Source organism: Hevea brasiliensis, chromosome 1 (genome assembly GCF_030052815.1).
Source record: "Hevea brasiliensis isolate MT/VB/25A 57/8 chromosome 1, ASM3005281v1, whole genome shotgun sequence".
In the NCBI taxonomy this organism is placed as follows: domain Eukaryota; kingdom Viridiplantae; phylum Streptophyta; class Magnoliopsida; order Malpighiales; family Euphorbiaceae; genus Hevea; species Hevea brasiliensis.
Genome location: NC_079493.1, coordinates 119416595 through 119483957, shown reverse-complemented (window position 1 = coordinate 119483957; position 67363 = coordinate 119416595). Strand labels below are relative to the sequence as shown.

The following is a 67363-nucleotide window of genomic DNA, read 5'->3' as shown; positions in this document are numbered from 1 at the left end:
TCCAAATGGAGTGATTCAAAAAAGGAAATTCAACTAGACAAAATAAGGAACAACTTTCATGTTTGTCATTTCTTCAAATTCCCACAGCAACAGTGTCCAATGGAACAGTGAAGTTGACTCACAAAAACTGAAAATTCTGCTTGTGTTGGTTTAAACTTTGAAATGGCATAAATGCTTAATGCCAACAAGTTTGGAATGCCAAATGTGGTATGTTGGGAGTGCCAAAGTCAATGTACATATTTTTATTCTAAAAGTCAACATTTTTGTTGACCAATAAGATGAATAGTGACAATAAAAATTTGAAATTCACAAATTGAAGAATTTAAAAGTTTCAAATGCCCTAGTATACCTAACAAGATTGGTTTGGATAGTTTGGCATGCCAATAGGGTTCAGTTAGCAGTATTGCACATGGCAATATGCCATTCCGTGATTTTATGGCTTTTAGCCATTTTGATATTATATTGAGACTTGGCCTCGTGCCTAATTTATTTACAGCTTGTTAGCTCATTGCACACCGAGATGCATATGTGACCGATGGTGTGACGGCGAGGTACTAGGTACCCGGTGCGGTTACCCGTTATCCATCCGATGCGTCTAGTGTAGGTTACTTGGGGCAACCAAATGAATAAAAGTGAACAACGTTAACGAAATAATGGATATACCAATACCAAATAAAGAAAGCATACACATTCTATACACAATTATTTTCTTGCTATTTTCTTCTATTATATTATTGCACCACTAAGCATTATTGCTTAGCGCGTTGCTTTTGCCACGCGTAGGTACTGGAGACCCCGATCGTGAGCCCAGTAGACCACAGACTGGGTGAGTCCATCCGGCAGTTCTGCTCAGTGTCCGTGTCACCTCAACTTCTGCTGTGCATTGGTAGGACACTAGGTGTCATTTTGACATTTTGTAACTTAATTTTGATTTTTCTTCATATGTAATTAAACTTGTGTAATGTATATTGATGTATATGTAAATTATGAAAATTGTAGTTGTTAATGAAAAAGTAAATGTTTACTTGTGATTTATATGTGAACATCACATGTGAATGATGAATGAGAATAGAAATTGAAATGTTGAAATCTTGATATTGAGTTTTGTGTTGATATTGGAGTTGAGAATGAATGAATTTGTTTATTGGAAGTATTTTTAACAGGTTCCGAAGAACTGTTTTATCCATTTTTAGCCGGTATTCTGCCGGATTTTCTATAAAATTTTCGGAACCTCAAATAAATTATGAATTCAATAAATGACTTAAATGAGTTATATTTTACAAGTTATATTCAAAATTATGATGAAAATTAATTAAGGTATATTAGAGTGTGCCGGTACACCGTGTGGCATTACTTACTCGGTTATACAGTACACGGGTAAGGGGTGTCACACTCCATGTCAGAAAATTTCTATAAATAGCCTTATTTCCCATTTTGAGGGGGAAGCAAGAAGGAGGAAGACAAGGAAGAGGTGTAGGCAGCAGCTGAAGAGTCACTTTCACCTTCCACACCATTTTCAACCAAGATTTGCAGATTTCTTTCTTTCCTTACATTTTTCCTACACTTCTAGTGTTTAGATTCTTGTTCCTTAGCTTAGATTAAAGCTTTATTTCCATTTAAACTCAATATATCTTGTAAGCATTATGGATAGTGAGTAGCTTTATCTTGATTCTGGAGTAAGGGTTGTAATATTTGAGATATTTTGTGGATTTTGATTGGGTAATCCATATTTTGTGGTCTTAATGAGTTTTATTTATTTCTTGTGTGCTTAATGACATGCTTAGTATAGGATCCCACTAAGTGATGTTCTTAATCCATGGTTGAGGCACCGAAAGGAGAAGTCCTTGTGATAGATAATCAAGAAATTGAACTTAATTAACTTAGATCTAGAAATAGACTAAGGATTAAGAGGATTCACAGATTAGTTAAAGAACCTAATGGGTCTTAATTAACTCTAACTCCACGAAAGTAGGATTAGATTGATTAAGGCACTCTTTGTCTCACTCGAAAGGGTATTCAAAGGATTTAAGAATTAATCTCCTTAAAACTCATAAGTTCCACAAGATTGGATAACCAATTTAAAAATCCCGAAATAGCTTGAATATGAAATCCCAAACTCCGGAATCGCCTTTTTATAGTTGTTAATTTCTAATCAAATTTAATTGCTTGCCATTTTAAATTTTGCCATATTTCAACTAGCTTATTTCAAATTGATGCAATTTTAGTTTAATTAATACATTGTTGGATAGATTATTAATTTTGCACATATAGATTTCATACTCTAATACCAATCAATTTATAGCTTTAATTTCAAAATTAGTTCAATTTAGTCAACTTTTATATCAAAAATTCAATCATTAACGCAACTCCTCGTGGGAACGATATCTTTTCTATATTACTTGTACGACCCGTGCACTTGCGGTTGGGCCACATCAGAACCATTATAAGCAGGTCATGCTAATTGTCTGAGAACAATGGAGCTCTATTATAAGCCTCATGTAATGATCAAAAGTTTCCATCAGATATGGGATGGAAACTTCCATCGCTGCAACCCAATGATCAAAAGTTCAAATATGCATAAAATTCTAAAATCATACTTGCATCACTAGCATATAGCACGATAGCATTTTTTATTTTTTAGTTGTGAGATCGGAGGAGTGGAGATCTGAATTAGAGTTTATTAGGTAAGTGATATGCATTTAATTATTAGATCACATAAAGCTAGGCAACATAATCACTTTTTTATATAAAAAATTATATGAATAATTTCATGGTTTAAATGTTACCTTAATTGTAATGAACTCTAAGCAATTAGAAAGGACGAAGAAAGCAACCACAATTGCATCACACTTGCACTTATTTGCAACCCTTTAATGTCACTAAGAATGAAAGATAGTTGGGTTGGGAGGAATGCTACCACCAATTGAAAGAGATATATCTAGAAAGACTAATCTTTCTATCGTATTTAGCTTCACCAAGAGAGATAGAACGAACATCTTTCCACTGCTACCTTTTCCTCTTATGACGAGCGTGCACACACACACACACATATATATCATTCAAAAAACCTTTTGATTCCTCCTTAATGATTATTAATCTAGTGCCACTAATATGGAGAAAAACTCTCCAAATTCATAACTCTCTTAGTAGTTTATTAGGCTCAATATACTCCCTCTGTCAATTTTTATTTGTTACATTTAGGTTTTGTATAGTGATTAATAAAAATGATCAGATAACCTCATTTTAATAAAAATACATTGACTAAATTATCATTTATCTTATCTAATTCTCATTATATAAATATTTATTGTATTTAGTAGAGATAAAGAGTAAAATTAAGAAAAAAAATAGTTAATGCTTCCTGATTTTCTAATTGCAAACATGTAATTTTGAACAAAAGAAAAACTCAAATGCTATACATAAAAATGGACAAAGAGAGTATTTATTTCTTGAAAATGGGAATGATTTTGGTTTTTGCTATTTTATGAAACTCATTTCTATTTTATCTTCTGTGTCACAAGGGTTTTTATATTCTCCAGGCAATTTTTACTAAAGTGAAAAGTGAGGAATCGCCACTTTAATTTTGAGAAAAAAATTAAAGAAAATATTTTAATTTTTTTCTTAAAAAATTCCAAAAGGAATGTTTTCCACTTCTAATCCAGAGATTCAGAGTTAGGAGTCCGCATACATGTAGGAAATGTGTTAGGCACCCCATATCATCCTTTAATAGGCTAGGTAGATTTAAATGTATGCTCACCATAATTTAATACCAATAAATTTATTAGAGTTTAAATTATGATATTGGTTCCTTATATTTGTCATATAAAAGATGAAATGTATAAATGTAGAAACACTAAATGTCTCACTATTAGGATAAGTCAAATCCAAAAGCAAGTAAGATGGCTCTAAAAGTGAAATTTGACTCAATTTTGTTATTATTATTTTTTTTTATCTATTTCATTTGTATATATATTTCTTAAAGCAATTTAGGTTTTAAAAATGTTTAATTTGAAATTATTAATTTTAAAATAAAAGAACATCCTTTAAAAAAAAAATGAGACTTCTAATATTGACAATAGACAAATAAAAAAAGACTATAAAAAATTTATAAGCTAAAAACTATAAGGTAATTAAAAATGTAAATCTTGAATCATTCGCTTAAAATTAAATTTTGCATTAAAAGTAAAAATGTAGACCTTGAGTCATTTGTTGAAAATTAAATGTATTTAAAAATAGATCTTGTTTGAAAATAAAAGGGAAGACAAAAAATAAACTTGCAATTTAAATTTGACTAAAATTAAATATTTTTTTCTTGTTTTTGCCACATTATCAAAAGTAGAAGCCATTTCATTTTACTTTGTTTTATTTTACTAAACCATTTCATTTTTCTTAAAGAAAACGAGTTTTTTTTATGAATACAAGTGTTTAGATTTTATTGAAAAGATATATAATAAAATAAGTTTTAAGAAAATTTTATTTATCATTTTTATAGCAAATAAATTCAAAAATATTATATTAATTTTCTTTTGGAAGTAGAAGAAACAAATTTATTTTTGTTAGAATGGAGCCGAAGATGATACTATAATGTCATGCACATTATTTATTTCCTTTTATTAAACTCCTCCCTCCTCAAAATTAGGAATATAATTTCGAAAAAGGTATCATTTGGGTCATAGATACTTCTAATGAGTAATGAGAATTCTCAGGTTTACCTATACTAATTCTGATACTTGGAATGTGTCCAGGGCATCTAAAAATGGTGGGGCAGCATATAACTTTGACCTAATTCTGAGGTGGTTTCAGCAGCTTATCTACTTGGCCCAAAATTACAAATTTAGGCGACGGTTGAATTTTCACGAAGCAAAAGTACCTACGTGAAGTCCACAACACCAAGGGTCAGTATAAAATATTTACAAAATTATTTAAGCTCATTTAAAGCTCGAAAAATCACTGCAAAATTTATGGGACCCACCGAAATTTTGATGTCAGAAAATTTTGAAATTTATATTACCATGAAGCTCTCGTCGTGTAGAGTATATTGGTACTCTCAAAAATCCCGTGGAGTTCTCGGTTTGGGAGAAATTTAGTCTAAAATTTGAAATGAGTTAAAATTTTCCAGGTTAAAATTGGACAATCTACTTGATGAAAATTAGTGTTCTTGGTGTCTATGGAAAGCTCTCGAAGTATAGATGACTTTTGGGATAAGACTAGATCCAATTGATGGCTGGATCGACCAAATTTTGAGCGAAAAACTAAATGGTCGGGTCACTCATGGAGGGAGTTTCAAGCGCATTTTTTCCAGCCACTAGAGCAATGGCTGGTGGTGGGGAGGGGAGCTGGAGGTGCGCTAGCGAGCTGGGGAGGGAGGGGCAATAGCTGGCCGGAAAGGGTAGGAGAGAGGAGAGAGAAAATGAGAGGGAAAGGGAGAGAGGTCGTGACACGCAGGAGAAGAGAGGAGGAGAAAAAGAAGACCGGTCTGATTCGGTCTTGTTTTATTTTGTCAGTTAAATTCAGGATATCTGAAAATTGAATTTTTACTCTGCCCTAGGATAAAAAACGAAGCCCAAAATTTCAAAAAAATTTCAGAAAACTCAAAAAAATTTGTTGAGTCAAAATATATTTTTAATTTTCTCACGTGGTCTTTAAATTAATTTTTTTTGAAATCGACAAATTTTATCGTCTTTGAAAATCAAACCTGATTTTAAAAATTCAAAAAAATTCCAAATAAATTCTCATAATATTTAATATAATAAAATATTAATATTTACATATAAAATAATTATTTAAAAATTAGGGGTGTTACATAAATAATACTAAAATTTATCTTTATTTCTTTAACAACTTCCTAATCTAATGGTCCAAAATTAATTCTCAAAATATTTAATGGCTGAGATTAATTTGGGACTATTTTTTTTTTTATTACCTTTTGATCCAAGGATTAAGAAATTAGCCTTACAAAAGAAACAAAGTTCAAGATTAAAGGTACTATTTTTATATTTATTTCTTTAACAAACTTCTAATCTAATAGTCCAAAATTAATTCCCAAAAGATCAAAAGTTAAGATTTAGTTGTATCATTATATATATATATATATATATATATATATATATATATATATATATATATATATATATATATAAACATTTAAGGGCTAGGATTAAAAGGTACAAAAAGTTTTGATTGATTTTAATCTAATGGTTGGAAATAAATCTTTAACAAAACTGATGATCAAAATTTTTTATCATTATTATTATTTAAAAAACTAAAATTAAATTACAAATTAGAGTTAAAATGAAAGTGGAATCCAATTCAAAAAATAAAAACTTAAATAAGCTGGAGAATTAAAATTAAAATTAAAACTAAAGCTAAAATATAAAATAAAATTAAAAATTAAATTAGAGTAAGATTAGATATAAAAACTAAATTGGATTATATATATATATATATATATATATATATATATATATATATATATATATATATATATATATATCTTAATTTATTTATTTGTTATGATTATTATTTTTTAAAAGGTTTTTATAAGTCCAGACAAAATATAATATCTAAAAAAATTATTTTTATTGGCCAGACAAAATATGGTATCTATATTCTAAAAATGATTTCCATGGTTTCATTCCTAAAGCTAAACAAACTCTTTTTCAATCTTAAACAATTCCACTTTTCATTTTTCAATTTTATAATTATCATTCCATCTTTTAAACATGCAATTTATTAAAATCTAATTCTAAATCTCACCATAATAACTATAAATCTCCATCAAATCTTTCTTATAGATTCCCATCTTTGATTGCTAATAATTTGTCCAAAATTCACCTTGATTATAAGATTTAGACAATGTATTGTCCATAATAACAAAAGATTGAATTTTGCTGTAAATGAAAATAAAGTTTATTTAGATATTGTGAAGTGTTATGAATAAGGCTAATAAATTTTGATAAAATTTGCTAATTATGGGATCTAAAGTGAAAAAAGTGGATGGAGAGAGGAAAAGACAAATAGAATGAACTGAGAAATAAAAATAAAATAAATCTAACAAATACAATTTTGAGTTTTTATAGAAAAGATAAGATATAATTAAATAACTTTTAAGCAGTTAACCATCGCTGAAAAAGTAATTGAACACGTTTTTTTAGAATAAAGAAAGCAATTGATCACAATTAGAATAGAGAAATTGTTAGAATTATAACTCAAAATCCAAGCGAGATTTAAATAGACATTTTCCTAATTTGAGTGAGAAAATTATTTCTCAATAGGATAGGCGAATATTTCCTATATTGAGTAGAATTTTTATTTTAAAGTTGTTACTAGATTGAGTGTGACTTCTAATCAGATTAAGATTTATGAAATTAATACTATAAATAAAATGGTAAAAGTGTTATTTAGCTTTGCCCACCGAGAGTGACTTTGCCCATGTAGAGGGGTTATCGCCTATTGTAGAGAGAGGTTTTGACAATTGCTGAGAATTTGGCTTTACCCATTACAGTAAAGAGAGGCTTTAGCCTAAGGTGTAGAAAGGATATAGAATTCAAGAGAAAAAAAGTTTTGTCCATTGGTTCTAGTACTCTTGTCCATATAGTTAAAGACACCATTTGTGATGTATTAGTTGTAGTAGTAAATATATTTGGTTATATCTAAAAGAAGAATGAGATGACTGACTAATGTATTTACTATGAGTAATTATATAGTGTAGATTTTATTTAGTGCAATTGAGTTGATGGATAGTAGAGTTTGAACTTATAATTGATGATTTATCATTATTGATACATGCTCATAGATATAACTTATGTTGAGAAGGTGAACCACATAAATATTATTATTTTATTTCTTTATATAGCAATACACAACGGAAATAAAGCAACCACAATTGCACCACACTTGTACTTCTTATCAGTCTTTAGTTGACACCAAGAACAAAGGCTAATTGGGTTTGGAGGAATGTAACTCATCGAGAGAGATAAAATATGCATCTTTTCGTAGCTACTTTTTTTCCTCTTATATATTTATATAATTCCAAAAACCTTTTGATTCTTCCGTAATTAATTATTTATTAATGATTATTAATCTAGTGCCAACTCTTCAAATCCATAACTTGTTGAATATATTTCTTTCTTGGAAATGGTTCTTCATTTGTAAAACTTTATGCTCTTTTTCAATCTTAAACAATTCACTTTACATTTTTTAATTTTGTAATTATCATTCAATTTTTAAATATGTAATTTATGAAAATCTAATTCTAAATTTCATTAAAAGAACTATAGATCTCCAACTCTTTCTGATTGATTCCTTTCTTTAATTGCTAATAATTTGTCCAAAATTCATCTTGATTATAAGATTTGGACAAATAACAAAAGATATGAAAATTTGTTATAATTGAAAATAAAGTTTGTTTAAATATTATAAAATGTTGTGAATTAGGCAAGAAAATTTGATAAAATTTATTAATTATGGAATCTAATGTGAAAACAGTGGATAGAGAGAAGAAAAGGCAAATAATGAAAAATAAAAATTAAATAAACTTGACAATTAAACATGATTTAAAATATTTATTTAAAAGATAAGAGATAATCAAATAACTTTTAAGTAGTAATAGGACGGAGGGATAAGCCTATTTTTTATCGGACGGAGGAGGGAGTAGTATTAACCTAATATCATTAATGTAGAGGAAAGCCCTCCAAATCTATGACTCCCTCCATATTAATAGCATCATTATGACTATTTGGAGTAAAACTCTGCCCATAACTCCGTCAATGATTAATGGCATCATTATGATCATTAATACAGTGTCATTAATGTGGAGGAAATTCAAAGAACAATGGCATGTGGGGCTACTTAAGATGCAAGATATGAGTTTGGGCCTAACCCATCATGGATGTACCAAGGAGTGGCCATTGATGTGGTCCTAACCCTTATCAAAGATCCCCTAACTGAAGATGTTTAGTTTAATGTCTCTGTCTCATGCGTTGTGTAACTTCGCGTTTGGCGAAGGAAGAGTTTGTGGGGATGGAATATGTTCCCACCTCACTTGCTCACTTGGCCATGGTTAGTTTAAATTTAAATTTCTTAAATACACTTTTTTTTTTTATAAAAAAATTATATTATTCATATTTCAATATAATTGATTAAAAAAATGAAAATATGAATAATTTAATTATTTAATAAAATAAAAATTATAAAATTAAGTATATTAGATAAATTTAAAATGTTTAAACACTTAATAGTTCACTAATTAAATATCTAAATCGCAAAACGGAAGGTTTAAAAATGGCTTAATGGATTAAAAAAAATCAAATATTTACGTTAAATTATAATTATAGTTTTTCTTTTGAGTTTTAATGTTATAGTCAAATTTTTATGATTTGTATTAAATGAGTTAAATTGAATTTGAAAATTTTAATAGTAAATTATAATATAATCTCTAAAATTTTATTTGACTAATAAAATAGTCCGTTCATTTAAATTTTATATTTAAAAAAAATATATTTTATATTTATTACATATAATAGACCAATATTTTTATTTATTATATATAATAAATAAATATTTTTATTTATTATATAAAATATATTTTATATTTATTTTTAATTAAAATTTTATACTAAAAAATATTTTTATTACATAAATACATATATCAAAAAATAAAATGTAAAAATAAATTTGTACCATTTTACAAATTTTAAAGGAATATATAATTAAAAATAATTTATTCCACTTGAATTGTGGAGTGAATTATATATTAGACACATAATTAATGAATTTTCAATAGTAAATAATATTATTTTCATTTCAATGAGAGAATAAATTAATTACAAAATTAAAATATCAAAAAAAAAAAAAACAACAGTTGCACGAATTAATAATATAAACCACAAAATTATAAATATCTAAAAATTTATGTACTAAATTTTTACTTAGACATATTTCACTTATTATTATATTGAAAGGTCTTGTTATTGTGTTTCTAAATCCATGTTTCATGCTTGGTGCTAAAAAAATTTTGTTAAAAATAACAACTATTGTTGACCCCGTATAGCTCAAAATGAGCATTGATTTTGATGATAACAAAACTCAAAGGAAATCTATCTAACCAAACTTTAAAGTGATGTGTAGATTCTTTGTCTTATTCATAAAGAATTCTTGAAGTTGCATCTAAGGAGAAAGGATACTCAAAGGCATTTCAAGACAAATCCAAAATGAGAAAAGAACAAGACTATAAAAGCCAAGACTCAAAGAAAAGGTATGAAAGTCATAGAGTTAGAGATTGAGTTTTAGGTCTTATGTGAAAAGAATAGATGATAATTTAGTCAAATGGAGCTCAAAAATGAAATTTTATTTTCTGATTACTTCTTCTCATCATGACCTTGGACACTACTATTGGAACATTTTTAATAAGGTCTAAATCATTTTATTCAATATTGCAAGTTGAGACATGCAGCTGTTGACTTAGTTTGCTAACTGGTTTGCTAAAATTTTTAGTTTGCTAATGTGTTTGCTAAAAATATTAGGTTACTAACCAGTTTACTGACTGCTACCAAAATTTCATTAGTTTGCTAAATGATCAAAGCTGCTCAACTTCGCACAAAAGGACAAAATAACGGCCATTTTATCTTGGGCAATGTGTATAACGTTCCAAAAAGGTTTCAAACGGTCTAAAATGATTTGGGATTATAAATACACCTTCTTTACTTCATTTACACTTGATGAAAGCTTACATTTGAACTCCAACTTTGATTTTTCATTTATTGCTTTCATTCAAGAGCTTTAAAGTCTTTGAGCTACATTGGCAAATCAACTCATCTCTTCTTTATAGTTTGATTTGTATTGAGTAAGAGTGAGTGTTACAACATTGAATTTCATTTAAGAGAGGTTGTACAAGCACCTATTGAAGCTTGAGAGAGTAACTGCTTGAGATAGCACTTGTGAAGGTTTCAAGCTACCTTGGTAAAAGCTTGGTGTTGAAAAGTTGTAAAGGGCTTTTGGTCTCTTGCCTTCAAAAGAGCAAATAGTGGAGAGAAGACTCAAAGAGGGTTCTTTGAGAGAGTGGATGTAGGCTAATTAAGCCGAACCACTATAAAAATCATTATGTTTGATCTCTCTAACCTTGACCTCCTTACTTTTGTGCAATTTAAATTTTCATTTTATACATGATATTGAATGTTGGTTGAATAGATTGAATTGATAAACTTGAGGACATATTGAGTGAGTTGAGAAATTAGTTGTATATTGTATGATGCATGTTCTGTTAGATATTGCTATAAATAGTGATTGGGGCTTGAATTGTAACTTAGGAACACATTGTTGAAACACATATTACTTTCATTATATGTAGAGAAGCACCTAGTTGAACAAAGCCATAATTTTTCATTAGGCTACAAGCAAGGGCCGAAAAATTATTAAAGTCCAATTCATCCCCCTCTTGGACTATTTTGGGACAACAAATTGGTATCAGAGCTTGTCTCTCTTGCTTAGGGTGTTACAACCTTAGAGTGATCCATAATGACTGGTTCATCTAGCAATACTGCCGGTATACCAGCACCACTAGCTGAAGGCTACTCAATTACTAGACCACCACTTTTCAATGGCACTAATTATTCATTTTGGAAAGTAAGAATGAGAAATTTCATACAATCTGTAGATATTGATGCATGGAGAATTATTAAAAATGATCCACATGTTCCTCAAAAGAATGGTCCAGGAACTACAAAAGTTCCAAAACATGAAGATGAATATGATGACAATAATTGGAAGAAAATTTCTATAAATGCTAAAGCTATTAATATTTTGTATTGCTCACTTGTCCTTAATAAATATAATCGTATTTCAGGATGTCAATCTGCTAAGGAAATTTGGGATAAGCTTGAAGTCACTTATGAAGGAACTGATGTCGTCAAAGAGACCAAAGCAAACCTTCTTATTCGAGATTATGAGCTATTTGAAATGAAGCCAGGAGAATCAATTGCGGATATGAGTACAAGGTTTACCGATCTTGTAAATCTTCTCAAAGCACTTGGTAAAAAATTTGAGGAAGCTGAACTTGTGAAGAAAATTCTTAGATCACTTCTAAAATCTTGGGAAGCAAAGACAACAGTTATCCAAGATACCAAAGATTTTAAAACATTCACCTATGATGAACTCATTAGTTCTCTCATTGCACATGAGATGGTATATAAGAAAGATGAAGTTGAAAATGAGCAAAAGAAGAAGAAAAGCATTGCTCTCAAGTTAAACAAGGATGAAGATAAGAAGAAAGGAGTTGCATTCAAAGTTGACTCAAGTGACAACTTAAGTGCTTCAAGTGATGATGATAATGAAATAGCTATGCTTGCAAGAAAATTCAAAAGAGCTTTCAAGAAGGGAGGAAGTAAATACAAGAAATTCTTGAAAAAGTATACTCCCAAGGATAAATATTTCAGGGATTCAAAAGAAGAAATTGTAAGTTATGAGTGTCACAAACCTGGACATATCAAGCCCAAATGTCCATTACTCAAAAAGAAGAAAGGAAAAGAAGATAGGAGCAAGAAAGTTATGAAAGTAGTATGGAGCAACAGTGAAGAATCTTCAAATGATGAATCAAGTGACAAAGAAACTGCTCTTCTTTGTATGATGGCACTAGAAGAAAAAGTTGAGAGTTCACAAAAGGAAGAAGAAAGTGACAATGAGGTAAACTCTTATGAATCTCCTAATGTAGAAGAACTTGAGCTTGCATTTGCTAGAGTATATGATGAATATAGAAATTACAAGAGAAAGTGCACTAAAATGAATTTAGAAATTGAATCATTGAGATCACAAAATATTGCCATGTCCAATGTGCATAAAGAAAATGAATTTTACAAAGGACAAATTGCTTTGTTTAAAGAAATAGATTTAGAGTTGAAAACCTCAAAAGAAACTTGTGAAATGCTCATTGAGAAAAATAAAGTTCTTGAAGCTAAAGTAGAATCTTTGACAAATGATTTGGCAAAATTTACAAAAGAAAAAGAAACTCTAGATGTACTTCTTGGAAACCAAAGAATTTCAAATGAAAAGTATGGAATTGGTTTTGATGGTTTCATGAACTATGATAAATATAAGAATCATTTCATTAAAGCATATACATCTTCCTTGTCTAATGTTACATGTTATTATTGCAATAAAAGAGGTCATGTGATTAGTTCTTATGCATTTAGGAAAGGTCGTCTTAAGGTAAAGAAGGTATGGGTACCAAAGGGAACCTTACCTAAGGTTACTAACCCCTAAGGACCCAAAGTTGCTTCGGTACCTAAAGTTCAATGATTAAATTTCAGGTATGTTTCAAAGGGATGAAGGAAAGTGAAAAATAGTATATAGATAGTGGTTGTTCAAAGCACATGACTGGTGAAAAGGACAAGTTTTCAAAAATTACAATGAAAGATGGAGGATATATAAAATTTGGAGATAAAGGAAAAGGAAAAATAATTGGAAATGGCACAATTAGAACCAAAACTTGTATTGAAGATGTGTCGCTTGTTGAAGGATTGAAATACAACTTGCTAAGTGTAAGCCAACTTTGTGATAAAGGTTTTGAGGTAAAGTTCACTTCTTCTCTATGTACAATCAATAACTTAGATAATGACACATTGTTCATTGCCAATAGATCCAATAATGTTTACTTGCTTGACATGAATAACTTTGAAACTAACCATGGTACATGTCTAGTATCTTTTGATAATTCTAGTTATTTGTGGCATAGAAGACTAGGTCATGCAAGCATGCATACACTCTCAAAATTGTCTAAGACAGAACTTGTTAATGGTCTTCCTAAGATTAATTATGAAAATGAATTTCAATGTAGAGCATGTGCACTAGGAAAGCATAGTAGAGCATCTTTTAAATCTAAAAATGTTGTGTCTACAACTAGGCCATTAGAATTGCTTCATCTTGATTTATTTGGACTCGTAACTCCTACTAGTCTTGGTGGGAAGTCATATGCTTTAGTTATTATTGATGACTATTCAAGATATACATGGACATTTTTCCTTGCTCACAAAGATGAAACTTTTGAAAAATTCACCTCTTTTAGTAAAATGGTTCAAAATGAAAAAGGCTTTTGCATCTCATCTATAAGAAGTGACCATGAAACTGAATTTAAAAATCATTTATTTGAGAAATATTGTGATAAATATGGAATCAACCATAATTTTTCAGCTCTTAGAACACCACAACAAAATGGGGTAGTAAAAAGGAAAAATAGGACTTTACAAGAAATAACTAGAACTATGTTGAGTGAAAATAATTTGCCAAAGTACTTTTGGGCTGAAGCTGTTAATACATCTTACTATGAGTTGAATAGAGTTTTGATTAGACCAATTTTGAAAAAGACCCCCTATGAGCTGTGGAAAGGAAGAAAACCAAATATCTCATATTTCAAAGCATTTGGTTATAAGTGCTATATTTTAAATAATAAGAAGGATAATTTGAAGAAATTTGATGCTAAATCCGATGAAGGAATCTTTCTTGGGTATTCAACAAAGAGTAAAGCCTATAGAGTGTTCAATAGAAGAACTTTAGTTATTGAGGAAACTATTCATGTTTTGTTTGATGAGACTAACCCTTCTATCAGAAAGAAAAACGTTTGTGATGATAATAATGAGCAGGTTTTTGAAAAAGAAAATATAATATCAAGTCAAGAAATGGAACAAATTGATGACAAAGATGAAGAAACTCAAGTAGATACTACAATAGATGTCCATAAGGCCAATGATGATCAAATCAATGAAGGAATGCCAAATTTGGAAGAATTACAAGTAAATGAGCCCCAACATGAAGATTTACCTAAAGAATGGAGATTCCATAGAAATCATCCCCAAGAAGACATTATTGATGATCCATCTCAGAGGATGATAACTAGAGCACAATTGAGAAGATATTTTGGTAATGTTGCCTTTGTTTCACAAATTGAACCTAAATGTTTTGAAGATGCTCAAAATGATGAAAGTTGGATTCTTGCCATGCAAGAACTAAATCAATTTGAGAGAAATAAAGTTTGGAATTTAGTGCCTAAACCAAAAGATCATTCAATTATTGGTATTAAATGGGTTTTTAGAAACAAAATGGATGAAAAAGATAATGTTGTTAGGAATAAAGCTAGACTAGTGGCTCAAGGCTACAACCAAGAGGAAGGGATTGATTTTGATGAAACCTTTGCTCCGGTTGCTAGAATTGAAGCTATTAGAATGTTGTGTGCCTTTGCATGTTACAAGGATTTTATGCTTTATCAAATGGATGTCAAGAGTGCTTTTTTAAATGGTTATATTGATGAGGAAGTGTATGTTGCACAACCTCCAGGCTTTGAAAATCATGAGCATCCAAATCATGTTTATAAACTTACTAAAGCTTTATATGGTTTAAAACAAGCTCCTAGAGCATGGTATGAAAGGCTTAGTAAATTCCTTTTATAAAATGATTTCCAAAGAGGCAAAGTGGACACAACACTTTTTGTTAAGAAGCATCATAATGATATGCTCATTGTGCAAATTTATGTTGATGATATAATTTTTGGTGCTACTAATGAATCTCTTTGCAAGAAATTTTCTAAGATTATGCTGAATGAATTTGAAATGAGCATGATAGGTGAGCTCACATTCTTCCTTGGACTTCAAATTAAGCAAATGAAAGATGGCATCTTCATAAATCAATCAAAGTACATCAAGGATATGCTAAAGAAATTCAAGATGGAAGATTTGAAAAGCATAGGCACTCCTATGAGTTCAACAATTAAAATTGACAATGATGAAAAAGGTAAAGAAGTGGATACAAAGCTTTATAGAGGTATGATTGGCTCTCTTTTGTACCTTACTGCATCTAGACCAGACATACACTTTAGTGTTTGCTTGTGTGCAAGATTTCAATCATGTCCAAAAGAATCCCATCTAAGTGCAGTTAAAAGGATCTTTAGATATCTCATTGGCACATACTCAATTGGTTTATGGTATCCTAAATGTGAATCATTTAATCTTGTTGGTTATAGTGATTCCGATTTTGCTGGAAGTAGATTGGATAGAAAAAGTACTTCAGGTACTTGTCAATTTCTTGGTCTTGCACTAGTTTCTTGGCACAGTAAGAAACAAACTTCAGTAGCTTTATCTACAGCTGAGGCAGAATATATAGCTGCTGGTAGTTGTGTTGCTCAAATTTTATGGATGAAACAACAATTGGAAGATTTTGGTTTAAAATATAATCTTGTTCCAATTAGATGTGATAACACAAGTGCCATAAACTTGATCAAAAATCCAGTTCAACATTCAAGAATAAAACATATTGAGATCAGACATCATTTTATTAGAGATCATGTTCAAAATGGAAATATCAAAATAGAGTTTGTTGCCTCTGAAAATCAACTTGCTGACATTTTTACAAAACCACTTAATGAAGAAACCTTTTGTAAAATTAGAAGGGAAATTGGTATGTGTGAACCACTTGCTTGAAATTTAATTCATAATAATTTCATTTTATCCAATGTGTGAGTGATCTGCTGTGATATAAGTTTGCTGAGAAATTTCTAAAGAACATTAGCTAACTTGTTTGTGTACTCGAGAAATTAGTTTATTAAGTTGTATGCTAATGTTACGTGACTAAAATTAGTTTGCTATATCGTGTACTGTTCAAATTTCAAACCAAAAGGTGATTGTGCTTGAAATTCTCTGCGTTTCCAGCAATGCATTTATCTTTTCACACTTGATATCACATTCTCAGTGCTGTGTCAGACATGTAGAAATATATATTTGTGCATATAAAGATAGATAGACTTGTTTGAAATATATAAAAAAAAAGAAGAAAATAGGTTCAGATAAAGTACAGTGGAATAAGAAAAGCGCGGGACTCAAGAGAACTTAAATCGTCTGCCACACGAAACTGTCACCCTCTCTCTCCTCTGCATCGGTTCACGACACTACACCTCTAAAACAAAGCCATTTTCTTTCCGAAAAAATATACCTAAACCATCAGACCTCTCTTCTCTCCTTTCTTCTCCACTCTTTGCATACCGAAAAGCCAGTGTTCAATTTCACCATTTTTTTTTGTGACAATGGCTCGTGCTAAACGCAAGTCCCCTGTTGCTGTTGCTGCTTCGTCATCCTCATCAGCCTCCGACGATATCCCTGTCGCCTCATTGCTAAAGAAATTGAAAGGGAAGAAAAACTTACCTGAATCGAAATCAACTAGTGGGTCTTCCGACCCATCCAAGGCTGTCGAACCCACTGTATCGGCATCAGAAAAGAAAAAGAAGCGAAAAATGTGAGGGATTGATACCCAACACAAAATGGGCACCGTCAAATCTTCTGGCTCAGTGGATAAAGCACTGCTAGATTGCAAATTTATCAAATGGGAGTACTTTAATTAGGTAAATTTTCAATTCAAAGAACTTTTTGAGTTTCAAGGATGGATGGATGTTTGTGAATGTACGAATGCGTATTACCCTAGACGTGTTCAAGATTTTTATAGGACTTTAAGAACAATTGATGATGAGGACAAATTTGAGGTTGTTTTGAATGACAGTGTATATGGTGTCTCTGTTGAAATGATAGCTACGGCTTTGAACTTGCCTAATGATGGAAATAAAATTTCCACACAAAAGGATGTTGCTAGGGTGGCAGGCTTTAATTTGGTTGAGTTTGAAAACGAAGTTTTTCCTGCTAACACTGCCACAAATGCAAAGTCCACTAGCACAAAAGCTTTTCAACATATCAAAATCATTTACAGTATGGCGAACTACATTTTCTGTCCTAAATCTGGTAGCTATGGTTATTTGAGTCACCTGGATATGTGTATTATGTGGCACATTATTAACAAAGTAAGGATGAATTTGGCTTATTTGATTTTCAAGAACATGTGCAAAGCTTATGGGATTGGAAAACTGCCTTATGCACATCTCTTGACTGCTGTGTTTAAAGAGCTGAATATAAATGTCTCTAAGGAAAGTTCTAGGACTGATTTGATTGTGCTTAGAGAAATTCACTCTGACACTGATGGAAGAAAGAAAAGGTTTGAAAAGGGTGGTTCTTCCTCAGCTAAGGTAGGCTCTGATTCTACAAATGAATTTATGAGTGAGCTTCAAGGGCTAAAAGCTGCTGTTAATGATCAGTTTAGTTCAACTCATCAGTCCATTGAACTTTTGAGAAAGTTTGTGGATGTGGTTGACTACAAAGTGAGTCACCTGCTTACTCAAAATGAGGAATTAAAAAGGCTAATTGTGGATCTTCAGCCGGCCAAGGAAACTGGCTTCCCAACTAAAGTTGAGGCTGCTACTCAAGTCTCTGCTGATCAGGGTGAAAGTAATAAGGTTGGTGAGTTTCCAGCTACTGTGGCACATGAAAGTGACCAAGTAGCTGAACCTGAGCTTGAACCTGCAGTAGAAGCCCCTGTTGAGCATGCTAGTGACCAAGTCATTGAACCTGAAATTGGTCCTGCAATTGGTGTACCTACTGAGCATGATGGTGAAAAGGTTGTAGAACCTGAAGGTGAGCTACCTGTTGAACCTCCAAGTGCACCACTTGTTGAAACTGCTGCTGCCCCTACGCAGCAAAAGGAAGCTTTTCTAAAGGATCACCAAGCGAGTGCTCCATCTCAACTATCTGCAGCTGCTGCCCCTGCAGCCAAGAAAGGTAGAAAAAGAACTTAGTCGACTGTGTCAAATCCCTACCAATCCCTAACTGCTACTCTTCAACCACTATCTGATGAAGATGAGCCACAGAAGGATAATCAATTGGCTGACCAAGAATCTCAGCCCCCTGCTGCTAAACCCACCAGGAAGAAGTTAGTGCCTTCCAAATCCACTCGCAAGAGCAAAAGACTAAAATGATTCCCATCTAATCTGGATTTTTAGTGTCCTATCTGCATTTTTAGTTTACTAGTCTGTTTGCTACTATTGGTTTTTAGTTTGCTACTGTTCACCTTACTGCATTTAAATTTGGGCTAACATGATTCTTTTTGGGTTATTTTCTCCTGTTTCCTTTTTGATTGATGACAAAAAGGGGGAGAATAGGATGGATATGGATGAGTGTTTATACTTGTGTTGATGGATATGGATATGTGAATATGTGTTTATAAGATGGATATGGATATGTGTTTTTTACTTGTGTTTATACTTGTGACAAATGGAAGTATGTTTATATGAATATTATTTTTTGAGAATATTGTGAATATGCCTTATAGCATAAACTCAGGGGGAGCTTATGTACAGAAAATAGATTTCTTGGAAATTATGTGCATATATTTAGGGGGAGCATTTTCGGTATACTATACTGCTTGGATTCACATACTCACATACATTTTCACACACTTTTATTTTTTATTGTTGATTCAATTGAGTTTTGTCATCATCAAAAAGGGGGAGATTGTTGAACCCGTGTAGCTCAAAATGAGCATTGATTTTGATGATAACAAAACTCAAAGGGAATCTATCTAACCCAACTTTAAAGTGATGTGTAGATTCTTTGTCTTATTCATAAAGAATTCTTGAAGTTGCATCTAAGGAGAAAGGATACTCAAAAGCATTTCAAGACAAATCCAAAATGAGAAAAGAACAAGACTATGAAAGCCAAGACTCAAAGAAAAGGTATGAAAGTCATAGAGTTAGAGATTGAGTCTTATGTCTTATGTGAAAAGAATATATGAGAATTTAGTCAAATGGAGCTTAAAAATAAAATTTTATTTTCTGATTACTTCTTCTCATCATGACCTTGGACACTACTATTGGAACATTTTTAACAAAGTCTAAATCATTTTATTCAATATTACAAGTTGAGACATGCAGCTGTTGACTTAGTTTGCTAACTGGTTTGCTAAAATTTTTGGTTTGCTAATGTGTTTGCTAAAAAAATTAGTTTACTAAACAGTTTATTGACTGCTACCAAAATTTCATTAGTTTGCTAAATGATCAGAGCTGCTCAACTTCGCACAAAAGGACAAAATAACGGCCATTTTGTCTTGGGCAGTGTGTATAACATTTCAAAAAGGTTTCAAACGGTCTAAAATGATTTGGGACTATAAATACACCTTCTTTACTTCATTTACACTTGATGAAAGCTTACATTTGAACTCCAACTTTGATTTTTCATTTATTGCTTTCATTCAAGAGTTTTAAAGTCTTTGAGCTACATTGGCAAATCAACTCATCTCTTCTTTATAGTTTGATTTGTATTGAGTAAGAGTGAGTGTTACAACATTGAATTTCATTTAAGAGAGGTTGTACAAGCAACTATTGAAGCTTGAGAGAGTAACTGCTTGAGATAGCACTTGTGAAGGTTTCAAGCTACCTTGGTAAAAGCTTGGTGTTGAAAAGTTGTAAAGGGCTTTTGGTCTCTTGCCTTCAAAAGAGCAAATAGTAGAGAGAAGACTCAAAGAGGGTTCTTTGAGAGAGTGGATGTAGGCTAGTTAAGCCGAACCACTATAAAAATCATTGTGTTTGATCTCTTTAACCTTGACCTCCTTACTTTTGTGCACTTTAAATTTTTCCTTTTATACATGATATTGAATGTTGGTTGAATAGATTGAATTGATAAACTTGAGGACATATTGAGTGAGTTGAGAAATTAGTTGTATATTGTATGATGCATGTTCTGTTAGATATTGCTATAAATAGTGATTGAGGCTTGAATTGCAACTTAGGAACACATTGTTGAAACACATATTACTTTCATTATATGTAGAGAAGCACCTAGTTGAACAAAGCCACAAATTTTCATTAAGTTACAAGCAAGGGCCAAAAAATTATTAAAGTCCAATTCACCCCCCTCTTGGACTATTTTGGGACAACAATTATAATAAAAAAAAAATGCCATTAGGTAGCTTATGATGCATTCCAACTTCTCAAAATAAAAAAATAAAAAAAATGCTAAATTGCAATTTCAAAATTAAATTTTGTTAAATGTTATGAGAAGAAAATTATTCCAATTATATAACAAATATAATGTTTTGATATTAAAATATATTTTAATCAATAAAAATAATTTTTTTAGTATAAAATTTTAATTCAGAATAAATATAAAAATATATTTAATATAATAAATAAAAAATATATAAATAAAAAATTTAAATTAATAAATTATTTTATTAATTAAATAAAATTTTATAGACTATATTATAATTTATTATTAATTTTTCTAAATTTAATTTAGCCCTTTAATTAAAATTATGATAAATTTTTAAAATTTAGCTATAAAATAAAAAATTAAAATAATTAACTATAATTATGATTTAGTGTAAATTTTTTATTTTATTTTTTTTATTATACCTTTGAAAATATAAATATTATCCTTTTTATTTCTCAAGAATTTTACTATAGAGAGCAAAAAGTTGGCAAAATGCTTGCTTACCCATCAATACATACATACAAAGGGTCAGACATCCAATGCTTTCTTATTGGATTCCTTTTGTTTACGGTCTGTAATGTTAACAAGTGTCAACTCACATAAATTTTAGGAAATTTTCATTTTCATAAAGCCAATCATTTTTGAATTTCACTTACAGAGATGTGCAATCATTTAGTTGAATTTTAAATCGAATCAAATTAAAAAAAAAATATTTAAATATAATAAAAATTTAATCAGATTAAAAAATTTTAACTTAATTTAATTTTTATTTTAAAATTATAAAAAATCTATAAAATTAATAAAAATAATCATAAATTGAAAAAATTAATCAGTTTGATTTATTAATTTTATTCAATTAAATTAAAAATATAAAAAATATTAATTAAACTAAATCAAATTAAAAAAAATAATTAAAATAATTAAATTTAATTTTTTAATTATAACCCATATTTCTCACCCCTACTCTTATATAAATAGAGGGGTTACACAAAGCCTACCACACTACTTTCATTGTTTGTGTTTTGGCATTTCTTTCAAATAACAGGTATGAGTTCACATCACAATTTATGAGTTTTATTAATTTAGTATTTAATTAATTGTGCTTTTCTTTATAAGAAATAGCATAATTCCTTTTTTATATATTAAGTTTATGTGGGTTAAATATATTTTCTTTTTGAAAATGGAAATGATTTTGAATTTTTCTATTTTATGAAAATTGCTTCCATTTTTTTATTCTGAAAATGGCTTTCATGGGTTGATTTATAAAGCTAAACAAACTCTTTTTCAATCTCAAACAATTCCACTTTGCATTTTCAAGTTTAAAATTATCATTCCATCTTTTCAACCTGCAATTAAATTATTAGAATCTAATTCTGAATTTCATCTTAACAACTATAGATATCCATCAACTTTTTTATTTTTTTATAGAATCCCTTTTTTGATTTGTGCAATCCAAGAATAATTTGTTCAAAATTCACCTCAATTATAAGATTTGGACAATATATTGTCATTAATAACACTTGCTTGAAATTTGTTATAATTGAACATAAAGCTTGTTTAGATATTGTAATGTGTTGTGAATTAGTTTAAGAAAGTTTGAAAATATTTGTTAATTATGGGATTAAGATGAAAAGAGTTGTTAGAGAGAAAAAATGACAAATAACAAAAAAAAATAGATCTAACAATCAAACGTGATTTAGAGTTTTTATCTACAAGATAAGACGTAACCGAATAACTTTTAAGTTTTTATTAGAGAGAAAAAAAAGTCTCTGAAAAAATGATTAAACACATTTTTTTTAATGTTTGTAATTAATTTATTGAAATCTAATTTTAAATTTCATCATAACAACTATAGATCCCCATCAACTCTTTCTTATAGAATCCCTTCTTTGATTGCTAATAGTTTGTCCAAAATTCACCTTGATTATGAGATTTGGATAGTATATTGTCCTTAATAACACATCAACACTTGCTTGAATTTTGTTATATTGAAAATAAAGTTTGTTTGGATATTGTAAAGTGTTGTGAACCAGGCTAAGAAATTTTGACAAAATTTGCTAATTATGGGATTTAGATGAAAAGAGTGGATAGAGAGAGGAAAGACAAATAACATGAATTGAGAAATAAAAATAAAGTAAACTTGACAGCCAATCGTGATTTAGAGTTTTTATCTATAAGATAATATATAATTAAATAACTTTTAAGCTTTTGTCAGAGGCAAAACTAAAAATAAAAATTTATCATTGAAAAAGTGACTAAATACTTTTTTTTTTAATTTTTACAATTAATTTATCAAAATCTAATTTTAAAATTTATCATGATAAGTATAGATGTTCAACAACTCTTTCTTACAGAATCCCTTCTTGGATTGCTAGTAGTTTTTCAAAAAGTTACCTTGGTTAAAAGAGTTGGACAATATATTATCTTTAATAACACTAACTTGAAATTTGTTATAATTGAAACTTAAAGTTTGTGAAGTGTTATGAATTATGCAAAGAAAATTTGATAAAATTTACTAATTATGGGAACAAGATGAAAGGAATAGATAGAGAGAGGAAAAGGCAAATAGCAAGAATTTAAAAATAAAAATAAAATAAATTTGACAATAAAATGTAATTTAGAGTTTTTATTAAAATAAAATATAACTAAATAGCTTTTAAACTTTTTGTCCATGAGAAAAATAAAAATAAAAAACCGTCACAGAAAAATGTTGAACACTTTTTTTTTTAATTGTTTTCACATAAAAACAAAAGATACACAACGAAAATAAGTTTAAAAAATGAGAGTTTTTATAATAAAGAAAATTTATTTTATTTATTAATAATTATTTTCATATAAACTAATAAATTAAAATAAATAATAAAAAACTCTTTCATAATAATTATTAAAAAAATATATAATCGATAACACGTTTTATTATTTTTTTTAAATAAAAAATAAATTTGTAATCAATCATGCTTTTAATTTTTAATGAACCCAATAAATAAATTAATTTCTTTGCATGCTTTTAATTTTTCATGAACCCAATAAATAAATTAATTTCTTTATATTAATTTTTTAAATTTTTTTCTCGAAAATTTATAAAATATTCCAAATATATTTTAAAAAATAGTATATTGTATATTTATAAAATTTTAATTAGAATTTAAAATATCAAAAGTGAAATTTACGTTTATTGAATGAATAAATTCTCTCTTTTTCTCTTGCATAAAATCCACGCAATTTCGATGTCGTTTTGTGTCAAATCAAAATGACTTTTTTTATTTTTCCTCTCCCTCCTGCATCGAATCCCACGGGAAACTCTCTCTCTCTCTCTATCGCTCGATCGATCGATCGATCTCCACATTTCTTCTAACATTCCCCGATTTTCATGCTTCACTAGCCATTAGCGAATACCGATATTTTCAATACCTAATCTGTTTGTCTTTTTGCATTTATTAACTCTTCAATATCTCGGAAAATCTTTCCAATTCCAGGAATTGAATTTCCCAAAACTGTTATTTAGTTCATCGCCAATTTGCTCATTTTGTCTCTTCTCATCCTCTTTCATCCATTATCTTTTCAAATTTTCTCGATTTCGAGGATTTGAGATTTCCATATTTGAAAATTTTCAGATGGGTACACTGTGAAGTTGAGTTTCCTGGAAGTGTAATCTGCTGGGTGGGAGAGAGGAAGTATTGTTCAGGCGCGCTGTAGGTCCTCTGTTTCTGCTACTCTGTTCGTCTATGATATCGTAATTAATTGGAAAAAGAATTCAGAAAAAAATTTATCGCATTTCTAGGAGATTCTCTGCTTAATTGTTTATACCTTTTCTCTAATTCCCAAAAAAACAAGCCAGTGATTGATTAACACTTCATGACTTCACGTTTGTGACCCATACAGATAGAGATTAGGGTAATTTCATGTCTGGGAATTTTATAATTGCATCGTATTAGCTAAAAGAAAAAACAGTGTTTTTGTTTTGTGATTGATTGTGGTGGTTTCTGCTAGATAGATTCTTGCTTATTTTGTCCTTTCTTCTTAGTTCTTACTCAGAGAGCAATATCATTTCGATTTCGATTCTAATTTCTATATACGTATATATATTTTCACTCTTTCCTCGTCAACCTTCGAATTGAAAAGAGACAAAAGCAAAAGTAAGAACAGACGAGGGAAAAACAAATAAAAAAAATTACAGGCAATTACGCATTTTGGCCCTTTCTGCTTGAGTAACATACAAGAAGAAGAGAGACGTGTCCAACTTATCTTATACCTTAATGGGAATTGTACAAAATGGTAGTCTGCTTGGTGGGGATTTTTGATATTTGTCTAACTCGTATGTTAACCTTAATAAGCAAAACCCTGCTTTCTTCACCACTTCTTGCATAAGTTTGTTAAATTGGGGAGGCATCTTGAGGCTTTTTGACAGTTGGGTCAAGGAGAAGTGGGTTTAAATTACAGCTTATCTCAGAGATTTGTGAGAGAGATTTTTGGCGGATTTTTGTGTTGAAGGGAAAACTGAGATGGGTTCCTATGGAAAGCTTGCCAGGAGGGCTTTGGAGACTGAGATGCCCGTCATGGTTCAGGTATTTCTGGTTTGCGTTTGTTCTCGTCGAATGCATATGGACATGCACTTTCATGCTGCTTATGTATGCGTGCAGTGTATTGGGAAAAGCGTTTAAATATCATGTAGATGCTTTTGACTCGGAGAGTTGGAATTCATTTATGCCGTGTGTTGCCTGGGGGAAGTTATCTATTGGGTGTATGTCACCAAAAGAGTGTCTTTTGGTGGAAGTGGGAGATTATGCATATACACTTAGCGATATGAATATGATAATTAGTGCATTGCGAATGAAGTGTTCTCATAATGCGTGCTAATGAGAAAGTGGTTAGCTTTGATGGTGAAAATATGGGATGCCATTCTTTTGCAGATACAGGAATTGGTCCGAGGAGCTAAAAATGCAATGTCTTTGGCCCAGGTTTTTTTTTTCTTTTTTTTTTCCGTTTCTTTTTACTTTTTCCCTTATTGTATTAATGTTGTTGTTTTATACTGTGATATAAGTCATTGAAAAATGAGAAGTGGATGGTGTCTACTTTAGTTTCCAATGCTTAATCGTCAATAAATATTTTGGTGTCTTGAAAATTGTAACCGTGATTATTGAGAACGGAGAATAGTTCACATTATTCTTTTGAGGAAAAAGCGTGTTTGGTGCAGATAGTGAAAGACAACTTTTGTATTTTTAATGGTAGAAAGAGTAAAGATGATGCAGAAAATTTTTGTTTCAGAATGCATCTACAAAATCAAATGTCCTAAAACTTATATCGGAACCTGTAAGCTTCAAAACTTGTTTTTACCATTCTCTTTCTTGGATCTGCTTAAATAGAAAGCACAAGAAAGTGGGCTTTTGAAAATTTCTTTTTAATCTTGAAAAATTTAAATAAAATCCATATCCAAAGTCTTATCTCAAACTCTAAACCAAAATCATGACTGGCGGCTATAGGTCATTTTCCTGAAATTCTCAACTTGACATTGTCTGACTATCAAACTTAAGGTCATTCTGCTTGCTATGTGTTTCTTTCTCTCCATTTGTTTGCCTGAGAATGACAAATTTTACTGTTTTGGTCAAATTCTTTTATCAAATTTCTTGGAAAGGCAATTTGATATATAGAAATTTGCATTGGTAGGATACAATATAGAGAATATGCTTGTGGTTATTTCTTATCATTCATCAACTGGAATGTCTTGGCTTTACTTGTCTTGGTTTTTACCCTCGTCTGTGATTGCCGTGTAAAAGAAATTCTTTTCAGATGATTGACTCTTGTTCTTTGGCTGAAATGTGCGCTACTATAAGGGGGTTGTTTACTGGCAACCACCCAAACAGGCATTAGAAAAGGTGAAAGAACTTGTATGGGAGCCATCAATTAGTCGTTATGGTGCTGATGAGGGTATCCCTGAACTCAGGCAGGCATTGACACTGAAGGTATATGATTTAGAATTTTTGATATTTTTCCAATTGATGATTGATGTTCTACTTCTGGTCATTGTGCCTAATGAGCCAACGCACTGGGACATGTGGCTGGCTTAGACAATTTCGTTATCCATTCACGGCTGCACTTATCATTTATTCTTTTGTAGTACTTATCAGGGATGCTGTTGTTTCTGCTTTATGGGCATTGCAAGTGCAAAGTCACACATTTCAAATACTTCAACCTCATTTCCCACTTGAATTTTCGTTCCTGGTCTGAAAACAGTATTCTTGAACATGTGCACCACAAGTGGAAGGTTGTATGTGTTTTATGTTAACTAATAATTTTTCTTTGTTTCGCAGTTGCGAAAGGAAAATAAATTGGTGAAATCTTCAGTTATGGTTACTGCTGGTGCAAATCAGGTGATTAACTGTGTTTTTGAGAATTTATGCTGTTCATTCTCCCACAAAGTTAGAACAGAAATGAACAAGTATATAGGTTAATAAGAATAAGATATGGATTGTTCTCTAAAAATCTGAATTTTTTTTAACTTTGCTTGACGGCAGGCATTTGTGAATCTTGTTCTTGCATTGTGTGATGCTGGGGATTCTGTGGTCATGTTTGCTCCATACTATTTCAATGCATACATGTCCTTCCAGATGACAGGTGTCACTAATATTTTAGTGGGTCCTGGTAACCCAAAGACACTTCATCCGGATGCAGGTGAAGCTTGATAAAGTGCTCATTCCATAGCATTTGCACCTCTTTTTTATGTAATATAGAGCATTATCTGCAAGGTGCACCTGGTTATTTCAAGTCAGACATTCTTTGGATGGAGTCCAACGTAAATTTCATACTCTTCTTTTGTGATTGTCTGATTACCAATAAAGTCCAATTATTTTAGGAGTTGGGCTTTGTGGACTTCTTTTAATAGATACTAACACTATATTTGGGAAGAGGTGAAAATGGAGGGAATAGGAAAAACTAGGGGAGAATTTTATGCCTTGGGCACTAAACCCCTTTTAACCTATTTGGGTCAAAATCATTGCATTTACTCATTTGTCCTCATGATGAATTCTTTCTTTGAAAAAAGTGAAGGACATTATAGTAATTTCAATCAAAACAGAAAATTCTTCCCATTTTTACCCACTCTTTTTACTTTTCTTGCCAAAGGCTGACTGATATCTGCTCTTGAAATCTATGGCGCCAGACATCTGCTAACTAATGGGCTTATCTCTTGCATTTAAATATGGAATTTTTTTATCTTTAATCATGACGGTTAAATCTACTCCCACATTTGTGCATGTTCCATTATCTTTTTTATCTTTATAAAATCTTCTAGAGTCTTGCTACCACTCTGTGCTGACAAATCATATGGTTTCAGAGTGACATGTAATCAATGGCATCATGCCATTGTGCATTTAGGTCCCTTAAGGGACTGTTCAATAGTCAAAACTTAGGATTTCAACTTGGAGGTGTCAGCTTCAATCCATTGGATGGGGATAGGGTTTTATGGGGAGGAATTGGGCTACTCCTATTGAGTAAGCCAACCACTGGAACAGGAAAAAATACATACAGTTTGTCATGGCTTGAAATTGAATGGGGAAAATTGGAGATTGATGTGCATTTAACATAACTACATAAGTTGTTGTGTGAAAGTACATTTTCTTTCTGCTTTAATCTGTATTTGGTTGGACTATTAGCCAATGTTGCTTTGAATTTCAGACTGGTTGGAAAGGACGTTATCAGAAACTAGACCAGTTCCAAAAGTTGTGACTGTTGTTAACCCTGGCAACCCAACAGGGACATACATTCCAGAGTCCCTCCTCAAGGTTCTCTCTCCCTCTCTCTCCCCCCCCTCCCACCCCCCACACCACATCCTCCAACCCCACCACCCCCAACCCCACCCCTTTTCTCTGACTCTGTCTTCTCCTTCCCTCACTTCCTTTCTATTTCTCTCTCTGTCTCTGTGTGTGCATGTGCCACTTGCTCTCTCACACACAAACACGCACAAAAACAGAAAGGCCTTACACATATTGTAGATATTCTTGTTCAACTCTTTTCAAATATTCTAATTAGTACTTTTCTATGTATTGAGTAGAGGATTTCAGATCTATGTAGAGACGCTGGATCCTGGCTTATCGTAGATAATACATATGAGTAAGTCTTCTGTCTATATCATAGATGTGTTTGATATAATAGTATTTTCATTTTTTTTTTAATTTGAATGTATCCTAATGAATTTCAGGGAAGAGGGGAGGTTCTTATGAGCTACAAATGTCTTTAAAACACAATTGATTGATTCTGATTGAGAATTGATTCATAACGTCATTGGTGCATTATTAGGAGAAATTTATTGATATACACAACTTGTTCATCCAGGAATTACTCATGATTCATGTTTCAAACTTATTATACTGGTGCATAATCGGTGTTTTTTGAATGACCTCATTGATTTTACCCAGCGAATGTGAAGTTAATGCTTGGTGAACAGTGCTTATAAGCATGCATGCTTGTTCATGATCTTGTGTTTGGAGTGATGGGTGATCAAAACTAGAACATTGTGTTCTCTGAATAAACAGGGATACATATAAAAGAAGATATGGTATGATTTTTCTGAAAGTGGTGAATTTATTAAAAAAAAAAAAAGAATCACAAAAACAATTTGCTCATAGTGTCATAGTCATGGGCTCATCACACAGAAAAAGGACCATTAAAAGCAAGTGCCAAATTGCTGACTTTGTCATTGAAGTCTGGTTGCTGGGGTGCAACATCGTGCTATCTGTTAGAGGTTCTTGCTGATATGACATTCCATTTAACTTGAGGATCAACAATATATGTTAATTGCTGTCAATTTATGGATCTTAACAACTTTCTTTGTAGGTATTTTATGTATGATGGTCTAAAACATTCCTGCATAGAAGGTGATCATGTTGTCAACATCTTTTCCTTCTCAAAAGCCTATGGGATGATGGGATGGCGAGTTGGATATGTAAGTAACACTGTGTATCTTCCATGGTAATTATTGACAAGGGGTTATTTCCATAAAATGAATGTACACAAATTTGCCTGTATTTTGACATTAACCTTAAGTTATTCAGAATAAAATCACCGATTAAATAGTTTTTCTTATGGATTTTGCATTTTTACCTTGTTGGCAATGTGAACAATTTAATTTTTCTAATATTTACCTTTATGCCTGCAGATAGCATATCCGTTAGAAGTGGAGGGCTTTGCAACTCAACTCCTCAAAATTCAGGACAACATACCAATCTGTGCCTCATTACTTTCACAGCACCTGGCCCTCTACTCCTTAGAAATGGGACCTGAGTGGGTGACTGAGCAAGTGAAAAATCTTGTGAGGAACAGAGAAATCCTTCTTGTAGCTCTCTCCCCATTAGGAGAAGATGCTGTAAAAGGTGGTGAAGGTGCAATTTACCTTTGGGCAAAGCTTCCTGACAAACATCTTGATGATTTTAAAGTTGTTCGCTGGCTTGCTAAACGGCATGAGGTGGTTGTGATTCCGGGAGGTGCTTGTGGATGCCCAGGGCATCTTAGGATCTCCTTCGGGGGCTTGATAGAGGCGGATTGCAAAGCTGCTGCGGAGAGGCTGAGGAGAGGGTTAGAAGAATTAGTGAACCATGGAATGATGGAGTAAACTGTTTTACAGCCCATTGAATATCGGAATGGGAAATCCATTCGCCTGTTTGTTTAAGTTAACAACCCGTGCATTCGAATAATATGGAGGGTACGAATGTCTGGAAGTAGAACAATAGTTCAGTAAATGAAAGGGTATTCACCCGGCAGTTGGTCTGAACTCTGAAGTAGTAATAATATTTCATCAAATTTACATTGTTAAGCTATTTCCTGGAGATGCTTTGCTGATATATTTATGTTCAATACATGCATAATACTTGTATATATGATAATAATTTAAAAAAATAAGTGACCCATTCACAAAGCATCTCACCTCACAATTGTGGCTTCTGGGGAGGGTTGATGGACGCAGTCTTATTTCTGTTTTGTAAAGAAGCTGTTTCTGTGACTCGCATATGTGATCTCCAGGTTACAAATGAAGTAATTTTATCGTTATATGAAAGCCATCTTCTATGGTAATAACTTTAAATATAGTTAAAACTGGGCTAGATTTTCAGGACCACAGTTGGAATATTGACATTATTGGATGGGAGAAGAATGCTGGTATTATTAGATGGAGAAGAAGCTTTCAGCTCCATGACTAAGATTTGAATTTGAGATTTTCACATTTTTGTTGAAATTCACTGCCACCACCATCATTATCATCATCTCTTTGATACTTTTGTTTTACTCTTTTCATTGTTTCTTAACGTTATTAATGTTAGTTTTTCACACGCTTGAAGTCTCAATTCAAAAATGGAGGGGTTGTCTGTGAGCTGTGACTCTTTACCACCAAAAAAGAAGAAAGAAAAAGGGAAAAAAAGGCAAAAATGTAATAATCTCATTCTCGTGGCCTTGGATTAGATCTAACAACTACCATATTTGGGCCCCACATTCCCCTAACGGCCTACAAACCCTCTCATACATAACCAAAACCCATAAACTCATTCGGCCCAAACCCCACCACACAACACTAACCAACAGCAGATCACATTGTAAATTCCCACAAATCTCAATGAGAATTCTGACATTTTCACATATGTCCTATTTTGCTTCCTTTGCATCTCCAGCAAACGTCGTCGTTTTCCTCGCTCTTCTCTGCCTTCTATTTACGGCTGCAACTAATTAGCAGATCAGACACGACTGTAATTTGGCTCAGCACCAAGCGCAGGTGCGAAAGGATAATTCTGTCATTTCACTGCTTCCCTCTACCGTTACTCGATCGTTTAAACGTCGCCGTCAAAGTTCACTGCCTGGCCAAGCCAAAGCTAGCTAACAGGAGAGGGAAGCTACTGCACAGAGAGAGAGAGACCCTAGATTTTTGAGTTTGAGAAGTGAAATTTTGGGTAAAAGGAATAAATATGGTGGGGAGTTCACTGTCTGGATTGCAAGATCACTTGAAATTGGCTCGAGAATATGCTCTTGAAGGACTCTACGACACTTCTATTATCTTCTTCGATGGCGCCATTGCTCAGATCAACAAGTAATATTTTTTTTCCACCTCTTTTATCTCTTTATAAAACTATTCTCCAAATTGTTCGAAATTTTGAGCTAGCTTGTCTGCTTTAGTGAAAGATTTATATAGGTATCTTTAGTTTGGTAGAAATGGAGTTGCTTGCTATTGAGTTTTGTATGATTCTGTTTGGTTGGGTGGTATTTTCTTTTTGGGAGGAAAATTTTCTTTTGGAGTGAACAATTTGACCTTTGGATTTGATTGTTTTGAGGAAAAATTTTCTGTTCAGAAAGTATGCATATTAACTTTCTTGGAAGGAAAAAGGTCTATTGAAGTTCATGGGAACAATCCATTGAGCTTAATGGGACTTTAAAAGGAAAATTTCTTTTTCTCCCTACAATGTATGCATGTGTGTGTACGCGTGCCTATCTCCATTTGCTTTCTATATATAGCAACTGCTGGCTGGACTATGAAATCGGGTGGTTTTATCTCCTTTAAGACATCCATTGGTGTGTGAGCAGTATCTGATCACAGTTTTGGTATCAATGCCAAGCACATATATATAATTGTCATCTTCAATTTATCTTCATCTAGGTTTGGTGATATATTCTCCATTTGATTATAAGTGAATGATCTTGTCTGTTTTGTTATCAGTGTGATATAATTTGTTCAAATTAATGGAGCCAACTGGCTCTTGATAGCTCTTACTGCTTTCCTTATTTTATCACAAGTGATGAAGTATCAATGCTGCCTAAACTTGTAATCACTACATTGTTTATTATGCTGCAGTATTTTCTTTCAATACATATTACAGTTGTGGTTATTGGATAGTGTCATGGTATATCTAGCTATAATAAGTTTGAACTAAAAGTTCTTGGTTGCTTTCATCCATCTTAATAGAGCAATTACTGTCTTGAATTAGGCACCTAAACACTCTTGATGACCCTTTAATTCGCACAAAATGGATGAATGCCAAGAAAGCCATTTCAGAGGAGGCGGAAGTTGTAAAGCAATTAGATGCTGAGAGAAGGGCATTTAAGGAAACTCCCACAGGGCGACGAGCCGCATCACCACCGATTAATGCTAAATCATCCTTTGTTTTTCAACCATTAGATGAGTACCCTACTTCCTCTGGTGCTCCCATGGATGACCCTGATGTGTGGAGGCCTCCAAGTCGGGACGCTACGGGTAGGAGATCTGCTAGGGCTGGTCAAGTGGGTATGAGGAAATCACCTCAGGATGGGAATTGGTCTCGCGGTGGTGCAACAAGAACAGCTACAACTGGTCGTGCTCAAAAGTCTGGTGGTTCAAGCAGGGTGAACTCGGGTGTCCGAGCATCAACTACTGGAAAGAAAGGCACTGGTGCTGGAAAATCTGGCAAGGGAGATTCAGCTGTAAGTTCAATGGGATATAATAATAGTGTTTGTAATATTTTAGCTTGTATCTGTGCTTGGAGGATTCCCCTAGCCCCTAAGGATGATAATTCTGATATTCATGTTTTAGTAGCTTGTTACCGGTTACCATTCTTCTTCTTCTTCTTCTTATTCTCTCTCTCTCTCTCTCTCTCTCTCTCTATATGGGTTGGAAGTTGGAATCACCTTATAATTTTAATCTATTCAGGTGATGTGTGAGATCATGAATTGGATGTGAGAGTTTCACCATTCTGTTTAGGATGTCTATGTTTCGTCTATATAGTGTTTGTAGAATGCTTATTTTAGTATTTGTGGTATGCTTTAGTCTATGTCATTCATGTGTCACCTGCTGGTAAACATTCTGATTTTAAGTTAACTAGAGTTATATGAGTTGATTTATTATTAGTTATTTCACATTCATATTTGTCTGTCATATGAATTTATTTGCAAATGGAATTGTTAGAATGGTGATTCTGAAGATGGAAAGTCCAAGAAGGGACAATACGAAGGGCCTGATCCTGACTTGGCTGCTATGCTTGAAAGGGATGTCTTGGAAACTACTCCTGGAGTTAGATGGGATGACGTTGCAGGTCTTAGTGAAGCAAAACGACTTCTAGAAGAAGCTGTTGTCCTTCCATTATGGATGCCTGAATATTTCCAGGTAGATTTTAATTGTTGAAGCTAAATTGTTATTGTAGTTCACACTCTCATCTTGTTAAATTCTTGGTTCTTCAGATTTTCTCACTTAATTTGGCATTTCCACATTTTCTGGAGTTAAATGACATGATGAAACACATTTTGATTTTATTTCAACATCTTTTCATCAAAGAAGCGTGTTGATATTTTTCTTTGGCAGGGAATTAGGAGACCTTGGAAAGGTGTTCTCATGTTTGGCCCCCCGGGAACTGGTAAGACACTGCTTGCCAAGGCTGTTGCTACTGAATGTGGTACAACATTTTTCAATGTTTCATCAGCTACGTTGGCTTCAAAATGGCGTGGGGAGAGTGAGCGCATGGTGCGGTGCTTGTTTGATCTGGCACGAGCTTATGCACCAAGTACAATTTTCATTGATGAAATTGATTCTCTGTGCAATGCCAGAGGGTAAGTGTTTCACCTGTATGTAGTGCGGAGGATTGAACCTATTAGTTCTTTGTACAGCTGCTTGTCAGGGAGAAAATTTCAATCCATGTGTGTCTTTTCCCAAAATTGTGCATTATGTTAGGTTTTCATGTTGCGCAAAAATTTCTGTCTATAGTTTTATCCGTGGCATATGCAGGAAGTTGCATTCTAGTTTTTTAATATGCTTATAATGATGCTTTAAAATCTCTCTCTCTCTCTCTCTCTCTCTCTCTCTCTCTCTCTTATTTGTTCCTTAATCTCAAATGCACAAAATTCCAATGCATGAAGTTGTTTGCTATGCTCTGAAATGTGAACTGATTCTGCTAACATTCCTTTTCTTTGAATGACTGCAACACTTCAGGGCCTCAGGGGAACACGAATCATCAAGAAGGGTCAAGTCTGAACTTCTGGTTCAGGTAGATGGTGTAAACAATACTTCCACAAATGAAGATGGCAGCCGAAAAATAGTGATGGTTTTGGCGGCTACTAACTTTCCTTGGGACATAGATGAAGCATTGAGGTTCGTCATGCTTTTATTTTATTAAGGAGCTTGGTACTCCTTGAATTGTCAGTTAGACTGAACTATCTGCTAAGCCATATCTGTGAAACATGTTATATTTTGCTTTGATTGCTCTTACTTGGCTGATGCAATGCAGGAGGAGGTTGGAAAAGCGTATTTATATTCCGCTTCCAAATTTTGAGAGTCGTAAGGAGCTTATTAGGATCAATTTGAAAACTGTTGAGGTAAATTGACTGTATGGCTGATATTTCTTTTAGTCATATTGATGTTATGCCATTCACATTTTTGGTTAATTTCACATATTACACGGTAAGGAAAATTATGCTGAGGATGAAGTTTTGCTTTGTCACACAATAGTTTTTGTTGCAATTCTTTGCCTCCTTGAGGTTTGCTCAGTTGCCCCTTTTTCTGTTAAAGTTAAAATTGAAACTGTTAAATAACATTATCTTTTGTGAATATCACTTTTAAAAATGCACAAGTGAAATTTATTTGTTCGTTTTGAACTGCTCACTTATTTTTAATCTGTGTATTAAATTATAGCTGATTATTTTTTGGAAGTCCATTTTAATGTTAATGAATTATATAAAAAGCAAAAGATGAGGGGTCACTCTAGAAACCTTAAGGTGGCAAAGTGAAATGGGCAATACCCTAATTGTCCACTTGAATGTTTGGTGTATTGTTTTAGTATTTTATAAACGGAAAAATGAGATCTAGAAAAATCTAAGGTATAATGAGTAGGGTTGCTGCTGTAGATGAAATATGGTTAAAAGAACAAGCTGTGCTTACCATGATGTGTAGAAAGAAGTTGTTGTAACTACAATTTTCTGAAAACAGTTTATAATTTCATCTTTTTTAAACAGTGTGTTTCTGTGAATCTGAAGATTATAGCAAGATTGTCTAATGAATATAACATTGGAATTACTAAAAATTTACATTCTGTCATTTATAAATTTTGTGGGGTATTTATCACTCAAATGAGGTTACCAGATGGTGGTTAGAAGTGGAGTATTGCCATAGTGCAATTGATGAGTTTGCTTTTGGATGTATGGTTTGATTGTGATTATGTTTTTCCCAATACTTTTATCACAAGGATTTATCATAGGTTAGGTTTTCTAATCACAAGGATTTCTTGTATTGCAATTATGTCTTTGCTGTGAGGCAACCATAGATGATACCTGTCTAGTGTCTACTATGGTCGTGTACTTACTGGTTAAAAAATGTTATTATATTAGGTGGCTCCTGATGTAAATATTGATGAAGTGGCTCGTCGGACAGAAGGGTACAGTGGAGATGATCTTACAAATGTTTGCCGGGATGCTTCCTTAAATGGCATGAGGCGCAAGATAGCTGGAAAGACCCGTGATGAGATAAAAAACATGCCTAAAGATGAGATTTCAAAGGATCCTGTTGCAATGTGTGATTTTGAAGAGGCCTTGCAGAAGGTCCAGCGAAGTGTTTCTCAAGCTGACATTGAGAAGCATGAGAAGTGGTTTTCAGAATTCGGATCAGCATAAGTAGGTATATAATATATATGACCAATGTTGAAAAGAAGACACCTGCTGTGCTGGTTGATTTTCTTCCATTAATTCATTAACCTGTTGCTCTGTTTGTATTTCAGCAGTGATTTGATTGATTGTAATCCAGTGTTTGTGTTAATTTTTGTTTCTGTAGCCTCTCTCATGCATTGTTATTCGATTTATTTTACAAAACTGTGTCTTGATATTAGACTACTGCATCCGATAGGAATCGGTGAGAAAAACCTAAGAAAATGTATTCTTTGGCTTTGAAAAATGTGAAATTTAATTTTTTTGGATGTTAAATTTCATCAAGTCCTTGAACAATTTTCTAGAAGCTCTTATTTTTCTGTTGATGGGGGTGAGGAAGAGTATTTTATTATAGCAGCCTCTTGCCCCGTGTTGAACGTGAGAATTTTTCCCAATGGAACGGGTCACTCAGGCAATTAGAATTTTCTAATTAGTCAAGCAGCCTGCCTACGATATCATCAAATGGTTAAATTACTTTATTTTATATATATTACTTTATTTTATATATATATATATATATATATATATATCATAATTAATATTTGAATTTTTATATTTTAAAAAATAAATAAAAACGTATGATATTTTGGATACTGTAATATTTATAAATATTTTTATCTATTTTTTAAAATATAAAAACTCAAGTATCAAATATTATATAAAACATAAAAAAAAAACACATGAATGAAAAAGTAATTCACCCATGTCAAATTCCGATATTGTTCTCTTCACGCGTTTGTGAATAGAATCGATATTGAAGAAATTTTGATGTTGAAGTCAACATCTCTGCCACTTTACCACATTGCACGTCTCGCCCCATCAAACTCTATTAATAATCACAACATCTAAGTCATCGCCCATATTGCACTATTAGTCCCATAAAGTTGTACAGAAAATAACAACAGAATTGAGCTATTGCATTTTGGGTCTATTTCCTAGATGATTTATCGCCAGATTTTTGGACCCTTTTCTTATAAATACTCTTTTAACTGTCATTACCAACCTGCTTGTCCTCAGCCATTGGCCACCCTAAGAAATATGGAGAGATACAATTTCAACTTCTCTCTTTTTTCTCCCTTTATTCTTCTCTTGACCCTTTTCACATGCAATCCAACTGCTACTTCTCAAAACTCGACTTCAGGAGGTAAATCCTTGCACTGATTAATTTAAGTTTTGAGGCTCTTCATATTGGAAATTTTCTGGGTTTTGGACTTTTCGTATTCGGTTTTGGTTCGTTATCGTATTTGGGTTTTGAATATTGTGATTGATCAGATGGGTTTTGTATGTACAGATGGTTTGTGTGGTTCTGTTTTCTGTGGGCTAGGGACATGCAAGAGTATTAGCACATGGCCTGGTTTTGAGTGTGACTGCTATTCTGGTTGGAACAAGATTCAGATTGGTCCATTGACCTTTCCCTCTTGCCTAATTCCCAATTGTGAGTTTCTTTCTTTCTTTCTTTCTTTCGGCTGCACAGATACATTGTGTTTGTAAACCTGTGTATCTGTGTTTGTGATTATCCCAGCTGCTATATTTTTAGTCAATTGATGAAGAAGGGTTGGGAACACTGTAACTCTAATTATATATATATATATAATTTTTTTAAGGTGTGAAATGGCTGCAATAATGTCAGTGTCATGAAGTAGAATATATGCATGTGTATGTCATCTGGTAGGAAAGAATATGAAATTTAAAATTCCAAGAAGACAATATGTTAGGTTGAACATTCTCCTGCTCTTTGCTAATCAGATATAGATTCAAATCTCGTGAGCTAAAAAGAAAATTCTTCCTCTCTGGAATCACATGCATATATATTAATTCCCATAATATGAAGTCCTCAATGTACAAATACACAAAAAAAAACAAGTCTTGTTTTCAGCCACTGTTTCAATTGTTAATTATATTCTAATTGATCATCTGTTTTGATCATTAAATATTCTAAAATAAATTCCTTTTATGCTTTGTAATGCGCTAGTGATTATTCACTAATTTCCTCATATTTCAAGCAAAAGGATTTTTTTCCCCCGAGTTCCTGCTTTTCCAAGGTGTTGTATGCTTGGTGTGAGAATGCTGACAAATTTTGTGTGCACTTTTTGACCTGTTTTGGGACTAATTCTTGGTCTCATAATGAGTTCTCAATCTCTTAGGCATAAACCATCTAAATTTGACTCTTTCCGTTCTTTTCTTTAAATTCTTCTACGGAACCATCTAAATTTGACTTCATTGATGTATTTGGAGGGGATTTCAGCTAGAGGTCATGGGTTTGATATTTGACCTTAGGTCCTTTCATCCAAGTGTAAAAAAAAACCAATGAGTTTTAGCTTAGTGATATAGAAATTATCTCTAAAATTGTGATCCTTTTCTAGTTTGATCTCCAGTCTGAGCCAAATGAATGAAAAAAGAAAAAATAAAGTTACTTTGTGACATAGAAAGAGAGCAATGATAGATCACCATCAATTAATTTTTGCAGGCACAATTGATTTACAATGTGGTAATGGATCTCCACCACCACCTCCTCCATCAGTTCCTAGCCCTCCACCTTCACTAAATTTATCAAACCGTGAGTATCATTAAACATCGATGTAACAGCCACTGTCGTATACATTTGGAAGAAAACATGCCTTCTAAACTAATGAAACTTCTTTTACAGCTTGTAACTTAATTTGGTGTGCCGATGGATCCTGCTTGCCTAATGGAAGAGGACACACTTGCCAGTGCAATGAAGGCTCATCAAATTTAGCCAATAATACAGAGTTACCCTGTTTTGAACAATGTAAGACACTTCCTCATTCCTCTTAGAAGAACCATATAAGGGAAAGAATTATTTACTTTTCTTGCAATGTATAAGAATTGAAGAATGTTTAGGGATGGTACCCTGTATTTATATGTCAATTTGCTTTTCTACCAGGCTACTTTGGAGCAGATTGCAATAGCCTTGGGTTTGGTCCCCCAGCTTCATCGCCACCAACACCACCATCAGGTTCGAATGGAAATATTATGCCACCTCCAACGAGTACTAGTCCAGACTCGGCTGGAAATGGTATATAAGTATTAATCATATTTTGCATTATGTTGTTCACAGGGCTAATGAATAAAAGAAACTAACAACTTAATAAAATTCACCTGAACAAGCTTTGAATATGAAAACAAGTAATTGTATCCAGAAAATTAATATGTTTTTCACTTCCTATTACTGAACTGTTTTTCACATTCACATAGTTCTTTAAATAAAAAAAAAAAAATCCCATAATTGTTATTAATGATTTGGCCTTTAAACATATATTATTATTTGGGAAATGGTAAGTTCTGCAAGTACATAGTTCATGCTCTTCTTATGTTGTTCTAACTTATATCCACCATTTCATGTGATAGGTTCTTCAGAAATGTCAAATTCCTTGAGAAGTGTTGGTGTTCTAACCATGATATTATTAGCAGCAACTTCCCTAGCATTGTTTTAGAGAAAAATACACCAAGATCATTGGAACATCAACAAAGGAATGCTCGTCATAAATTCTTTACTCACAAAAATAGTGAACAACACAATAATAATGCTTTTTATTACCACAGATTATGTAAACAGCTTGTTAAGAGACAGTAATAATGAATCACAGATGTATACTGCTACCAGAAAGCTATTCTTCTGCTCTTATTGTTAATTTTCTATTTTAGAATATAGGCTGATTTGCCCTTTAAACTTTGCTTAAAAATTGAACAATCACCCTAAATTAAATGCTATGTACTTATTTAGCCAAAATCTTCAATTTAGACCTAATGGAACTTTGCTTAAAAATTCAGAGGGAAAATTGACCTATATTAATTTGTAATCAATGTTTTGGTTATCAACTTCGTTATGCTTTTATGCTGAAGCTTTGGATCAAAGTATTTTAAAATTTCTCACTACATTTTATTTGGTATATTATAGTAAGATTAGTATTATAAACCAACTCATGCAAGGTACTATTAGATTTGCTTCCATTGGTCTGGTCTAATCTAAAGTGAGTAGTTAGAAGTACCATAGATCCTCTTTGCATATAAATATCGAGTTACCATATGCCAAGTACATTACAACTAGAATAAATTCTCTTTTGGGATTTCAGAAAAGAGAAGGAAAATGTCATCTTACTATCTGCATTATTTTAGGTAAAAAATTTAACCACTGGACTGCTAGCTAGCTAGCTGGCCAATGAATTAATGGGCGTATTTATATCATGTGAGTTTCTTTTTTTTTTATTTATTTTTATTTTTTTATAATAATATATAAATGGATTTTGTTTAAATTACATGAAATTTTTCCTGTTCTGGGGTTAGCTTTTAGATGCTAGTGGACAAGAAATGTGCATAGGGGAGATCTTTTTTTGAGCATTTGTCATTAAAACAACTTTGCAACATCTTTTCTTTGTGTGTTTTTTGCTTTTATTTTGTTAATCCCTGCCTATTTGCGTGATCTTCGCAATCTCGTTCTTTGCGTTTAATTCAATTGTCTTTAAAGCTTACGCTCAAGGAGGACTCTTTCCCATCAAAGTTTTGAATGCCTCTTGCCCCTTTAATCTTTGTTCTTTCATGGTTCCATAATGTTAGAGGTCTGGGAGCCCAAAGTGCTTGGGAGAATCTTTCTTGGTGGGCCTTATGAAATAACACATTTATAGGCTTGATACCACATCCAACCCAAAACCTTAAGGCAATAGATCTATGGTCATTTTTATTTATATATCTCTCACTCATCCCATCTTTTTCTGATGTGAAAATTCTACACTTGCATATTCTCAATAATCTCCCCTTCAAGTGTAATTTTTTTCTATATTGGGCTTACTTAGCTTGCTCCCCCTTAAACTGAAGCCTTTTTTTTTTTCCTCTTAAGTATTACGGTGTCACCAAGAGGCCCAATTACTCTACCAAACTCACTTGAGCATGCACCTCTAAAAGCCACGCTAGAGTCATCACGCGCTCTGCCATCAGGTGTACCAAGAGTTTTCACTCTATCAGTATGCTTTTCTCTGGAAGAGTGCCTTCCTACTCCATTAGGCCTATTAGGAGTCTCCTTACTCTTCCATCTATGTGTTAAAGCACAATGGGAATCACTGACCACCATTTCCATGCTCGTCCTTGCCAAGTCATTGGCTTTGATACCACTTGTTAGAGATTTGGAGAGCCCAAAGTGCACGAGGAGAATCTTTCTTGATGGGCCTTATGAAAGAATACTCTCATGGGCTTGACACCACATGCAATCTAAAACTTTAAGGCAATGGGTCTTTGGGTCCTTTTCACTAATATGTCTCTCACTAATTTCATCTTTTTTCGATATGAAAATTTTATACTTGCATATTCCCAACACATAAGATTTGGAAAGAAAGAAACAAAATTCCCAATTTCCCAACATCCTGAAGATAGATTTTTTGAATTGAAAGTAATAGTATATGAATAAATTGAAAGGAAAAAACTTATTTAGACTTGGTTTATCATGGATTCAAGATACAAGTATGTGGATCCCATCTATCTATTTTATTTTTACTGCCAAATGTATAAAAATTGTTGTCCTAAGTTTATGACAGCAATATATGAATTATCGCATGTTGGTGCTATAAAATTATAACTGTAAGTATTTTACAACAAAATTGTGGTTTTTTTTTTTTTATAAGCATAGAAATTTTATTAATTGAAAAAGAAGAAGACAGCAGGTGGGGAAAAACCAGCAAAGCAAAGCCCAAGATCAATAGACCCTGCGCCATATACCCACCTATCAACTAATTTGCAATGTTGATGAAAAAACCCAACAAAACACAAAAATAAAGTGTAGACAATGAAACCAAAATTGCAGAAACAAAAACAAAGCAAAAGCTGACCAATCCACAAATACCAGATGAAAGCTTGCACCTGAAACTACAAAGATTCAAAATATTAGTGCTTTGGTAGAGAATCAGCCACTGAGTTGGTTTCATAAAGAGTATGGCTAAAAGAGACACACGATAAAAAATTCCTTTAGGGGACACACAACCAGAGCAGTAAAGCAAAAGCAGCAACACATTTTTGCCTCATATCCACTAAACCACAAACATATCGCAGACACATCCCTTATCACAACGAACAAAACCAACATCACAATAAGCAATGCATAATCACAAAAGAGCAATAAAATCTTCCTTGCAATCCACCCTTTGTTTAGCAAGCCCATCTACAATTGAATTTGCCTCTTGGGAAGAATGTATGAATGACACATTGTGCAACACTTGTAAAAAATTTAGGATTGAGTTAATAATAAAAGATAGCCTCCATGGAGCCTTCTCTGGGCAATTTACCCAGGATAAAGAGACTTTAAAGTCTGACTCCCTATTGATAGAAGAAGCATAACTAATCTGATCCAGCATCTTCAAACTTAGCTCTAATGCCTTGGCAATAGCCCACAATTGTTGATGGTCGTCGAATCCACCAAAAATTAAATTAACTGAAATTACCAGTAATGAAATATTTTCTGCTGTAAGTGGCAATCCAGGTCGAACCCTAGAGACCGAATTACTAAATTTTGTGCACTTGTGTAATAGGAAAAGAAAATCAGAAGAAATCAAGTTCAAAAATTAAAGAACTAAATTTAAATATGAAACTCTCAATTTAAACAAACTTCAGTCCAAGGTAATTCGCATTCCAATGCATGACTCGATCATAGACGAAAGAAATACAACTATTTCTTATTGAATACTTAACGTAGATTTACCAAACAGTGAGGTAAAACCCCTTAATTTCCTATACTCATCAATTCGAGCCTATACTCAGAAGAAATCAATTTAAAAAATTAAAGAACTAATTTAAATATGAAAATCTCAATTTAAACAAACTTCAGTCCAAGGTAATTCGCATTCCAATGCATGACTCGATCATAAACAAAAGAAATACAATTATTTCTTATTGAATACTTAACGTAGATTTACCAAACAGTGAGGTAAAACCCCTTAATTTCCTATACTCATCAATTCAAGCCTATACTCAGAAGAAATCAAGTTCAAAAATTAAAGAACTAATTTAAATATGAAACTCTCAATTTAAACAAACTTCAGTCCAAGGTAATTCACATTCCAATGCATGACTCGATCATAGACAAAAGAAATACAATTATTTCTTATTGAATACTTAACGTAGATTTACCAAACAGTGAGGTAAAACCCCTCACTTCCCTATACTCATCAATTCGAGCGTAGCACTCTTGTTGACTCTAATTATTAACTGAATTGGTATTAAACAATCCTTATCAAATTAATAACTGCTTTAAGAACAGAAAGTAGTTAAGCTGAACAACAATTTATAAAGTATAAATTATTTAATTCACCCTATTGTTTCTTTAGGTTATTATCGAAAACTTAGATCATAATCAATAAAATCTAATTTCTACTCACATTCAATCTTACATAATAATTACGGATTATGAAGATGAACTAACAATTGATCACATCAAACAATTAACTAATAGGCCTTTTTAGCAAATCATTCAATAGATCAAAAATAATGAAATCGGAAAACAAATAGATATTCAAAAAGACATAATTTAAATTAAGAACCTAGTCTCACAAATCATACAATAGAACTAGAATCCCTTGAACTGAATTTAAAACTTAGCCACTCATGTTCATGGCTTACAGAAAATTAAAGAAAAATAAAGAAGAAATCTAAAAAGAGAATGGAAAATGAAGGTCTTCTATGGTGTTTGAAGGTATGAATGGTTATTTTGGCTGCTGCCCAAAGATGGTCTTTATACTCGAAAACCTAATCCAAAAATAAGAGCCAAACTTGGAAAAGTTTTGAAATTCAAAAGATAAATTTTCTGCTCTGTAATCACGACAGTTTTTCAGCCACTTCCCTTTCGAATCTGTCTCTGCCTTTTTTAGGAAAGTTGTAGCCCTATTTCTTAGCTTTCCAACGGGTACTCATTTGCCCAAGTTTGAGGTCTACAGCTCAAGTTATGAGCTAAAAATCAAAACTGGTTTTGACAGATGGTCCAGCCCATAATTTTAACTTCATTACCATTTTTGACAATTAAAATGGCCTTATCTCACTTCCAGCCCTTGGCAACAATTGTAGAGGTGACTCTTAAGGTTCAATTAGGCCTGGGTTTGCTTCATTTGGACCTCCGGAGCTCCAGATAAAAAATAAATCTCAAGACTGGTTGTGACAAATCAAGAGTGGGCTTTTGTAACAGATCCATAGCTCATTTTGACAACCTTGGAGATTGATTTGGGCTTTGGTCCCCTTTTATCATTTGTAGTGATCTGACTTAGCTTTTCAATGAATTAAACAGCACTAATTTAGAAACCCACAACTTTAGAAATACCTAAAAAATATAGCAAACGTCAGATTAATGCAAATACTGAAAATTTTTCTATTTAACACAATTATTCCAACAACTATCTAAATATGCCTAATTGATAAATATACTGTAATCAACTGAATTAGGTATAAAAATACACTAGAAACACTAAATGTGATGCGAGTAAAATTAGTAAATTATACACTTATCAATCCTACAATATTGACTCTTTAATTCCTGAGGGACATGAAAAAATACAAAGGAAACAACCATTATAATCCCTTAATACACCGCCAATTCCACTAGCCCCTACTTACCCTTTGAAGGCCCATCCACGTTCCATTTAAAATTAGACATCGAAGGAGGACTCCAAAACACAATAGGGCGATCCTCCTAATATTAGACTAGCTCTTAACAGATTTCGAAGATAGAAGTAAATCCGAACCAGAAAAATTGAAGTTGGCATTAAGAGCTCTCATCCATATTGACAACCTGAATAAAATTAGTGAGCATAAAGAAAAAACAGGGCATTCTTAGCCCTTAAAACACTTTCTAATTTCTAGCAAGTCACAAGAACCAAATGATAGCAAATAATAAATTTGTCCAAAAGACTTTTTGAAAACACCCATTGGCATATAAGACCACTGCTCAAAGAAATAAAAAACTGAGCCTGATATACAAAAGCAACTACCCACATTTCACAAGCCAACACCAAACTTTCCATGAGAAGTTGCAGCAAGTAGTGGACTTCCGGTACATAAATTTCTTAGATTTGGTTTCACAGGCTCTCGAGCTATAGAGAGTAGAACTTGAGGAGACAGTTAAGAAGGGAGTGGGAGAGAAAGAAAAGAGTATGAAGACGACTGTTCAAAGTATAGGCAGTGGTTCGGGGAAGAGGAAGAGTTTTAGGGGACCTAGTACTTGGAGATGTGGCAGAGGCAAATTATCAGTGCAAAGGCTAACCAAACCTATTCAGTAGATGTCCAGAGGATCATTGTCTGTTCGCATATGTGAGACCTGTGGCAAGATGCATGGGGGAGTATGTTTCAAAGCCATAGGAGCTTGCTGCAGAGGAACCGGACACTTTGCTTGTTCTTGTAAAATAAGAAATTAGCACCATCAGGACCTGGTGCCTTAGACGAACCATGCCCACACTACCTTCTTAATTTCTTCTAAATTAAAAGGAGCTTCTAATTGTCTAGCTTCATAAGAACTCAAGTGCTTAAACTCAATATTAGGAGTTCTACCAGACAAGGGAAAATCCTGGCAAATCCTGGTAGTTTACAATAACCTTTCTAATTTCCTCCTTTTCCCCATAAACTCTGCCCCCGTCCAAAACTGAATTGATCTTGTTCTTTCTCCATCTGTTAGAACACTGTAGGTGGAAAAACTTGGTGTTTTTATCACTGAGTTTACACCAGTTAATTTGAGCTTTTTGCCTCCACAAGCTTTCCTACCTGACAAGCCAAATCTTTTGCTCTTCCTTTAATTTCATCACGACATCTTCCTCCACAGGTGATAACCTTCTCAATTCATCATTATCGTCCCATTTATCTAATTCTAGCTTCAGGGCACCCAATCCAGTCTCAATACTGCCAAACAATGTTGCATTCCATAATTTTAATTTCTGTTTCAGCAGCTTCATTCTAAGTGGAAGAGGAGAATTAGGGTATGTTGACAAAGTTTCTTTCCAAAGATTCTGAATTAACTCTCCAAAACTGAGCCATGACTACCAGGCATTAATAAATCTAAAAGGTTTTGGACCCCAATGAAATCCGATCTTTGAAAACAAAATTGGGTTGTGATCCAAAATACTTCGGGGTAGTGCTAATAGAACCAAATTTAGAAAGCTATCAATCCAATGATGTGTTACCAAAGCCCTATCAATCCTACTTGCCGCATGGGAATTTCTCCATGTATACTTCTTACCACTTAGCTGCAAATCAGTAAACCCTAAATCATTAATTAAATATTTTAGCTTCTCTATTCCTCTAATCTCAGCTCTCCCACTTTTCCTTACATAGCCATCTCCTATTTGATTGAAATCCCCCATTAACAGGAGAGGGCCCTTGATGCATGCATTTTAGATCATCATTTAGGTGTAATTTTTGCACATAATTTACCCTTGTTCATAGCCATTATTATAGATATTAGTATATATTTAGTCAATTTTGCAATTTTCACTTTTCTTAGTTTAATTTTTGGAATTTATTTGTTTTGTAGGGTAAATTTAGAGAAATTTGATGTATTTTGATCAGAGTAGCCATTTGGAGGAGATTAAAGTCGAATTGCAAAAATTTTGAAGTTGAGTAAAAAATGGCCGAGAGCGACACAACCTGCAGCACAACCGAATTAGCTTATGTCGCAAGTTGTGTCGATCGTCAGATATTCAGGCCGAGAGCTACACAACCCGCGACACAACCCACGACACAACTGACTCGGCTTATGTCATTTTTACTGGAAATGGTTGACGTGGCATTTCCATTACTCTAGCTTTTTACCTCACTTTCTCTGGAACCTTCCCCCTTTTTACCCATTCTAGGCGTGCCCTCACCTATATAAAGTCTCATTTATCATTTTCTTTCCATAGAGAGCAAGGGAGGCATTTTTGGAAGGATAGAAAGAGAGAAAGAGAGGAGCTCGTTACGCATTTTTCCAGCAGCAAGAAGGATCACATTTCGCACTTTTCTCAGCAGATCCTTCTGCATTTTTCTGGGTTTTTCTACCCCTTAGCTTACATTTCCATTATTTCTTCATTTATACATTTGGGTTTGTCTTAAAACTATGAATAGTGAGTAGTTGATTGAGATTCTAGAGATGGGTTTGTAAATATTGATTTGTATTGTGGTTTTGAACTGATTTAGCCATTTAAATGGGATTTGTTACATTTTGATTTATTGCTTGTGAGCTTGTTGCCTTGCTTGATGAATGGGCCCTCATTAAGTTAAGCTTTAATCCTTAATAGATGGACTGAAAAGTGAATATTAGGGATAGATAATCTTGCAATAAACTTTATTTTCTTGGTGTTAGAGATAAGCTAAGAGGATTAAGGGGAACTTTCCAAAAATCAATTAGAGCTTTAAATGGGTTTTTGTTAGGTTTGAAATACCATGAAAACAGGGTTTGATTTAATGAAAACCAACTTTGAAATGCTTGAAAAAGGTTTCAAAAATTTAAGAATTGATTTCCCTCAAAATTGCAATTCTCATTTGTTTGGTTAAATTAGGGATAAACCACATGCAAACAATATTGAAAAATCCAATATCTAGAATCACTTTAATTTTTATTGAATTTAGATTTAATTCCTCTCAAATTTCATAAATAGAAATTTCAAATTAATTTTTGGTAATCTAGTTTAATTAATTTTAGTTAATTGTTTGATTTAGTTTTAATTCCTCAAATACCAATTTTAATTCCAAATTTCATTTTACATCTTTAATTTTTGTCATTCTAATTAGCTTATACTTTTATTTCCAATTTAAGCACAATTCCCTGTGGGATCGATATCATATTTTTTAAAACTATACTACTGTGGCCCGTGCACTTGCGGATAACACCGTATCAAGTTTTTGGCGCCGTTGCCGGGGAATTGTTTGTTTTTAAGTTGGATTTTAATTGTTTTAAGCTAATTAGAATTTTTATTTTCTTTTATTTTCACTATTGTTCCTTGTGTTTTTCAGGTACTTTTCTTGTTTATGAGACGATCGAAAAGCACAAGTGACACTGAATTGTTGTTCAACCCAGAAATTGAAAAATTCTGTCGAGCTAACAAAAAGGAATACAAGAGAAGAAAGGAAGCAGAAAAAGAAGAACAACAAAGATTTGAGCAAGAGGAGACAATTGAAAATATGGAGAATCAAAATAGAGCTATTGGTGAAGACAATAGAGGAAATGAGCAAAACAGGCAAAATGAAGTGGTTAATCAAAATGATCCTCAAAGAAGATCCATGTTGGATTATGCTTTTCCTAGATGTGCAGATGTGAGAGATAACAGACCTATCATTGGAGCTAATCAATTTGAGTTAAAGACTGGTCTCATTCAAATGGTTCAGAATTCACAATTTGGAAGTAGTCCACTTGAAAATCCTCATTCTCATTTGAAGAAATTTTTGATGTTATGTGGTACACAAAGGCAGCCTGGAGTTTCAGATGAAGTGATTCGGCTCACCTTATTTCCATTCTCTCTTCGGGATTCAGCATTGGAGTGATATGACTCACTTCCACAAGCTACTATAGCTACTTAGGAGCAGCTATCTCAAGCTTTTCTATCTCAATTTTTCCCACCTGGGAAGACCACTCATTTGAGGAATTTGATGGTAGCTTTTAAACCAAGGGATGATGAAACTTTGTATGAATCTTGGATGAGATTTAAGGAGCTTGAAAAGCAATGTCCTCATCATGAAATACCCAAATGGATGATTGTTCATAATTTCTACACCAGAGTTACTCCAGCCATAAGAAACACAATTGATTCACAAGCAGGAGGAGATTTCATGAGAATGACAAGTGAAGAATGCTATGATCTATTAGAGAAGATTGCTCATAATACCCATTTGTGGGGAAATCCTAGAGCACTTGAGCCAAAGAAGGCTGGGATTTATGAACTTGACTCAGTTAGCTACATGAATGCAAGATTTGATCAGTTGACTCAGCTTCTTAGTGATTTTTGCACAAAGGCAACAACCTCAACTCCTACAACTGTGCAACAAGTTGCCTACACAGATGGAACTCAAAGTTGTGGAGTTGATTACTCTTCTTATGGTGATGATTATTTGCAAGAGCAAGCTGCTTATGCAGGAGGTTATCAACAGAAACCTATGGGAAATGCTTACTCTAATGTGAACAACTCAACATGGAGGCCACAAGCAACTTTTGCTCAACAAGGTCAAAGCTCAAATTATGCTCATAACCAGCAGTATGTGCAGCAGAATAGGCCTCAATTTCAGCCTCAATTTCAGCCCACAAGGCAGCCACAACCTGAATATCAAGCAAGAGCACAACAATCCCTTCCACCTCATGAACCGAAGCCAACCTTGGAAAGCATGATGGAGAAATTTTTTGCTGAACAAAGCAAGATGAATAGCAAATTGGAGGAAGAAATGCAATACATGAGACAAACCATGGATCAATTACAAGTCCACAATCGCATGTTAGAGACTCAATTGGCTCAACAAGCAAGCTCATCGGGAAGCAATTCCTATGGCAAACTACCTAGCCAACCACAAAACCCTCATGAACAATGTAAGGTTGTGACCTTGAGAAGTGGTAAGAAAGTTGGTCAAGAGAGTGAAAATAAGAGAGAAGAAAAAGAGAGCACAAAAGAAGAAAATTCAATTGAGAGCAAGAAAAATGAAAAAGAAGAAGAAAGCAAAAGTGAGCAAGATGAGGGAGAGAAACCATACATCCCACCTGAACCTTATAAGCCCACCCTTCCCTACCCTCAAAGATTCATCAAGCATAAGCTAGACAAACAATTTGGCAAATTCCTTGAAGTGCTAAAGAAGTTGTATATCAATGTGCCATTCACTGAGGCACTATCTCAAATGCCAAGTTATGCCAAGTTTTTGAAGGAGATTCTTTCCAACAAGAGAAGACTAGAAGATTATGACATCATCAACTTGGGAGAGCAATGTAGTGCTATAATTCAAAAGAAGTTACCTCCCAAACTCAAAGATCCGGGTGTGTTTTCCATCCCTTGTCATATAGGTGATAATTGTGTGGCAAATGCCTTATGTGACCTTGGAGCTAGTGTCAGCCTAATGCCACTTTCAATTTATAAGAAGTTGAATATGGGAGAGTTGAAGCCCACAAACATGTATCTTTCATTGGCTGACCGTTCAATTAAGTATCCAGAAGGCATTCTAGAAAATGTGCCTATCAAGGTTGGGAAATTCTACATTCCGGTGGACTTTGTCATTCTAGATATGGAAGAAGACACAAAAGTTCCTATCTTATTGGGAAGACCCTTTTTGGCAACAGCTGGTGCATTAATTGATGTAAAGGGTGAGAAATTGACACTTAGAGTGGGAGATGATCAAATGATTTTCAACATCAATCCAGCCATGAAAAGGAAACATGAAGAAGTTGAGTCTTGTTTGCGGGTAGACATTATTGATGAGATTGTTCAAGAGCATTTCAGAAAAAGCTATCCACAAGACCCTCTTGAAAATTGCTTAGTCCATGGTGGGAGCATTGATGATGACAATCACAACATAGCTGCTTTTACACAACACTTGGAGAGTTCTCCACCACATCCTGAAGCCATGATTTTTCAGCTTGAAGAAGTGCAAAATTTGGAGATTAAACCACCATCATTAAAGGTAGAGGATGCCCCAAAGGTAGATCTTAAACCTCTTCCTTCCAACCTCAGGTATGCTTTTCTTGGATCCAATGGAACATATCCTGTTATAATTAATGCATCTTTGACTGATATTGAGAATGAAAAATTATTGAGAGTTTTGAGAGAATATAGAAGAGTTTTGGGTTATGCAATTGATGATATAAAGGGAATTAGTCCAACAGTTTGTATGCATAGGATTTTCCTTGAGCCAAATAGTAAACCTTCCATTGAACACCAAAGAAGATTGAATCCTACAATGAAGGATGTTGTGAAAAGGAAATCCTAAAATTACTAGCTGCTGGAATTATTTACCCTATTTCTGACAGTGAGTGGGTGAGTCCTGTGCATGTTGTACCAAAAAAAGGTGGGGTGACAGTTGTTAAAAATGAGAATAATGAATTGATACCCACTAGAATCATATACAGTTGGAGAATGTGCATAGACTATAGGAAGTTGAACAATGCTACAAGAAAAGACCATTTTCCCCTTCCTTTTATGGATCAAATGTTAGAAAGATTAGCCAAGCATTCATTCTTTTGTTACTTAGATGGATATTCTGGTTTCTTTCAAATTCCAATCCATCCTAATGACCAAGAAAAAACTACCTTTACCTGTCCCTATGGCACCTTTGCCTATCGAAGGATGCCATTCGGATTGTGTAATGCGCCTGGCACATTTCAAAGGTGCATGATGGCCATTTTTTCTGATTTTATTGAAGAAATTATGGAGGTCTTCATGCATGACTTTTCAGTATATGGTACTAATTTTGATTCATGCTTGACTAATTTGTCTAAAATCTTGCAGAGGTGTGCTGATAATGATTTGGTGTTGAATTGGGAGAAATGCCACTTTATGGTCCAAGAGGGGATCGTTTTAGGGCATTTGATCTCAAATAGGGGAATTGAAGTGGATAGAGCTAAAATAGAAATTATTGAAAAAATGCCCCCTCCAACCACTGTCAAAGGAGTGCGGAGTTTTCTTGGACATGCCGAGTTTTACCGGCGGTTTATTCAGGATTTTTCTAAACTTGCTAAACCCTTAACAAATCTTTTGAATCATGATGTTAAATTTGATTTTAATCAAGATTGTATGGTTGCTTTTTGCAGGTTAAAGACGGCATTAACAACAGCTCCTATCATGCAACCCCCGGATTGGACTTTGCCATTCGAAATCATGTGTGATGCAAGCGAGTTTGTTGTTGAGCCGCCCTTGGCCATATAAAAGATAGAAAACCTTATGCCATTTACTATGCAAGCCGAACCCTTGATGAAGCTCAAGTTAATTATGCCACAACTGAAAAGGAGTTCCTTGCGGTAGTATTTGCACTCAATAAATTCCGTTCTTATTTGGTCAACTCAAAGGTAATAGTTTTCACTGATCATGCAGCAATAAGGTATTTAATGCGCAAGAAAGAAGCTAAATCTAGGTTGATTAGATGGATTTTGTTACTTCAAGAATTTGATTTGGAAATAAGAGATAAAAAAGGTGTTGAGAATGTGGTGGCTGATCACCTTTCTAGGATAAAAACAGAAAATAAAGATGATGAAATTGTGCCAATTGATGAGTTTTTTATGAATGAGCAGTTGTATGTGTTGAAATCTGCACTTCCATGGTTTGCTGATATTGTGAATTTCTTGTCTTGTGGTGTCTTGCCACTTGATTTGTCTTGGCAGCAAAAGAAAAGATTCTTGCATGATGTTAAATTTTATTCTTGGGAAGAACCTCTTTTGTTTAGGAGATGTAATGATGGAATAATTAGGAGATGTATACCAGAGGAAGAAATACATGATGTTATTTACCATTGTCATTCCTCTGAATATGGTGGTCATTTTAGTGTCTCAAAAACTGTTGAAAAAGTCTTTACATCAGGTTTCTATTGGCCTAATATGTTTAAACATGTAAGAGACTTTGTAAGCAAATGTGATAGGTGCCAAAGGGTAGGCAACATTTCCAAGAGAGATGAGATGCCCCAATAGTCCATATTAGAAGTTGAATTGTTTGATGTGTGGGGAATTGATTTCATGGGGCCATTTCCATCTTCTTATGGGAATAAATATATCTTGGTAGGGGTGGATTATGTATCTAAATGGGTAGAAGCTATTGCTACACCTACCAATAATGCAAAAGTTGTGGTGAAATTTCTGAAAAAATTTGTTTTGACCAGGTTTGGTGCCCCACGTGCCATAATCAGTGATGGTGGTAGCCATTTTTGCAACCACCAATTTGAAAAATTGATGAGAAAATATGGGGTAAAGCATAGGATTGCCACACCATATCACCCTCAAACAAATGGCCAAGTAGAAATCACAAATAGAGAAATCAAGCAAATCTTAGAGAAAACTGTCAACAAGTCCAGAAAAGATTGGTCCCTTAAATTAGATGACACTCTTTGGGCATATAGAACAGCATTTAAAACCCCCATAGGAACTACACCTTATAGGTTAGTTTTTGGGAAATCATGCCATTTGCCTGTAAAGTTAGAACATAAAGCTTATTGGGCCATTAGAGCAATTAATTTTGATTTACAAGCTGCTGGACATAAAAGACTTTTGCAACTTGATGAATTAGAAGAATTGAGACTTGATGCTTATGAAAATGCTAGGATCTATAAAGAAAGAACTAAAAAATGGCATGATAAGCATATCAAGAAAAAGGACTTTAAAGAAGGAGATTTGGTTCTCTTATTCAATCCAAGGTTGAAATTTTTTCCAGGAAAATTAAAATCAAGGTGGTCCGGTCCATTTAAAATTGTAAAAGTTTTCCCTCATGGTGCAGTTGAAATTTTAGGTGAAAAATCGGGTAACTTCAAGGTAAATGGGCAAAGGTTGAGGCACTATTCAGTTGGTGAGCCAATTGAGAAGATAGCAACTTGCTATCTCTCTCATTCTCCATAACATCTTGAGTGAGTATGGTCAAGCTAAAGACCTAAACTTAGCATTTTTGTGCATAACTCATAATTTTTCATTGATTCTTTATTTCTTTCATATAAATATTTGTTTTAAGTTTTTTTATACTCATTATTCAGAGTTTAACATTGTTCTAATTTCCTTGTGCAGATGGGATGCAATTCATTGCAAGCAAATGAGCATAAAAAAAAAAAAAAATTGTTTTTGTGTTAGCTTTAAATTTTAGCTTTAAAATTTTTAGTTTTAAATTTGTTCACTTACCATTTTCATCTTTCTATTGTTGAGTATTTGCTGGTGCATATTGCTGGATTCATTGCCCTTTTTGTTTATTTTAAGAGAAAATTTTCCCAAACCTTGTCATCTTGGTTTAACAAGAAAATTATTTGAATATGGATGTGTAAATTGGTGTTTTGAAAAAATTATTTTTAATGAGTATTTGATGAACATAACAAGTTGAACAATTAGAATTCATGTTATGAAGGTTTAATCATCTGAAATCTAATTTGTTTCAATTTTTTTAGGTCCTATGAAATTTGGTCAAATTGGGCAGCAGATTGCACAACCTGCGACATAATCGGGTTTGCTTGTGTCGTCGCTTGTGTTCGCTGGGCACATTTTTTGGGCAGATTGTTGCACAACCTGCGACATAACCGGGTTTGCTTGTGACACCGCTTATGTCCGCTGGGCACATTTTTGGGCAGATTGTTGCACAACTTCCGACACAACCTCCCTATCCTTATGTTCTAACTTGTGTCGCCCGTTTGTTTTGCAGGATAACAACTTCCTTCATCAGAATGGAACCTAAAACCAGCCCAACCGACTAAACCCCATACCCCAAGCCCACAACCTGTAAACCCATAACCCCTTCTCCCTCTCGACATCGCTCCCGACACAACCCTTCCCTACCGCCGTAACCTTCATCTTCACCGTCGCCTCCACCACCCACCATCCCTCTTCAATTTCTTCCCACATTTCTCCTTTTCCGATCACGCCCCTCCATTTCGCCATGCCCGACTCCCCACTATCCTTCGAAAACTCACCTCCCCACTCCTCACAGCCGCCGCAACCCCAAGGCACCCCGCCCATGAACACCGACCCATCGCCGGCCCATTCTGGTGACGCCATGATCGCCACATTTAAGAAGAAAAAGGCGAAAAGCATTAAGCCACTCAAATCAACGGGCGGCGTCAAGAGGAAGCGACCCGAACCGGCCACACAACAACCCCCAATCCCGCCTCCAGTGTCTGCCGCACCTGCTGTCCGATGTGGCATCCCAAAGTCGGCGGTCAAGCGCCCCGGTACGTCTAAAGGTAACTTTGCAATCCCCTCCTCTTTGCCTACTGCTACACACTGGGTATTACCTACTGCCGACACGAAGAAAAATAAGGCAAAAGTCGTAGCTCGACAAATGGTTCAAACTTGGTATTTGGATGTTTCTACACTTAAATCCTTGAAGATATATGATGAAATGCAGACTCTGTTAGATGCTTTAGGTTGGGTGCGATTTGCACATAAACAGGAACTGGTTTACCCCATTTTAGTGCAGGAATTTATGGCCTCCCTGTCCACTAATGAGCATAAAATTGCCTTGGATAATGACTTGACAATCCATTTTAGATGCCTTGGTCAAAATAGGGTGCTGTCTATGGATAATTTTCACCATATATTTGGCTTTCCACCTGATGGTCTGTTCAAAATACCTACTAGCCAAAGGGACTATAATGCGTATGAATTTTGGGAGCGAATTGCACCTTCAGCAGGTACCTTCAAACCAGGACACAGTAAGGCCTCCAAGATTGAGAATCATGCCTTGAGATTGCTTCAGCGACTAATTGCAAATACAATTTTAGGCAGAGGATCTAGTGTTGGCACAATGTCACAGTATGATCTATTCTTTTTGTGGTGTGCAAAAATTGGCAAAAAAGCTTCCCCTGGTTATTATTTTTGCCGACATGTGATCCGCCAGACTACTAGGGGTACTGGTAACATTGTATTTGGAGGTTTGGTCACACCCATTGCTCATTAATTTGGCTTTAATCCTCAAATGCACAAGTGTCATGCTCTTCCAACTGGTTTGTTATTTTTGGATGGACCTCATTTGGCCAACCAAAAATTTTGTATCAAAAATGAGGTTACCAAGCTGTATGAAATTCCTGCACTAACAGAACCACCACCTGGTTCTCCCACTACAATTAACTCCTCCTCAGCATCTGAGCGACCATTTGAGCAGCCTTTTACACAACCTGCAAGCCGAGCTCCACCAGCTGCTCAACCTGCTTCATCAACAGCTTCTGGACCATCCATAGCAACTCTTTTGACGTTCATGGAGAATCTCAGTGATGAGATCTATTCTTTTCGGCAAATGACGGATGTCTCTGTTCAGACACTACGAGATTTAGCTGACATATATTTGGATCGAAGTGCTGAAATGCAAGACGAATTGAAAGTCATGCGAGCTAAGCTGGAAAAGATCGAAACAAACCAGGCACTGATTTTGAGCATCATCTCTCCACAGCAGCCACCAAAAGCACCACCACCTCCACAAGATGGTAAGGGCAAAGGAGTTCTCATACCTGACTGACCAGCTTTTATTCTCCATTTACATTTCATGTCTTTAATTTCGTTGCTTAATTAATTAGTATTTTGAACTTGTTTAGTTAATATTTTGCTTGTGTTGTTTTTTTTAGTTCCTCATAAAATACATTTTTCTTTTATGTTTTTAGTACATTGCTCACTTGCTTTTATGTGCTACTTCGGATTTACACTTGATGGTTACATTTTTGAGCTTAACTTCCTATTTCAACTTTTTGAGTTTAATTGATTTAATGGATTCCATCGCACTGTTTCTTTTGCAATGAGTGCAGCAGCTGTCCAAATTTTATCTAATTAAATTGGCTGCACTTCAATGAGGTAACACTTCTTATCTCAGCTTGTGTCACTTTCAACACAAGTTGTGCTATCGCTTATGCAACAGGGTAATAATTCTTTATGCACATATAGCCAAATTATCCCATTTCTTGCACTCTTTTAACATTGAGGACAATGTTCATTCTGAGTATGGGGAAGAGGGTAAATTTTTTGCAAAAATTATTTTTTCCTTTTTCATTTGCATATAGTGACATACTAATTCATTACTTCATACTTGAACATATTCACGTATATACGCTGCATATAGCTTCATATACTTAGTTATGCATACTTAGTTGCATATAGGTTGACTATACATTTATACACTCATGCATTTTATTCATTCATTTAAAATTTTTGAATTTTTAAACCAGTCTTTGTATTCCATAAGCCACTTATTCAAGCAATCCAACTTGCCTTTAGATGGTTAGTGGAATGAAAGTTCCAGCTGGGTACAAAGTCTTAAGCATTATTCTTTCTCTTACTTAATAGCTGAAAATTAATACATTCATCTAGGTATGCAAATTCTGATTAGTTATTTTGAGTTTTGAGTGTCTGGATAAGCCTTTAAGGAAGAAAATGGCCATTGTCGTCTCACCATTCCTAGAACAAGCATCTTAGATCTTTCAAAGCGAAATTTTTAACTTGCATTTGATAAGAATATGATTTAGGCATTCTTTCATATTTTAAACCTCACATTTAGCCTTAATCTACCTTAATCTCATTTCAACCCTTGCAAACCCCCTTGAACCTTAATTCCCTAATTTCTTTGGAACCCAAATCATTTACCTAGCCATTAAACCTAAACACTACCACCTATTTATGAGAATAATATTTTAGCAATTAAGTGCATAAAAAAATTTTGATAAAAAAAAAACTTGGAAGATTGAAACATCTTGAAAAGTGCTAGAGTAATTGTGAAAAGTTGATAAAAAAAAAATAGTCACAAAAATATCCCAAAGGTAATTTTGGGTGTGACGTAAAATAGGGACACATACAAAATAAAAAAATATATTATAAAAGTAGTCCCTTTATTGTGTTAGCACTTAAGATTCATTGTGAATTTCTTTCCTCTTGATAAAAAATTACTATTATAAAAAAAAAAGAAAAAAAATGGATGCACTTTGAGTTTCATGGTTAATATTATTCTCATATTTTGTTTACCTTATTCCCTTTCTTTGTTAACCACAATCTTACCCTATTTGACCCCATTACAACCCTTAAAAAGACCTAATGATTCTTTGAAAAATGCTTGTTACATTAGTAGAGTTAGATCTTTTATGCTTGCATATGGGTTTGGCAATATAATCTTCCATACATTACTCACCATCTATTTGAGACACATTGGCTATCTATTTCATTTAGGTTTGTTTTGGCACAATTGACTCTTGTAGCTGGTTGGTATTTGTTGCTTGGGTTTATTGGTTAATTCTTAGCTATTCTGTAATTGTTGAGAGTGCTTGCTTCATTCTTTGTGCTTTTGCTGGTAGGAACTTGGAATGTTGGTGGCTAGAGGTAAGTTGGTGGTATGGATTAGTGATTTTTGTGTTTTAAAAGACTGATTCTATTCCCTTCCAAATGAGTTTTAATGAAATTTTGCTTGAGGACAAGCAAGAGTTTGAGTATGGGGGAATTTGATGCATGCATTTTAGATCATCATTTAGGTGTAATTTTTGCACATAATTTACCCTTGTTCATAGCCATTATTATAGATATTAGTATATATTTAGTCAATTTTGCAATTTTCACTTTTCTTAGTTTAATTTTTGGAATTTATTTGTTTTGTAGGGTAAATTTAGAGAAATTTGATGTATTTTGATCAGAGTAGCCATTTGGAGGAGATTAAAGTCGAATTGCAAAAATTTTGAAGTTGAGTAAAAAATGGCCGAGAGCGACACAACCTGCAGCACAACCGAATTAGCTTATGTCGCAAGTTGTGTCGATCGTCAGATATTCAGGCCGAGAGCTACACAACCCGCGACACAACCCACGACACAACTGACTCGGCTTATGTCATTTTTACTGGAAATGGTTGACGTGGCATTTCCATTACTCTGGCTTTTTACCTCACTTTCTCTGGAACCTTCCCCCTTTTTACCCATTCTAGGCGTGCCCTCACCTATATAAAGTCTCATTTATCATTTTCTTTCCATAGAGAGCAAGGGAGGCATTTTTGGAAGGATAGAAAGAGAGAAAGAGAGGAGCTCGTTTCTCGCATTTTTTCCAGCAGCAGCAAGGATCACGTTTCTGCACTTTTCTGCAGCAGATCCTTCTGCATTTTTCTGGGTTTTTCTACCCCTTAGCTTACATTTCCATTATTTCTTCATTTATACATTTGGGTTTGTCTTAAAACTATGAATAGTGAGTAGTTGATTGAGATTCTAGAGATGGGTTTGTAAATATTGATTTGTATTGTGATTTTGAACTGATTTAGCCATTTAAATGGGATTTGTTACATTTTGATTTATTGCTTGTGAGCTTGTTGCCTTGCTTGATGAATGGGCCCTCATTAAGTTAAGCTTTAATCCTTAATAGATGGACTGAAAAGTGAATATTAGGGATAGATAATCTTGCAATAAACTTTATTTTCTTGGTGTTAGAGATAAGCTAAGAGAATTAAGGGGAACTTTCCAAAAATCAATTAGAGCTTTAAATGGGTTTTTATTAGGTTTGAAATACCGTGAAAACATGGTTTGATTTAATGAAAACCAACTTTGAAATGCTTGAAAAAGGTTTCAAAAATTTAAGAATTGATTTCCCTCAAAATTGCAATTCTCATGTGTTTGGCTAAATTAGGGATAAATCACATGCAAACAATATTGAAAAATCCAATATCTAGAATCACTTTAATTTTTATTGAATTTAGATTTAATTCCTCTCAAATTTCATAAATAGAAATTTCAAATTAATTTTTGGTAATCTAGTTTAATTAATTTTAGTTAATTGTTTGATTTAGTTTTAATTCCTCAAATATCAATTTTAATTCCAAATTTCATTTTACATCTTTAATTTTTGTCATTCTAATTAGCTTATACTTTTATTTCCAATTTAAGCACAATTCCCTGTGGGATCGATATCATTTTTTTTAAAACTATACTACTGTGGCCCGTGCACTTGCGGACAACACCGTATCAGCCCTTAATAGATTGCAACTTAAGAACCACCTCTGCCCATAATAATTCTTGCTCTGACACCTCACAAGGGGCGTAAATAAAAGCAATAGATGCAGAGAAAATACATTTAACAAACTAGCCTTCCACAAGGACTTAACTCCTGAATGCCTTCTGATTACTCACACTAAATGATTCTTTGTTCCAAACTACTACAATGCCCACAGAGTTACCCTCTGACCTCACACAAATTTATTCGAAATCCCCCATACCCCACATTCTTCTAATATCAGCAAATGAGACTGATTGACATTTGGATTTAAGAATCGCCATCAAATCCACCTCAAACTTTCCGAGCAAACCCCACAGATTAGCTTTCTTTGAACCACGTCCAAACCTTCTAACATTCCATGCCAAAACTGATACTATTTTTTGGAAGCACCCAAATCGCCTCCTTATTTCATAGAACCACCTCTTTTAATTCTTCTGTTTGTCGCACATATCTAAATATGTAATGATTTGATAGACAAATGGTGCACTAGCACGTTTCCTCATTATCAAAGAGCACCCCAAGATTTAGACCCAACTCAATTGTTTCCTCAGCTTCTTTGTATATAGTTTGCGCCAAGGAAACTATTCATTCTCCTAATTTGACTATCATTAGCTAAGAACGGTTCAGAGCCATTATTCCCACTTTTCTTGGGCTCTTCAAACTTACTTGCAAAGCCCAATTTTGGGTAAAGGCCCCAAATATCAACAGCTGGCCTAGCCTTCTTTCTTGTCTTAATTGAAGGACCTGTTTTCAGTAAAGATAACGACATATTACTATCAAAGCTTGCATCTTCCTCATTAGATGTTGAAATGGATTCTGACCTAAAACTAGTGGCTTCGTCCAACTTAGAACCCAATCCCACTTCCTCTAATATCCTATTTTTATTTGGGACCTTTGGTTTTATGGCAGCACTCTTCTCCAAATCCTCAAGATTAATTGATGGCGGCTATATTTCAACATGCTCTCTGCTTATCATTTCACCCCAAAAACTTGAGACAGAGGGGCTTGACACTGGCACAATTTCAGAAGACTTAGTGGTACCAGAGTCATTCGATGTAAACTGGGGAGTCCTTCCACACCTCAAATCATTACTCTCCTTATTTCTCAACTGACAGCTTGGTCAATCATGCCTTCTCACTGGCGTCTCTGCATGCATGGAAGGACTGTCGAAATCCATTTGGTCAGCTCCCACGAAACTTGAGCCATTTACACCTTCCAAAGCATATTATTGACACCATCCGAACAATTATCCCTGTCCACATTACCCTGGCTTCTGGAACCATCACCGCCACCATCATTAGAATATTCCAGCAAAGCTCCATCATTCTCTTTACAAGCACTATGAGTCACCATTAAAGTTATTATTATTAACGTCAAGCAAAATCTCCTTGCCAGAAATGTCTTACTGCTGCTTATCTTCATCACTACTTTCTTCACTGGAACTTGAACTACTTTGTATCTTTATAGCAGCTTCAAACAAGCCCAAAAACGGTTCCTCTGATAGGATATCTAACATTATCAATGTTAACAAAGAGAACCTTATTAAACAAATCTTGGGACTCTGTTAGGATTAGAATTTTAGCGAAGTCAAATCTAAGCTACCTTTGTGTTTCACTGCCTGCTATAATAAACTCCCCGCAAAAATTTCCCACCCATCGAAAAAAATTTGTTAGCATAATTACAACAATTAGTATGATTACAGGGGATTTGTGTAACATAATTACAGCAATTATTATTCTTATCTAAATTAGCTCATATTTTCATAGATAAATAGATGTAATATTTATGTAAATAAGACACAGATAAATACACAATCCTTTCCTTCATTACTTGTATTTTTTCTTCTAACATGGTATCAGAGCCGTAAAGCTTTTATTTCTAGTTTCCGGGGTCTCTCTTCTCCCTCAATAACCTGTTCTGGTTCATTCTTTCATTCCTGTTATTATATCATTTTTTTTCTCCTCATCTTGTTATCAATGGAGAAATCTGATATTTCAAAACCTATTGCAACAGTTCTGACTGGTTCCAACTATAATCTTTGGGTTCAAGGAATGAAAAGTTTTTCGATAGGTCGCAAGCTTTGGCGTATTATTACCAGAGATATTACTACGTCGACAAGAGAGAACGATGAAACTGATGTAAAATTTGCTGACCGTCTTGAGGATTGGGATAGTAAAAATCATCAGATCATCAGCTGGTTTCGCAATACCTCTGTCTCGTCCATCTACATCCAATTTGCTAATTATGACTCTGCAAAAGAAATCTGAGATTTTTTTGGCTAATCGATATCAGACCACTGGACTTGCCCACTATTATTAGTTGTGGACTACTCTTCATAATCTGAAACAAGCGGTGTCAATGCGGAATGATTTTCTTGCCCAGGTCCAACCCATTTGGAATCAAATATCTCAGGCCAAAATCAGTGAAGATCGTCTTCATCTCACTCAAGTTCTAATGGCTCTTCGATCAGAATATGAGGCTATTCGAGCATCCCTGGTACATCGAAATCCACTCCCATCATTGGATACCGCTATTCAAGAGATTATTTTTGAAGAGACTAGTCTCAGTTTGGATAAAACTCCTCAATTTGAAACTGCTCTTGCAACTACTCGATCCTCACATCAGAAATCTGGCAATCAACTCTGTAAGAATTATAATCAAATTGGTCATGCTTTTGGATATTGTCTTACTATAGAATGCAGTTATTGTCATGGTTACGGTCATATTCTTGAACATTGTCCCACACACCCTCCAAGACCAAAAGGAGGGCATTCTAAATTCAAGAATGTCTCAAAGCCTGGATCTTCCTCTGTCACTGCTATTGCTGCTACTTAGGGTTCTACTGCCATCACCATGAGTGATCTTGAGGCACTACTCAAATAGGTTATCTCTTCTAATTCTCCTGCTGCCATATCTGCCACTCTGGGTAATTCTTATTAGCTTTTTGACTCTACATGTTGTAATCATATGACCACTAATATTAAATTCTTGTCTTCTGCAAAATCTGTATCTTCCTTACCATTAATCCATACTGTAAATGGTACTAAAATGAACATCACACATACTGGTCATGTGTCTACCTCAAATCTTCATCTCCCTGACACCTATTATATCCCTAATTTGGCACTCAATCTTATTTCTGTTGGTCAGTTGTGTGAAAAAGGTCTAAATGTTATTTTTTCTCCCCATGGTGTCCAAGTACAGGATCCACAAATGGGACAGATTCTTAGGGAGGGTCGCAGAGTGGGTCGATTATTTGAGCTTGCATCTTTACATTTTCCTCAGAGATTTGTGTCTGCAGCTACAATCCCTAATCCTCCATTTACCAATGGCATCTTCGTCTTGGTCATGCTTCTGCCAGTAAAATTCAACCTTTAATTTCTCGTGAATTATTAGGATCTACTAAGTTTGAGTCATTTAATTGTTTAAATTGTCAGCTTACAAAACAACCTGCATTATCTTTTTCTCATGCTAAGACTACTTCAGACACTCCTTTTGGTTTAATTCATTCTAACATTTGGGGTCCTTCTCCTATTTCTTCAATAAATGGTTTTCATTATTTTGTGATATTTATTGATGATTATTCTCGGTTTACTTGGATATATTTTTTGAAACATCGATCTGAGTTATCACAAATTTACATCACATTTGCAAAAATGATTAAAACTCAGTTTTCTTGTGACATTAAAATTCTCCGAACTGACAATGCCATGAAATATTGGGATTCTTCTTTATTTTAGTTTCTTAGTCAACAAGGCACCGTTGTTCAATGTTCTTGTCCTCACACCTCTCAACAGAATGGGCGAGCAGAACGCAAGCATCGCCATATTCTTGATTCTATACGTACTCTTCTTCTTTCTGCCTCATGTCCAAAAAAATTTTGGGGAGAAGCAGCTCTTCATGCTGTTTATATTATTAACCGTCTTCCTACCTTGGTTCTTCATAATTTATCTCCTTTTGAAAAGTTGTTTGGACAACCTCCTGACTATTCTATCCTTAAACCTTTTGGATGTGTTTCTTTTGTTCTTTTACAACCTCATGAACATACCAAATTAGAGCCCCGTGCTCGTCTATGTTGTTTTCTTGGTTGTGGCATTGAACATAAAGGGTATCGTTGTTGGGATCCTATTTTTAATAAGTTACGTATCTTTCGTCATGTTACCTTTAGGGATAATACTATGTTCTCTTCTCTTTCCAAATTTCATCACTCTGTCAATACTGACTCTCTATTTTTCACTGACTCCTCCAAAGAGCTGTTTCCAAGTCTTGATCCAGGTGATTGTGATGTGTTCAATATTAGCCCAACTACACCTGCCCCTGTTGAATCTGCACCAATTGTTGATCCAGTACCTGCACCTGCATCTCCTCCTAGCACTACTCTTCATCGTTCTACCCGTGTAAGAGAAACTCCTCATTATCTTTATGATTTTCACTGTTACTCTACTATTGTAACCCTTCATGAGCCTCGTTCTTATCGTGAGGCAAGTACTAACCTTCTTTGGCCGCAAGCTATGACTGACGAACTTCAGGTTTTAGAGAAAACTCATACTTGGTATTTAGTTGATCTTCCACCAAACAAGACCCCTATTGGTTGCAAATGGATTTACAAAATCAAGACCCGTTCTGATGGAACTATTGAACGCTACAAAGCTCACTTAGTAGCCAAAGGGTACACTCAAGAGTATGGTATCGACTATGAAGAAACTTTTGCTCCAGTGGCCCGATTAACATCTATTCGCTGTCTCTTAGCTATTGCTGCAGTTCGTAAATGGAAACTTTTCCAGATGGATGTCAAAAATGCTTTTCTTCATGATGATTTAACATAAGAGTTTATATGCATCCTCCTCCTGGTTATCATTCTCCTCATAAGATTTGCAAACTTCGATAAGCCTTATATGGATTAAAACAAGCTCCCAGGGCCTGGTTTGCTAAATTTAGTTCCACTCTTGCTCAACTTGGTTTTCTCTCTAGTCCACATGATTCTGCATTATTCACTCGCTGAACTGACTGTAGTATTGTTCTTTTGTTGCTTTATGTTGATGATATGATAATAACAGGAGATGATTCATCTGGTATTTCAGAGTTACAATATTATCTCAATCAGCATTTTGAAATGAAAGACCTGGGTTCTCTCAGCTATTTTTTGGGTCTTGAAGTTTCTCAAAATTCTAATGGCTATTATCTATCTTAAGCCAAGTATGCATCCGACTTACTTTCTCAAGCAGGCATCACTGATAGCAAAACAGTATCAACCCCATTGGTGCTCAATTGCAAACTTACACCTCTTGATGGCACTCCTTGTGATGATCCTACTTTATATCGACAGCTTGACGGGAGTCTTGTTTATCTCACAGTTACTCGACCTGATATTTCACATGCTGTTCATTTGGTCAGCCAGTTTATGTCTGCTCCTCACTCAACTCATTTCTCTGCAGTACTTCAAATCCTTCGTTATATCAAAGGCACTCTTTTTCATGGTTTGCACTTTTTCGCTACCTCCTCCCTAGTATTATCCGCTACTCGATGTCGATTGGTGGTGATCCATGATCATCGCTCTACAACTGGTTATTATTTCTTCTTGGGTAATTCTCTTATCTCTTGGCGTAGCAAAAAGCAAACTGTTGTTGCACATTCTAGCATAAAATCTGAATATCGTACTCTTGCTGATGCTACATCTGAATTACTTTAGTTATGGTGGTTATTAACTGATTTGGGTGTCACTCATTCTTCTGCCACAATGCTTCATTGCTATAATAGAAGTGCCATACAGATTTCTCATAATGATGTATTTCATGAGTGTACCAAACACATCGAAATTGATTGTCATTTTGTACGTCATCATGTTGCTCATGGCACCATATGTTTGATTCCTGTCTCCTCTGTCAGCCAAACCACTGATATATTCACCTAAACGCATCCTCCCGCTCGCTTTCAGGATCTCTTAAGCAAACTCAAGTTGGCACCTGTGCTACCACCTTGAGTTTGAGGGGGGGGGGGTGTTAGCATAATTACAGCAATCAGCATGATTACAGGAGATTTGTGTAGCATAATTACAGCAATTAGTATAATTATAGGAGATTTATGTAGTATAATTATAGCAATTAGCATGATTATAGGAGATTTGTGTAGCATAATTACAGCAATTATTATTCTTGTCTAAATTAGCTCATATTCTCATGTATAAATAGATGTAATATCTCTGTAAATAAGACACAGATAAATACACAATCATTTCCTTCATTACTTGTATTCTTTCTTCTAACAAAATCCATTGTCCAAACTTGTAAAGGGATACCCTATAATCTCAACCAAACAGCTCTCTTCATTGGTGTAAGGATAGGCTCCCATGGTTTCAGATCATCCACCCAACAGCTTAGACATGAATCTTTATCCATAAGAAACCGTCCATGATATCCTTGGATTCGAATGTCAAAAGAACAATGTCACCCCCAAGGGGGAAAACGTTGACTGAAAAAATTTCATCGCTCAGCAAGTACTATTGTATTTTAGAGACTGAGAAGATACTCTTCACCTTGGCCACAGCAGAACGAGCAAGCCATTCACCATTCTCAACCTTCGCCTTATCAGAAGCCGCATACTTCCCAGCAACCACCTTCTCATCTTCCACATTCCATTGCTCTGCATGTACTATTATATTTTAGAGACTGAGAAGATACTCTTCACCTTGGCCACAGCAGAACGAGCAAGTCATTCACCATTCTCAACCTTCGCCTCATCAGAAGCCGCATACTTCCAAGCAACTACCTTCTCATCTTCCACAAAGGACGGATCTGGGCCATCCAAACAAATATCAAATCTTTCTTCCACGTGTATTTTTCTTTGTTCACTGGTTGAGGAGTCATCCAACATTCCTCTCTCCTTATCGAGTTTTTTACCCAAAGGGTGTAATAAAAAAAAAATTATAATAAGTGAATTTGAATTTAATTACCAAAAAGGAATGAATTACGTTGAGTGGAAGATTTAAGAGTGAAACACTAATTATAATAGCGTTTTGAGGGTCTGAACGTTATTATGAATAGCGTGCAACGATTTAAACAAAATGAAATGAGCGAAAAATTTATAGGAAAAATGGACGCTGCTTATAGTAGCGTCCGGCTTTCTTTCAAATTTTTTAATTATTTTATTTTATATTTTAAATAAAATATAAATATTATTTTAATATATAATGTTATAATAATTAATATTGTATATTATGATATTTTTATTATAAAAAATTATTTTTTTTATTCAAAATTAAATTAAATTTTAATTAAATAAAAAATTAAAA

At 33.8% G+C, this 67363-nt stretch overlaps 4 protein-coding genes and 1 non-coding gene across 6 annotated transcripts; 3 read left to right on the top strand and 2 right to left on the bottom strand.

Moving 5' to 3' along the window:
• The first annotated feature begins 24143 nt into the window (after positions 1 to 24143).
• On the top strand, positions 24144 to 30648 carry LOC110653823 (aromatic aminotransferase ISS1). The gene is made up of 9 exons (XM_021809612.2): positions 24144 to 25408; positions 25754 to 25801; positions 26675 to 26803; positions 27152 to 27211; positions 27356 to 27512; positions 28515 to 28621; positions 28891 to 28949; positions 29673 to 29781; positions 29995 to 30648. Exons 1-9 carry the CDS (start codon positions 25346 to 25348, stop codon positions 30445 to 30447), a joined length of 1185 nt encoding a protein of 394 aa, XP_021665304.2. The 5' UTR covers positions 24144 to 25345; the 3' UTR covers positions 30448 to 30648.
• A 576-nt stretch (positions 30649 to 31224) lies between these two features.
• LOC110653822 (katanin p60 ATPase-containing subunit A1) lies at positions 31225 to 36749 on the top strand. The gene is made up of 7 exons (XM_058149296.1): positions 31225 to 31908; positions 32801 to 33272; positions 33754 to 33951; positions 34147 to 34391; positions 34771 to 34929; positions 35066 to 35153; positions 36162 to 36749. The coding sequence occupies exons 1-7, from the start codon at positions 31787 to 31789 to the stop codon at positions 36441 to 36443; spliced, it is 1566 nt and encodes a 521-aa protein (XP_058005279.1). The 5' UTR covers positions 31225 to 31786; the 3' UTR covers positions 36444 to 36749.
• Positions 36750 to 37274: 525 nt separating this feature from the next.
• On the top strand, positions 37275 to 40164 carry LOC110653820 (uncharacterized). Of its 2 annotated transcripts, none has more exons than XM_021809608.2 (6): positions 37275 to 37617; positions 37765 to 37908; positions 38941 to 39030; positions 39121 to 39243; positions 39379 to 39510; positions 39843 to 40164. In XM_021809608.2, exons 1-6 carry the CDS (start codon positions 37413 to 37415, stop codon positions 39926 to 39928), a joined length of 780 nt encoding a protein of 259 aa, XP_021665300.2. In that variant the 5' UTR covers positions 37275 to 37412; the 3' UTR covers positions 39929 to 40164. The 2 variants fall into 2 exon arrangements, with proteins under 2 accessions (XP_021665300.2, XP_021665302.2); XM_021809610.2 differs by having other exon boundaries at positions 37328 to 37617; positions 39379 to 39450.
• Positions 40165 to 45164: 5000 nt separating this feature from the next.
• On the bottom strand, positions 45165 to 46813 carry LOC131183797 (uncharacterized). Its single transcript, XM_058154401.1, has 4 exons — positions 46634 to 46813; positions 46218 to 46489; positions 46008 to 46124; positions 45165 to 45252 (listed from the first exon to the last, which is right to left on the bottom strand). The coding sequence occupies exons 1-4, from the start codon at positions 46811 to 46813 to the stop codon at positions 45165 to 45167; spliced, it is 657 nt and encodes a 218-aa protein (XP_058010384.1).
• A 2245-nt stretch (positions 46814 to 49058) lies between these two features.
• On the bottom strand, positions 49059 to 49165 carry LOC131169675 (small nucleolar RNA R71). The gene has a single exon (XR_009140572.1). It is a non-coding gene; the product is annotated as a small nucleolar RNA R71 (small nucleolar RNA).
• Between the last annotated feature and the right edge of the window lie 18198 nt (positions 49166 to 67363).

Bases quoted from the DNA above. Each gene is read 5' to 3' on its own strand.
- LOC110653823 (XM_021809612.2), top strand. From the start codon at position 25,346: ATGGGTTCCTATGGAAAGCTTGCCAGGAGGGCTTTGGAGACTGAGATG. The intron at 25,802-26,674 runs GTTTTTTTTTTC...CGCTACTATAAG, and splicing joins ATGCAATGTCTTTGGCCCAG to GGGGTTGTTTACTGGCAACC. The intron at 27,513-28,514 runs GTGAAGCTTGAT...TTTGAATTTCAG, and splicing joins GACACTTCATCCGGATGCAG to ACTGGTTGGAAAGGACGTTA.
- LOC110653822 (XM_058149296.1), top strand. From the start codon at position 31,787: ATGGTGGGGAGTTCACTGTCTGGATTGCAAGATCACTTGAAATTGGCT. The intron at 31,909-32,800 runs GTAATATTTTTT...GTCTTGAATTAG, and splicing joins GCCATTGCTCAGATCAACAA to GCACCTAAACACTCTTGATG. The intron at 34,392-34,770 runs GTAAGTGTTTCA...GCAACACTTCAG, and splicing joins TCTCTGTGCAATGCCAGAGG to GGCCTCAGGGGAACACGAAT.
- LOC110653820 (XM_021809608.2), top strand. From the start codon at position 37,413: ATGATTTATCGCCAGATTTTTGGACCCTTTTCTTATAAATACTCTTTT. The intron at 39,031-39,120 runs GTGAGTATCATT...CTTCTTTTACAG, and splicing joins TTCACTAAATTTATCAAACC to CTTGTAACTTAATTTGGTGT. The intron at 39,244-39,378 runs GTAAGACACTTC...CTTTTCTACCAG, and splicing joins GTTACCCTGTTTTGAACAAT to GCTACTTTGGAGCAGATTGC.
- LOC131183797 (XM_058154401.1), bottom strand. From the start codon at position 46,813: ATGGGGGATTTCAATCAAATAGGAGATGGCTATGTAAGGAAAAGTGGG. The intron at 46,125-46,217 runs GTAGGAAAGCTT...GTGTTCTAACAG, and splicing joins CAAAAGATTTGGCTTGTCAG to ATGGAGAAAGAACAAGATCA. The intron at 45,253-46,007 runs GTAGAACTCCTA...AATTTTATTCAG, and splicing joins CCAGGATTTTCCCTTGTCTG to GTTGTCAATATGGATGAGAG.